This window comes from Cryptomeria japonica, chromosome 10 (genome assembly GCF_030272615.1).
Source record: "Cryptomeria japonica chromosome 10, Sugi_1.0, whole genome shotgun sequence".
NCBI lineage: Eukaryota > Viridiplantae > Streptophyta > Pinopsida > Cupressales > Cupressaceae > Cryptomeria > Cryptomeria japonica.
In genome coordinates, this window is record NC_081414.1 from 181746982 (window position 1) to 181819070 (window position 72089).

At 35.0% G+C, this 72089-nt stretch overlaps 1 pseudogene; it reads left to right on the plus strand.

Moving 5' to 3' along the window:
• The first annotated feature begins 40008 nt into the window (after positions 1-40008).
• Positions 40009-43917, plus strand: LOC131045486 (beta-glucosidase 12-like; annotated as a pseudogene).
• Positions 43918-72089: the final 28172 nt, after the last annotated feature.

The window sequence follows — 72089 nt, forward strand, 5'->3', positions numbered from 1 at the left end:
TATAGTTACACCGACACAATCAGAAAATTCAACTGTGACTGATGATCAAAGCAATGAGCCTAAAGTTTAGAAGACACCAAGGTATGTAAGATTAAATCATTCTGAATATCAAATCATTGGAGATAGGAACAAGGGAGTTATGACTAGAACAAGACTGGCAAATGAAGAGGTATATCTTATGTCTCAAGTTGAACCAACAATTGTTATTGAATCTTGTAAGGATTAATATTGGTTAAAGGCTATGTAAGATGAATTAGATTTGATAGAGAAGAATAAAACTTGGACTTTAGCTCCCCGACCTAAAAATAAGAATGTTATTGGAACTAAATGGGTTTTTAGGAATAAGCTGAATGAGGATGGTCAAGTTGTAAGAAACAAGGCTAGATTGGTTTGTAAAGGATATTCTCAAATGGAAGGAATTGATTATGGTGAGACATTTGCACCCGTAGCTATAATTGAAGCTATTAGACTATCTCTTGCCTATGCAGCTTATAAGAACTATAAGGTTTATCAAATGGATGGTAAATGTGCATTTTTGAATGGTGAACTTGAGGAAGAAGTATACATTGAGTAGCCTGATGGATTTTCACGGATAGATGATAAATATATGGTTTGTAGATTGAAGAAAGCTTTATATGGTTTGAAACAAGCTCCTAGAGCTTGGTATGCAAGGTTGGGTAAATATCTTTTGAAGCTTGGTTTTACTAAAGGTAGTGCTGACAGTAATTTGTATTATAAAATTACTAATGATGATATTTTGATTATTGAAGTATTTGTTGATGATATCATTTTTGGAGGAGAAGATAAATTGAGCATGGAATTTGCTAACAATATGAAGAATGAATTTCAAATGTCCATGATTGGTGAGATGAAATTTTTCTTAGGTTTGTAGATTACTCAAACTGACAAAAGTATTTTTATCTGTCAAAATAAGTATCTGAGGGAATTGTTGAATAATTTTGGTATGGATAATTCCAAACCGGTAAGTACTCCTATGGTGACAAGTGAGAAATTATCTATCAAGGATACTTCTACACTGGCAAATCTGACAAGGTATAAGTCTATGATTGGTGGTCTTTTCTATCTAGCTCAGACTAGACCAGATATTATGAATGCAGTAAGTATTGTTTCAAGGTATCAAAGTAATCCTACAAAAAATCATGAATGTGCAGCAAAGAGGATATTCTGGTATTTACAAGGAACAACAAAATATGGCTTATGGTATTCTAAAAATGATGATTTCACTTTATATTGAACTCAAGTCTTGTGGATGAAACAAATGTTGAAGGATATCAGGGTAAATTGTAGTGAACCAGTAGTTATCTACTATGATAACTTTGTAGCTATTGACATGTCTAAAAATTCGGTATTTCACTCTAAGACTAAGCATATATCAATAAAGTATAACTTTCTGAAAGACAAGGTATAAGGAAACGAAGTCAAATTGGTTTATGTGAACACTAAAGAATAGATTGCAGATATATTCACTAAACCACTATCTAAGGAATCATTTGAGAATTTGAGAGATAGGTTAGGGGTTTCTGCCCCTCCAAAAAAGACTTGATTGATGCAATTTGCCATCAGTCTGACATGCATTATCGGAGATATTATTCATTATGGCACTGTTGAGTGGTGCTACTACTTAGGGGGAGTAGTCATCTTTGAGATTCAGAGGATTACATTATTGCTTTGATATTTTTATTAGATTTTTGGCATTGATGTCAAAGGGGGAGAGATATTGATGTGAAAAATAAAAAAAAAGGGAGTTGTATACATTATGGGGAGAGATATATTCAGAACTTTACAAATATATCATTCACATAGGGAGAGTTACAGAGATTGTTGGTTGTCTTCCACAGGGGAAGACTTGTTTGGCATTTCTTGGTACTTAGATGTTTTTCACATCTAGTGTTGCCATCAATGCCAAAGGGAAAGATTGTTGGCATTATGGATGAATTGATTGTGTGTTGCATTGATGTTTTGTCATTTATGTCAACACTAGCTGTTATGGTTGGTTACCGACACTAGCTATTATGGATGGTTACCGACAGATTGGTTTTGGTTACCGGTAGAAGATCTGGTGTTACCAGCAGAAGAGACTATATGTTGGACACTTTTGGTATGTTTGGATCTATGGAATGTGATTGGTTACATGTGATACGTTCTTTTGGAGCATGTTTTGGTCAATTGGTATTGACTTGGTAATCGAATACTATCATACATTCCTGTAAACCCTTACCGATATTGGTTTAAGGTTTTATCGGCAAAGATTTCATTGAAGAATCATGACAGGATGCATAAGTGAAGTTGGTGTGGCTTCTAGATGGATTTCAGGATGCTGAAGATGTTCTTTGATCATGCTTCAACTGCTTGAAGACATTTCTTTGGCGTGGTGGACCCATAATAGGTCCGGTGCCTATCTAGGTTATGGGCCGGTATCATGCTAACGTGTACTCTACACGTTACTGGGATGTTTCAGGATGATTTATGGATTTGTTATGGTTGTTTTGATCTTAAGATGACATGTCATATCATTGTAATATGGATTTATGTAATGATCTTACTATAATATCTTTTAGGTGGCCGACCTAAATGGTTTAGGCCTTAGGGTTGGTATAAATGAATGTAAGATCTCATTGTAGTCGCGGTGTGGAAATAAAAAGGGTATCATGGTCATGAATTGTAATATCATATGCAAAGGAATTCAAGTTGATCATTGAGGATCAAATTGGGATTAAGGAAGAGGTCAAAGGCCTCCAATATTGAGCTTAATGAGGATGATAATTAGGCATGGTAGATGGTATCTCTGGTAGTTCTTTATTATGGATTGTTATCCATTTATCTTGAGATGGTTGTAGCCTCTATGTAGTCAGTGAGACTCTTTTGCAATGAGAAGTACGGTCTAGGAAAAGTACCTTCCTGCATGTGTAGGCCCCTCATTGTATCACATACTTTTTGCAAAAGTATCATCTAACTGTGGGTAGGCTTCCCACTGTGGCTTTTCCCTTTCCAAGTATTCCACATACAAATCATGGTGTTATGTGGTATTATTGCATTGTGCTGATTATCTATTTCATTGTTAAGTTTAATTGCTTACCAGTATTTGTTTTTGCTTTACCGGTACTTAATCTGGTTAAAGGTTATTAAGTGGATTAAATCTCATAATCTATTAACAACTGATTCGTGCCCCCCCCTCTCAGTTGTTCACTGGTTATCCTAACATGTAGATTCTATCTCTGGCAGTTCATTCTACTGGATTGTTGTCCATTTATCTTGAGGTGGTTATAACTTCTTTGTAGTCAGTGAGACTCTTTTGTAATGAGTAGTGCGCTCTAGGTAGTGTGCCTTCCTGCATGTGCAGGCCCCTCATTGTATCACATACTTTCTGCAGAAGTATCATCTAACTGTGGGTAGGCTTCCCACTGTGGTTTTTCTCTTTACTGGGTTTTCCACATAAAAATCATGGTGTTATGTGGTATGGTTGCATTGTGTTGATTATCTGTTTTATTATTAAGTTGTATTGTTTATTGGTATCTATTTCTACCGGTATCTGTTTCTGCTATTCTAGTATTTAATGTTTATGTGCTCCGGTTTAAGGTTGTAAAGTGGATTGATTGATATAATCTGTTGAAAAATGATTCACCCCCCCCTCTCAGTTGTCCATCAGTTATCCTAAAAATTGGTATCAAAGATTTGGTCCTCTTTCGTAGAAGCTTAACCGCTTAAGGTAGATCCTATGGCAACTAATCCATTGGTTACTATCTTCAGAAGAGAAATCCCTAAGCTTGATGGAACAAAGTATGAGATATTAAAAATCCAAATGGAGACTCATCTTAGATGTCTTTGCAAGGATATTTGGGAGATCAATGAGAAATGATACACACCTTATGATCCGACATCTGGCAATCCTACTTCTGCAGACCTGGACAAAAATATTGAGAATGATTGGAGAGCTAGACAAGCCCTCCTGTGTGCACTTACTGATCAGCAGATCATGGGATTGACTGATAAATCATCTGCAAAGGTTATGTGGGATAAATTGCATACTTTGAATGAAGGGGACTCTACTGTCAAAATTGTTAAACTTGATGGTTACCTGGTAAGATATGAGAACTTGAAGATGGATGACAATGAAAGAATTGCTACATTTATGGAAAGAGTAAATGAGATTGTCACAGGAATTCAATGTTGTGGAGGATCTCTGAGTGAAGATGAAATAGTTTCCAAAATATTGAGAGCCCTTCCACCGACTTACAAGATGAAGGCAACTGCAATTAATGAATTGAGAATAATGGCAAACACCTCAGTTAACAGAGACATTCTGATTTGAAAATTATCTACTTTTAAGCTTGAAGAATTTGGACCTTCTTGAGCTACAAAATATGAACCTTCTTTTCATGCATCATCATCATCTATCAGCAATAATGGTTAGAAAGCCCTATATGCAAAATAACTTGAAGATATGAGGAAAGAGGATGAAGAATTTGAGCAACTTGAAGCCTTATTTGCTATAAGAGTACCTAAAGGATCGACAAGAAGTAAGTATAAAGGAAAAGAACATTTTAAATGTTTTGCATGTAATAAGATTGTGAAGAAAGAATTAAGAAATCATTCAAGCCAAATCAGAACAGATATAGATTCAAGAGAAACAAACAATGCTACATAGCAGATGAGGATGAAGTAATTGATGAGTTGAGGATTAACCGGCAGAAGACTCTACTAGTGGATCCAACAATGGAAAGGAATGGGTGTTCTATGCCCTAAAGGAAGATGAACCAAAACTGGCTATCAAGAATGAAGAAAGGGCCCTGGTAGAAAAAGTTGAAGACAAGGATGAATGGGTAATTGATAGTCGATGCTCACATCATATGGCTGGAGATAAAATATTTTTTTTGTCCCCGCATGAATACAATGGTGGTCAAGTAATATTTAGAGATGACAAAGCATGTATGATAAAAGGTAGAGGTACTATTTCTCTGGATGGTAAGCATAATAATGATAATGTCTATTATGTAGAAGGTTTAAAGCATAATCTTTTGAGTGTTGGTCAATTGGTGGACAAGGGATTCCAACTTCAATTCAAGGATAGAAAATACAAAATCATTAACAAGAATGGTTTGGAGATTTCTATCGGTACTGAGATTGGAGGTAATATCTTTCACCTAAACATTGTTAATAAGACATGTTTGATTTCTCATATTGATGAGAGTTGGCTATGGCATAAGAGGTTGTGTCATGTTAATTTTAATCGTATTGTTAAGATCAGTGCAACAAAGGCAGTTAGAGATATACCTAAGATTATGAAACCTCGTAATCCGATATGTAAGGAATGTCAATTGGGAAAGAAAGTTAGAACTTCTTTTAAGAGCATACATGATAAATATAATGACGTGCTTGATTTAATTCACACTAACTTATGTGGTCCAAAAAGGACTAGAAGCTTTCAAGGTGATAAGTACTTCATGCTAATAATTGATTATTATTCTAGAATGATGTGGGTGACATTTCTTAGGAAGAATTCTGAAGCATTTGAGAAATTCAAGATCTTTAAAGAAAAGGTACAAACTAAAACTGGACTGAAAATTAAATGTCTAAGATCAGATCAAGGCAGTGATTTCACTTCTCATGAATTTAACAGTTATTGTGAGACAAATGGAATTAGGAGACAATTATCTGCACCTAGGACTCCTCAGCAGAATGGAGTACTGGAAAGGAAGAATAGAACCATTTTTTATGCAACAAGAACCATGCTGATGGAAGCCAAATTGCCTCACACCTACTGGAGAGAAATAGTGAGTACAACAGTCTACACATTCAACAAAGTTCATATCAAAGGTGAAACCGGTAAGACTCCATATGAATTATGGTTTGGACATATATCTACTGTTAAATATTTAATAATTTTGGAAGTAAATGTTATATCAAAAAGGATGATTCAATTGGGAATTTTGATCCTAGATGTGATGAAGGAATATTTCTTGGATATTATAATTAGAGAAAAGCATATAAATGTTATAACAAAAGATTGCATAAAATTCTGGAGAGCGCAAATGTGAAAGTGGATGAGAAATACAGAAATCAATCTATATCGTGGGTGAATTCACAAAGCTGGTTCCCACTTTTGCCAATGAAGGAATTTTGCGAAAGTGGGAACTTCAATTTTTTAGGTGTTCGAGCGAAATAGGGTGTTCGCTCGAACTTACCCTTGGAGTTCGAGCGAACCACGTTGCAGACTTGGGTTCGATCGAACTGTGGATGGCTTTTGGGTTCGAGCGAACCCCCCATTCACTCGAACCCTTTTTCAGTTAGGGTTTTTTAAAATATTTATAAAAAGCGAAAGTGACAGTTAAAGGGTCATTATCAAAGTTGTCTTTTTTTGTCTAGTGGGGGTTGGATCGAACCAGTCGTCAGCATCACGTCACCGAGCTTTGTCTGCAGTAGCTAGCATCTTTCATATTTCAGTTTTCGACCTTTATTATATCAGGTGCACAAAATAACCCTTTGGTTTAATAATGTCTTTTTTTATTAAATTAATAAATAGTTTGTTTGTTAATTTAACTTTTTAATTAAATAATTGTATATAGTTATTGTTTTTCAACATTTTAGAAAAATGTTTGATAATTTATTGTTTTTCATTATTTTAGAAAAATGTTTGATAATTTAATGTTTTGACTGAAATGTGTCAATTTGTTTTTAAAATTACATAATTGTATATATGTATATTTTTTTCAACATTCTAAAAATTTGTTATGAAAAACATAGAAAACTAAGGTAGTAAATCAGAACTTAGAAAAACATTAGCAAAAAAAGAAAATTAAAAAAATGTCGCAAACGTAAATATAATAAATTAAACTTTAAAAAAATTAATAAATTTTAATTTAAATAAACATTAGAAAATTTGGATAACAAATTTAAACAAATTAGACAAAATAAATCCTCTACAATGTGACCCATTTTCACATCCTATTACACGCACAACATGAGCCCTTAAGACCACATATGCCCTGATGACTCTATACGTTCCCTTAGGAGGTCATAGAGGATCACATATAACATACTAGTGTATATATGATATTCCCTTTAGGATCACATAGTGTCCTAAGGGGTCACACATGTGTTATAACACATGTGCGATCCCTTAGAATTGCATATGACCCCTTATAAAATTGTAGTGTGAATGACATACCCCTTGGTCCATCAAATAGTGTCTTAACACATGCATGACCCATTAAAACCGCATATGACCCTTTATAAAATCCTAGTGTGAATGACATACCCCTTAGTCCATCACATAGTGTCTTAAGGAGTCGTATGTTGTCCTAAGGGGTCACACATGCATTAACACATGCGTGACCCCTTAGTAGGTCACATAGGACCCCTTATAACATCCTACTATACATATGACATTCCCCTTAGGATCACATACTGTCCTAAGGGGTCATATGTGGTCATGAGGGGTCATGCATGTGTTATAACATATGCATGACCCCTTAGAACCGCATATGATCCCTTATAAAATCCTAGTGTGAAGGACATACCCCTTAGTCCATCACATAGTGTCTTAAGGGGTCGTATGTTGTCCTAAGGGGTCACACATGCATTAACACATGCGTGACCCCTTAGTAGGTCACATATGACCCCTTATAACATCCTATTGTACATATGACATTCCCCTTAGGATCATATAGTGTCCTAAGGGGTCATATGTGGTCCTGAGGGGTCACGCATGTGTTATAACGCATGCGTGACCCATTAGAACTGCATATGACCCCTTATAAAATCCTAGTGTGAATGACATACCCCTTAGTTCATCACATAGTGTCTTAAGGTGTTGTATGTGGTCCGAAGGGGTCACACATGCATTGACACATGCATGACCCCTTAGTAGGTCACATATGACGCCTTATAACATCCTACTGTACATATGACATTCCCCTTAGGATCATATAGTGTCCTAAGGGGCCATATGTGGTCCTGACCCATTAGAACCACATATGACCCTTTATAAAATCCTAGTGTGAACGACATACCCCTTAGTTCATCACATAGTGTCTTAAGGGGTCACGCATGCATTGACACATGCGCCACCCCTTAGTAGGTCACATATGACCCCTTATAACATCCTACTGTACATATGACATTTCCTATGTGTCCTAAGGGGTCATATGACCCCTTATAACATCCTACTGTACATATGACATTCCCCTTAGGATCATATAGTGTCCTAACATATGCATGACCCCTTAGAACTACATATGACCCCTTATAAAATCCTAGTGTGAACACCATACCTCTTAGTCCATTACATAGTGTCTTAAGGGGTCGTATGTGCTCCTAAGGGGTCACACATGCATTGACATATGCGTGACCCCTTAGTAGGTCACACATGACCTCTTATAACATCCTACTATACATATGACAATTCCTGTGTCCTAAGGTGTCATATGACCCCTTATAACATCCTATTGTACATATGACATTCCCCTTAGGATCATATAGTGTCCTAACATATGCATGACCCCTTAGAACCGCATATGACCCCTTATAAAATCCAGGCCCAAATGTTATATATCATGTTCTTGAATTTTTTATGTATGTCAAAGATTTAAATATACGCGTGTTAGATCTCTCTATCTCTCTAAAATATATGGTATCTCTAGATCTGAAATATATGTTATCTCTCTCTCTCACTGAAATATTTGAAAATTTTACATGTATTTTTTGAAAATGAAAATGATCTCTCTCTCTCTCTCACATGAAGATTTATATGTATAATCTCTCTCTCTCTCTTTGCTTACGTATTTATTTTAACTTTATGACATGTACCTAGATAGATGGCATCCCAGGATATACCTTCGCAGGCTCCTGATCAAGATCCACCCGTGCAGGCTCCACATCAGGAGCCACACATTGATGATGTTGATCCTCCACAGCAGGATCCCCCCTTGCCCGACTTTGCTACTATTTTTCAGTACAGTGATCGGGAGTTGCATAGGTTGAGGGCCATATTAGATGACCCTCATACTAATGGCGTGTACAAGAGTACATGCACGTCCATTTTTGATAGTTTGCAGACATTGAGGGACCGCTTAGTTTCTCACATTCTCACCTGAGGGGTTATAGAGGATATATATAGACAGTTGAGGAGTGAGGTGAGGGGTCCTCATTCTTTTGCTGATGTGGTGGGTGTGGTCTCAAAGGAGACCATCAAGGAGAGATGATTTCCACAATATCAGAAGAAGAGTAAGGTGAGAGGATATCAGGTTACCAGATGTATTGACCCACAGGTTGCATCACTGATTTACCCATGCTTCTTAGCTGCCCATGGTCGTTATCCTAATAACGACTAGATACCATTATACTTTTCACAATAGGTATTTGATGAGGTTCATTGTCAGATGAAACTAAACTACGTTGATATTCCAAGATATTATGGATAGGGGAGGAGCAGGATTGCTGATAGAGATGCATATCATAGGCGTGATAGAGCTCCGCCTAGACACAGGGACCTTGTTGGCCAGAGATTTCCTGTAGTAGTCCCAACCATGGCACCCATAGCGGATCATGTTGTGATTGCTTCTCAGAGAGAAGCAATTGATAGGATTGGATAGATTGCATCAGTGGTAGCCAGCATATCTTCTGACAAGGTGGGCAGATATATGATGACTCGACCACTTTCACAATTATCCATAGATCATGCTTCTTCTAGTCGTGGGGGGGCTTCAGATTCAGATGATCGGTATATTTCTACCGGCATCCCCTCCCTAGATGAGGTAGCAGCTATAGTCAGAGGTAGTAGACATGTACAGATGTCATAGTATTCAGTCAAGGACCTACTACATGCTTATAGTTTTATTTCATCTCGATTTGGGATACCATTGGCTGATGTTAGAGAGGAGATTCTTAGAGATGGTTAGGCTACAGTGGCATTGATGCATACTCCGAGGTAGTCACAACATTCTCATCACTCTATGCATGCTCCAGGCACTGACCCACCTACAGATCAATCTGTTGCTGCAGAGGAGGAGCTACAAGCTGATCAGGTCCATATCACAGATGAGGGCTGCTTGGATTCATTTGAGGAGGAGATACGAGCTGATCAGGTCCATATCACAGATGAGGGTTTGGACTCATTTGAGGATCAACTGAGAGATTTGAGCCATACTAGATTTATGGACATGCTACTACAATCAGACACTTCATCCACGATGCCCACTCATCTAGTTAGCCCCTTGCACTCCTCAGTGATATGTACAACTAGAGAGAGATATGCAGGCACGAGTGATGTTGTTGATATGATCATGGGACAGGATCAGACTATACAATCTACTCCAGGTGATACACAAGTATGTACATGTACATGTGCATTTAAATTTTTAGAAGATATGTATACATGTTGAAAATTTGTAGGATAAATCTAGATCTATATATATAGATCATGTTTAGTAAATAATCTAGAGTTCTAAGTTTTAATTTTTAGATCATTTAAATTGATTGTGGACTAATCCTTAAATTGACAGTTAGCTCATGTCACTCCTTCCTTGAGCTCTGAGCATGTGCATAGGAGAGATTCTTTAGATGTTGTTAGTGTATAGGTTAGTTATGGTTTTTGGTACATATATGTACATGTATGTATACATGCACGTTACAATTTATATTTAAATTTTTATTTAACTCTACTTGGATTTGATGTACATGCACGTCTAGAGAGATAGATATATTATATTTAATATTTAAATAAATTCTACTTTTGCAGGACTCCCCCTCAGATGGTCGCTCAGTTCGTAGCTGACATGATCCCTGTTGATTTTCTCCAAACTTTATAGCTCATTTACATTTATCTTTTTATAGACTTTCATATTATATATATTCATGCACGTACATGGAGTTTAGACTAGATTATACTTTATACCTGGTTTGTGTTTGACCAGATTATACATACATTTGATTATATTAGATTTATACATACATTTGATTAGATTAGATTTATACATGTTTGATTATATTAGATTTATACTGTGTTTGATTAGATTAGATTTAAATACATGTTTGATTAGATTGTATATTTCGCATGTATGTATGTAATGAAGTTTAGACTAGATTATACTTTATATCTCCGTTGTGTTTGATCGGATTATATAGATTTATACATGTTTGATTATATTAGATTTATACATGTTTGATTAGATTAGATTTAAATACATGTTTGATTAGATTGTATATTTCACATGCATGTACAATGAAGTTTAGACTAGATTATACTTTATATCTCCGTTGTGTTTGATACTAGGATTATATATATTTCCACTGTATCATGTGATATGAAGTTTAGACTAGAGATTATATATATTTCATGCACATGTACATGTGTTAGATTATATATTCCATGTGCACATGTATATACATGTTAGATTATATATGTACTTTATGTTCGATGGACTGGACTAGATTATATATATATCACGTGCACATGTTAGAAATACAAGTAGATATGCATTAAAAATTTAAAAGAACATGTTCAAACAAAAGAGTATGTATGAAATGAACAAACTAAACTTAATAGGTCATGTATTGAATAGTTCACATGTGGTATGTGAGCTTCTAGGTATGTATACTGTAGTTAAATAGTTGACAACATGTACATGTCCTAATTACAAATGTCCTAATTCCATATTATTATATCAATTTTACAAATGTACATATTACATTCTAATTTAAATATGCATTTTTTAATTAAAATATTTTAACTAGTGGTCCTTACAAATTAGATGCATTTAGAATTAGATACAATACCTTATACATACAAATTAAACATGTACATGTACTTGAATTAACTTTGAATACATCCTAATTTGATATAATGTATTTAAACTTAAAAAATATTTATCCTTTAGTTTCAAAACAAGTTAAGAGATCTAGAATTTATCTTGAGCATTAATTCAATTCATGTGGGTTGAACCACATGTGTACTTTGGATTACTAAATATATATATAGTTCATACCACATCAAGTGGTTTAGAACACTCTTCAATAACACTTAATATTTTGTCATGATCTTCACTATCTAGTCTCCACTTTTGAGACCGCCCTTGACATGGAACTGTTTGAAGAATTAGGCCAACAACAATAACCAAGTGACTATACTGATATACCTTGTTGTCAATTTGGTATTCAGTGAAATGAATCCCATGTTGATCAATTTTATCTTGTTTGAAATATGTCCCTTGCACTACAACTGATCCTGCATGTACATGTATATAAGAAACGTGAGAAATTAAAAATTTCCACGTAAGCGATTTGTACATGTACATATTCAAATCAAAACTAAAACCTGTGGGAAATGACATTCCATCACTCAGCTCAGATTTCGATAACTTCTTTCTCTCTTCTGTACAACACAATAAATAATAACTAACACCTTCTATATTTCCATCTTCTACTATGACTGCAAAAATATCTCTTGCAATATGACACAAGTTAAATAAATTCTAAGTTATATGTCATTTTTAAGGAAATATTTACATGTGTATGTCATGTATGTACCTTTTTTAATCAATCCTGAAATATGATCGTAATCACCAGAAATCAAAGGAATGTCTTCAAATTTTTCATCCTCATTTGAATCCTCGTATGTGTCAGAAACATCTAGTGGCACCATTTTCCATTCACTAACATATCCAAGCTCTTGGTTCTTGCAATCAACATAGTTTTCGAAAATGCATTCAGAACAAAAACATGAATAATCCCTAGTGTATAATGTCCATGGGCGATTATCTGTACTCATGACACAATGCAAAGATCTTGTCCTCTCCATGCTCTTGCATCCATGCATTGATTTTCTATCCACATCTGCAAAATGTACATGTGTACAAGAATGTACATGTAGATCAAGTTGTTAAATTGAAACATTTGAACTAGGAACTTTTTAAAAAAAATTAAATAAAATACTAAAAGAGAATACGTACTGGTTATCTCCCAAAACACTCTATATGGAATGGGTTTGTATGTTCTCGATGATGATTCCCCAGGATAATTAGGTTGCTCAAAGTGTTTCTTACACCATTCAACAACATCATGTGCATCTTCTATATGTTCTCCTATGTACTTTATTTGATGCTTTCTTAGAGCACGTTTGATACAAGCTCCTGCACCATCATGTTCACCCTTTCCATGACCACTCTCAAAAAATCTCCAAACATGTGGTATTTTGTCATTTCGATGATATCTACATAGTGCATAAAATGGCCTCAAAGATTTGAATTGTGCCGCACATCCATCAGACCAAACAAAATGTTTAACTATTGTTATGCCTCTATCTTTCGAATATTCAAAAAACTTCTTAAAGCAATGTTGTACAAAAAGTGTGTCATGCTCCTTATCATCATTGATATAGAAGTGGTACTCTTTCTTAATGACATGATTTTCAAATGTACTATCAACACCATCCAAATTTATCTATGCATGTCGATAACACACATGCACCAAAATAGTGATTTGCTTTGAAAAGTAATACTCTGATTGAATCTCTTTTTGATGTGCAAAAGAGTAATTCTTTGCGAAGTCAACTACAGATAGAATAGTTCCAAGTGAGAAAGTATCTCTTAATCTTTTAAATTGTTTTGCTTGCCACTTGGCAAAAAAACCATGACATATGTATGGTTTTATCAACTTACGAAAATTTTCCATAAATGTTCCAATAGGTATTTCCTCTTCTACATAATCTAGCCTTGTAGATTCCTTTCCAAATTTTGTTTCAAATTTTTTGTACTTGTAACTCTTGCAATTTACCATCTTCCTCGTGTCAGTATCTTCATCTCTCAAAGGCAATTTAGCCAAGTCCCCGCATGTTCCACAAATTCCTCTTATGCATTTTATTTGACCAGTTACATTATCATTTGATTTATCACATAAGATGGATGCTATGAATTGACTTGTTTGTTTAGGAGGAGCATTTTCAAAACCATCACTATCTTCTCTAATCTTTCGAAACACTTGATAGTATAAGTCAAATTCAATGTGATAATGACAACAACAAGTTTGGAAAACTTTGTTTAACTTCACATAATATGGCCTTAACCGTTCAAACATGGTTTGTCCAATCTTTATATGAGCATTTGTTTTAGTAAACAATACATACAGTTCATGTTTTTTTGTGTCTATCCAATGTTTTACATGGAGATCATAATGATCAGGACCAATCCTTTGCTTCATAACATCTCTACTATTTGATGAAGGATGAGTATTATCATTCCAAAAACTTGTCACAAAGTTCCTAACAACATCTTCAATTCTATCAGAACGAGGAGCTCTACACATAATTGCCCAATTCCCTTTTGAGGTAGTATCATCCAAAATCTTTCTCCTTTTAACATATTTAGATATTTTCCTTCTACTAAAACCAAACTCAGATGACAATGAAGAGATTTGTCTTTTTTGAGATAATCTTTCATTTACTAAAGATGTCAACATCACTCTTCTTGAAATGGTCTTATCTAGTTTTCGAGATTTTCTACCAATGTTCACCAGACCTTTCTTAACGTTATCAACAATAGATTTTTGTAGCTAAGAAGTTTTCCTCTTTTGACTTGTTGTATCTATACCTAACAATTTCATTGGATCTATTAAGTCTTTATTAGTAAGTACAATTGATAACAATTGAGCTTTTTCTAGTGTAGTATCAAGATTGTTGAAATGAGACATTATTTCTTTCCCACTTTTATTCATTGACCTCCTTTTAGTATGTCTAGGTTCTTCACTGAGACGTTTCAACTCATCCACATCCATTTCAAGTAAATGATCTAAATTTTTATAAGAAATATTTCTCTTCACCTGTTTAGCTAGATCCACAATATGCTCATCCATATTAGTGGTAGGAGATAAGGAGCCTAACCCCTCTCCTTCAAAGGTCTCCATTGGTTCAACTTGGACAATCTCCTCCCTATGTTCATCAACTATATTGTGTTCTTCAACAGGTTCGTTTGCCTCGACTCTTGCTTCAGAACTCCCTTCTTCTTGAGCTCGTTTTGAACATAATTTAAGAGTTTGTGTAAGGCTCTTGAATTAATCAGAGATTATTCAATTAGGTTTAAGAATAGGGGTGAATTTGGCTTAAAGCTTTGTAACATGTTAAAATTAGCCCATTCAATCTGGTTTATTAAATTTAATTACTTTCAGGACCTTATTGTTATAACTCTAAATAAATTACCTGTTTAGGTTTAAGGTTCAATTTGTTCTCAGGTTAGGATTAAAGTTCAATCTCTAATTTTGAGCAATAATTTAACACACAAAATAAAATTTTGATAAATTAGAAATTCCAATTTTGAAAATTAAAAGTACAAATATTTTGATGCATGCATATGATAAAAGTGACCTCATATTAATTTGTTATGGACCATAATGTAGGTGGACTATAATTTGTCACATCTGTGTATATTTAAGACCTATTATTGCATAATAGACCTCCTAATCTGAAATGTTTTTGCTTGTACGTGAAGTCATATAAATAGTTCACCTAAATTATGTTGGCGTATGAACACTCAATGAGACATTGAAGGTGATTGAAGGTTTTGTCATTCATGGCAACCTTACAATCCTATGGCACTGACAAGGCACTTCATCGGCATCAGCAGAACACACTCTACACCAGCACCGGCACAGAGAAAGCAAGTATACCGGCACAGAGGCTGACAGGATTTTTGATATAATATATTTTGTTTATTATTGAAAAACTTTGTAATCCGACTTCATATCATTGTAAAATGACTTGTATATATAAGAAGTCATTGTAGGACATTTTGTAAGAAGATGTATGGGATGAAATAGTATTAGGCAGACCTATTATGCAAAATATAGGTTAAGGGGTATATGTAAAGAACATAGCAGCAACCGGTACTGAATCTGGCATTGAAGATGCTATTGTAAAGCAGTACAAGTTATTGGATTTTTATAATCCACATTGTAAGTCAGTGAGACTTCCATCGAGCAGTGAGCTCTAGGCACTTGGCCTTCCTGCATGTGTAGCCCCCCTATTGTAAGTAATATTCTCTTATTGGCCAGTAAGAAAATATTGTGGGTCACAAATCCCACTGAGGTTTTTCCCACACCGGGTTTCCTCGTTAAATCATTGTGTTATGGTGTGATTTTCATGTGGTTATTTTCATTTCTATTTATTGCATTATTTCTTGCATATCGGTACACAGTTATATTATGCTCTACATGTTTTAAGTTGAGAAATTCTAATTACCAGTTAGATACTGATTCACCCCCCCCCTCTTAGTATCTGTGGGAATCTTAACAATTGGTATCAGAGCTTGGTCCTCTATTTTTAGAAGCGTAATAGCTTGAGGAAGATCTTGACACAAGTAGAGATGGAAAATCTGATGAAGCAACTTGGAGCAGCTCTCTCAGACTATGATTCAAAAAAATTGAAAAACATAAAACTTGAAGATGATCTAAAGGCAGCTCAGGATATAATCCAAGCACTTCAAGAGAATCTCATCATTGCAAGAAACAAGAGAAGAGAACTTTGTGAAAAATTGCAATTTGAAAATGATGAAAAGGAATCTCTTAATGATATGATTGGTAAGCTGAAACAAGAGAACATGGCATCAAAGAATGAAATGCAGGATATGACTATGAGATTTTGTAAGGAAATTGAAGATAGAAAGAAGAATGAAGAGGAATTAACTAGAAGACTGAATGATGCTGAAAATACAAATACAAGACTTAGCTATGAAAATGACTTATTGAAGACAGATCTGATGCATACACAGAATGACTCAAATGAACTCATGAGACAGAAAGAAATCTTGGAAAGAGAATTGGCAACTGCAAATCAACATAAAGACAAATTCAAGAAAAGCTCAGAAGAACTTGGTGACTTATTGAAAAATCAGAAACCTAATGGTGACACAAATGGACTTGGCTTTGAAGTTGGTGAAAGCTCTGGTACTGCAAACACTCAGCATCACAACAAACCGGTAAGACAACCTAATGCTTATAAATTCAATGGAAAATGCTTTAGTTGTAAAAAGTATGGTCATAGAGAAAATCAATGTAGATCTAGGAATTATCAGAACATCAACACACCCACCGGTCAATGTTAAAAATGCAACAAAGTTGGTCATGACTCTGAAAATTACAGAATGAATGTAAGATGTTATATTTGTGGAAGATTTGGACATCTATCTAATCAATGCAGAACTCAAACCGGCATAGGCTATGGCAAAGCTATTCAAAAGAATAATGTAACTTGTTATGCATGTAACAAGATTGGGCATATTGCAAAATTCTATAGAAGCAAAGGATCACCGACAAACAATAAAAGTGCTAGCTTGAAAGGGAAAGAAAAGGTTGATGAAGTCAAGCAAGAATTCTCAAAACAATGGATTAGGAAAGTAGATCTAAATGTTGGGAATACTCCTCCACCGATAGAACCAATCAACACCCCACCGGTAGGATAGAGTGATGCTTCACTGGTAGGACAAAGTAGTACTCCACCGACAGGAAGCTCTTCATTGAATTGAAGAAATTTTCTCAGAGGGTTTAGCAATCTAATGACACATGTGCTATTATTCCCTTGGTTAAAGTGAGAAGTTAAGATTACTTCTATACCGGCAGACAATGTTAAGTGACTACTTAACCAACATACATTAAATGTGGTAGATGACGAAATAAACATTATAAATATGAGGTTTTAGCTCCATTTCACTTCACTGCGAATTCAAACACCCGAAGAGCACGAAATCTCCAGAGGAAAGGCATTTCACAATGAAGAAGCAAAGGATTTCAGCACTCATCCACCCTAAGGTAGAAAGAGGTATTTATCATCATGGCATCCACTTCTGCACTTGAATACATAGAAAACCCTACTATGGTCAAAGTTATAAAACACCCTAGGCCCGTTTTTCAACTAGTTCCCGAAATAGCAAAGAAGGATGATACTGTAGGTGCTTTTTCCCAAATCCCTAAAGGAGTTGTTTATGCTGAAGACCCCAAAATTTACATCCATTGCAACATAGAGGATTTAGGTGATGAAGAGATTAAAACCATGTTTAAATCTGTCATATGTGATGCTTCTGGTAATGTAAAAGATGAACATAAAATTGTTGAAACCCTAGGATTTACAGAGATCCTTAACATTCCTGAATTCCCAAAGGATGTGATTAGGATAGTCTTAAGCAAGGTTCATGGAGAATTTTTCTGGCTAGATGCAATCCACAAAATTACCAAAGAAGCTGTCAAGGTAGTGACAGGGTTACCCTCAACCGGTAAAAGGCCAGACAAAACCAAGAAGGTCTCAAATGACCTAGTTATTAGTTTAACTAGTGCTACATCTAATAAAAGGTCCTTAAGAGTAAATGATGTAACCAACACCAATGTAAGGTTTGTCAGCATGATATTAGGTTATAAGGAAACTCATGCAAACCGACTCAACTCAGTTTCGAGTTTGTGCATTAAAAGTGCTTATGACATCATCACTGATAATGTAAAAATTGATGTATGTGAGTGGTTGAAGGATGAATTAATTGACAACCTTGGCAAGATTAAGAAAGATAAGAAAGGAACTTTTAGGTTTGGAAATCTGTTAGTATGCCTTATGCTACATATAACCAAACAAGTTCTCAGTATAGGCTACAAAGAATTTGGATTTGATATGCCGGTAGGTAAACAAATGATAGAATTGTTCAATAATATGGGAGAAGATAAAGAACATAATATAAATGACTATTTTCAAGCATTTAAGGCCAAGATGAAGAAAAGAATCAGATTGTCACAAAAGATTGTTGACAAATACAAGAAAGAAATCTATTTTGTGATTAAGAAGGATGAGATCTGGATGGAAGCAGTCATCCCTAGGACAGTTTGGGTAACAGAAATGGGTTATGAAACAGATGACCTAATCATTGAAACATATGCTAAAGCACTTCTGGAAGCACCCAGAGAACCTGAAGAAAAAGTCTTCGGTAATGCTGAGACCATAGAGAGTCAAATTCAATCAAAGAAAAATCTCAAAAAGGTTGAAGCTGTTGTGAGAAGAGGTTGTAGAAAAGCTAAGGCAATAAAGGAAGATGTACTTAAGAAAACCAACATCACTGAGGCTGAGTTAGAAACACTTGAACCTGAAACTCACCTATCACCAGTAGGCACATCTTCAGAGAATGACATGCCTGCAACCTTCAAGAGAGTTGTAAGGAAAAGAGACCCCTCATCGACAACCACACCCTCACCCAGGAGGACAAGATAGAAGCAACAAGTAGTAAGATCTCCAGTAAAGAAAACTACACCAAAGAAAAAGTTGACACCTAAGAAGAAGAAGAAGACAAATCAGGACATGGCCCTTCTAGAAAAACTACTAAATGAAATCACAGAGGAAGGCAAACTAAAGAATGTAAAGAAAATGTATGACACTTTTACTGCAGATGAAAATGAACAAATAGAAAACAATGTTATTTTGCATATGGATATATATAAGAAACTTTTGTTGGAAGTGGTAGAGGAATTACCTGAAGAATTGTTTAAAAGGTTAGAAGCAAGGAGACAAGTAGTAGTAGAACTTGACAAGAAAGTCAAGGTAGAAAAGCTACTTGTTGTATACCCAGTGAACTCACCCAAGGAAATTGATGATTTAATTGTTGAAGCCAACCGGTCAGTATTTTCTACTACACACCGACACATTGCACTAATGGTTGGAAGAGTCAATGAGGTGACTGAGGAAATAGAGAATGGATGGGATATCTTCCTAGTGGAAAAAGAAAAACAGGAAGAATACATGAGCTCCAGACCTATAAAGGCATATCAAAAGGAAAGAGACAAGGGTAAAGGTAAAGTTGGTGGACCACCTAGTATCAAAGTCAAAGACAACTTACCCCCACCTCCTTTGATTACTCCACTAGTCATAATAACAACAACTACTACAGAAGATCAACCGACAGTTGAAAGTATGGATGTAGAGGATGTCAATCCTAATCTTGAAGTCTTATATACAGTAAATGTTGATACACAAAAGATCAACATTGTAGTAGACCAAGATTCAACTGATAAGACTGAAATGGCTAGTGAGCCACTGGTAGATGAGCAGAATGACAACACTCAAAAGAAACCAATAGATGATAACACAGGGGAATAGGTAGAAACTCAGATAGAGATAGAGCAACAAATAGAGCAACCAAGAAAGCAACAAACTGGAACACCATCAGAGACACAAACTGAGCAACAGGCTCCAGAACAGAAACAGGAACAGAGTCATGTGGAAACAAGGAAACTGGCAACTGGAGAAATAGATAAACCATTGCTTAAGGAAATGCAAACATAAATAGACCTACTAGAGGTCAATACAAGCTTGGTTACTTCCACCACCGGCGGTATTCAGAATGTTGGATCCTCATCAGCAGGTTTTAAAGCAGCTAATGTGACTGAAGTACTCTTAGATTCAATCAAGAGGATAACAAATTGCAGCTCTCAAGCCTATAAGGCTATAGATGATACAATTCCAATTTTGAAGAGATTAGCTCCTAACTGTAACATAGACAATAAGGATTCACTAAGTCAAATTGAAATTTTGTCTAAGTATATCAATGAAAACATAGTGACAATTGAGGAAGAGGCATTAAAGGATAAAATGGAAATTGAAAGAAAAATTCTTTGAAGATCAGATAAAGAAGTGTACAAATGAATTTGACACACTTCTACCAGAATTATGTAATTTACTAAAAGAGTTCAAAACCTTGTATAGTGAAGTATGTAAGACAAATCTACTAACAACTGATATAGATAAACAGATGAGCAAGGCACATGATCAAATAAATAGACTTACAGACAGTTTTGTGAACTCACCTGATACACTATCAGTTTTTGAAAAGCAGATAACAAATTTTGAGGATAAGATACTAAAGTTGGGAAGAGAAAAAGAGAGAATAGTGGATAAGGCAAAAAGTTTAAGGCTAAGACTAAGTCCAAGATTGAACTATCTAGTATTTATACGGAAGGAGATATCTGAGGCACTTGTACAGGGTCAGAGGACACTGACAAAACACTTTCAGCAACTCACCGGTATAGTCCAGAGGACAGAGACAACTATCAGAGATAGTAAAAATTTTTATGGAGAGAATAAACTTAATTTTGGCAGATCTATTTCAAATTGTAACTTTCCAGTTACAAGGTTGAAACTACAAACTCTACGGACATCTTGACAACCTTTGTCATTGATGCCAAAGGGGGAGTAGAGGTATGAGAAAATTTCAAAAATTCAAATATCACAGAGATCACATGCTTAGGGGGAGCACACATTTTTGGTAACATTTTTGGACTCCACATTTTTTGAATAAACACTTTTGAAATTTCTCATGAGTGTTGCCATCAATGCCAAAGAGGGAGATCGCTGGCATATGAACACTCAATGAGACATTGAAGGTGATTGAAGGTTTTTTCATTGATGGCAACCTTACAATCCTATGGCATCGGCAAGGCACTTCACCGTCATCAGCAGAACACACTCTACACCGACATCAGCACAAAGAAAGCAAGTATACCAGCACAGATGCGATAGGATTTTTGATATAATATATTTTGTTTATTATTGAAAAACTTTGTAAGCCGACTTGATATCATTGTAAAATGACTTGTATATATAAGAAGTCATTATAGGACATTTTGTAAGAAGATGTATGGGTTGAAATAGTATTAGGCAGACCTATTATGCGAAATATAGGTTAAGGGGTATATGTAAAGAACAGAGTAGCAACCGGTACTGAATCTGGCATTGAAGATACTATTGTAAAGTAGTACAAGTTATTGGATTTGTATAATCCACATTGTAAGTCAGTGAGACTTCCATTGAGCAGTGAGCTCTAGGCACTTGGCTTTCCTGCATGTGTAGGCCCCCTATTGTAAGTAATATTCTCTTATTGGCCAGTAAGAAAATATTGTGGGTCACAAATCCCACCAAGGTTTTTCCCACACCGGGTTTCCTCATTAAATCATTGTGTTATGGTGTGATTTTCATGTGGTTGTTTTCATTTCTGTTTATTGCATTATTTATTGCATACCGGTACACAGTTATATTATGCTCTACATGTTTTAAGTTGCTCGAAATTCTAATTACTGTTTAGATACTGATTCACCCCCCCCTCTTACTATCTGTGGGAATCCTAACAAATTATTCAACATGTTTAATAGACCTTATAAATTTATGTCACATTTAAGACCTATAATCAATGTAATAGTCCTAATAGGCCTTATTATTAAAATCAATATGACCACGTATGAAAAAACATTTCACAATTAATATACTTAACTCCCCTTAAGATAGATATATTATGTGATATTAAAGGACCTATCACATGAAATTACTTGTACATGTATCTAGATTAAATAATCAATATATATATAATTTAGAACCTAGAAATTATGACATAATAGGTCTTATTAATTTTATGACTTAATAGGTCTTATCTATTATAAATGGACTTAATTATATAGGAGAAAAATGCAATTACACAACAAGCAAGTTGATGGAATTTGAAATTTGCAAATACACATGTATTATCTCAAATTAATTATGCTTTCCAATTAAAACAAGATTATTTTTAATCCTATTATTTCCAGTTAATTTAATTAAGATTTTTCAAATTAATTTTCATTAAAAATATTAGATTAAAAATATTGAACTAATTAATTGTTACGTAATACATATTAACTTAAATAGAAATAAAATTAAAAATACATACTTTCTTAAAGATATCTTTGTCTTCTTTGTTCTCGATATCTTTCTTCCATTTCAGGAGAATAATTCCTTAAGTCTTATTTTGCCTTCTCTTCTTGTTCCCCATGCTTTTACAAAAAACCTTCAAATTATTGCCCTCAAAATAATTTTCAAATGTCTTCTCTCATCCAAAAATGCGAATTATTTTAATCATTTGTGTGATAAAAAATGAAAAAAATTATGGACATTTATACGACTCCACAAATGAAAAAAAAAACAAAAAATGCGTCGGCCAGAGTTCGAACAAAACCCGATAGTTAAAAATGGTCGGGTTCGTTCGAACATGACCGTTATAAAAAATTATAGGCCAAAATCAAGCCCACTAGTTCGAGCGAATGGGGGTTCACTCGAACCCCTTATGGTTCGAGCGAACCCCATTCGCTCAAAATACTGTTCATTCGAAACCTCCAATTAGAAGTTTTTTTCAAAAAATTTCAGAGTTCTAAAGAATTAATGACTTCGGAGCTCTAGTTCAAAGCACAAATGGAATAATCTTGATAAACCAAAAATATTAGATGGTAGTACTCGGAGCAAGCTTTCCAACGAGTATAATTTTGTTATAATTTGAATTTATTATGTTCTTGTTTTTTTAATTTTATGAAAAAATGGTTTTTCACCGAACATGAACTTCTCTGTTCAACGCATTAGGAAAAATAAGAAACTAATTCAAAAAAATTCTGAAAAGTATCTATGCCCCTGGTATTGATGTCTTCTTTCTAACAAAAAAAATAAAATTGAATTTCGATTTATATAGAACAAGTTATGTGTTCAAACGTAAACCTATGTCTGAATTGTGACTAGTTGGACTTCAAAACTTTATAAAATGAAAAATATTGAACACATCACTATAAAACCAAATTCAAGCACTAGATATTGATGTTACAAACCAAAATTAGAAAGAATTGAGTTTTTATCATTTATAGAAAAAAAGTTGTGCATTTCGGGAGGCAAATCACTCTTAAAAAATGTAGCTTGTTGTAAAAAACTACTTTTCGAGGGAGATGGAAATTTTTTTAAAAAATCGTTCAAAAAAATTTGAAAAAAATGTATATAGAATCTACAAACAAAATGCTAGAAATCACTAATTTACATCATCTTCAAATTTTTAATAGTTTAAAAGTTATAGTTCTCGGAAGTTGAAGATTATTTTAAAAATGTACATCTCAGTGTCAAAAGTGGCAAAAAAGTGGGAACCATTATTGTGAATTGACCCTCATATGATAGGGAGCCAATAATGCATCGACATGTACAGGAATGCGACAGTTACATTGGTACAATAAGAAAATTCAACTGTGAGTAATGATCAAATCAGTGAACCTGAAGTTCAGAAGACTCCAAGGTATGTAAGATTAAATCATTGGAGATAGGAACAAGGGAGTTATGACAAGAAGAAGACTGTCAAATGAAGAGGTGTGTCTTATTTCTCATTTTGAACCAACATCTGTTATTCAAGCTTGTAAAGATAAACATTGGTTAAAAGCTATGGAAGATGAATTAGATCAGATAGAGAAGAATGAGACTTGGACTTTAGTTCCCCAACCTAAAAATAAAAATGTTATTCAAACTAAATGGGTTTTTAAAAATAAACTAAATGAGAATGGTCAAGTTATAAGAAATAAGGCTAGACTAGTTTGTAAAGGATATTCTCAAATGAAAGGAATTGATTATGGTGAGACATTTGCACCTATAGCTAGAATTGAAGTTGTAAGGCTATTTCTTGCCTATGTAGCATATAATAACTATAAGGTCTATCAAATGGATGTTAAATGTGAATTTTTGAATGGTGAACTTGAGGAAGAGGTATACATTGAACAACCTGATGGTTTTTCACTGACATATGAAAAAGATATGGTTTGTAGGTTAAGGAAAGCATTATATGGATTGAAACAAGCTCCTAGAGCTTGGTATGCAAGGTTGGATAAATATCTTTTGAAGATTGGTTTTACTAAAGGCAGTGCTGACAATAATTTATACTACAAGATCACTGATGATGATATTATGATTATTGAAGTTTCTGTTGATGATATCATTTTTGGAGGAGAAGATAAATTGTGCATGGAATTTTCTAATAATATGAAGAATAAATTTGAAATGTCCATGATTGGTGAAATGAGATTTTTCTTAGGTTTGTAGATTACTCAAACTGACAAAGACATTTTTATCTGTCAAACTAAGTATCTAAGGGAATTGTTGAAGAAGTTTGTTATGGATAATTCCAAACTGGTAAGTACTCCTATGGTGACAAGTGAGAAATTATCTATCAAAGACACATTTGCACCGGTAAATTCAACAAGGTATAAGTCTATGATTTGTGGCTTGTTATATCTAACTCAAACTAGACCAGATATTATGAATGCAGTGAGTATTCTTTCAAGATATCAAAGTAAACCTAAAGAAAATCATGATTGTGCAGTAAAGAGGATATTCTGGTATTTGCAAGGAACAACTGAATATGGTTTATGGTAGTCTAGAAATGACAACTTCACTTTATGTGCATATACAGATTCAGATTGGGCAGGAGATACTAATGATAGGAAGATCACTTCTGGTGGAGCTTTCTTTCTTGGAAAGAAACTGTTTTCATGGATCAGCAAAAACAGTCATGCATTTCTTTATCTACTGTAGAAGCTGAATATGTTGCAGCAACAAGTAATTGTACACAAGTTCTGTGGATGAAGTAAATGTTGAAGGATATCAGGGTACATTATAGTGAACCAATAGTTATCTACTGTGATCACTCTTAAGCTATTGACATGTCTAAGAATCTGGTATTTCACTCTAAGCCTAAACACATATCAATAAAGTATAACTTTCTGAAGGACAAGGTAGAAGAAAAAGAAGTCAAATTGGTTTATGTGAACACCAAAGAGAAGATTGCAGATATATTCACTAAACCACTATCTGAAGAATCATTTGAAAATTTGAGAGACAGGTTAGGGGTATCTACCCCTCCCGCAGAGACTTAACTGATTGTGCAGTGCATCATTTCGATATGGATCAACAGCTTTATCCTTTGCTCCAGAAAGATGTAGTGGTGCTACTACTCAGGGGGAGTAGTCAGCTTTGAGATTCATAGAGTTTTGATATCTATGTCATATCTTTGGCATTGATGTCAAAGGAGGAGAGATATTGATGCTAAAAAGAAAACTTAAGGAGATGTTTTTCAGAGTTTTACAAAGATATTATTCAAAGGGGGAGATTGTTGGTTGTCTTCCATTGGGGGAGACTTGTTTGGTATTTCTTGGTACTTAGATGTTTTTCACATCTAGTGTTGTCATCAATGCCAAAGGGGGAGATTGTTGGAAATATGGAAGGATTGATTATGTGTTGCATTGATGTTTTGTCATTGATGTCAACACTAGTTGTTATGGTTGGTTACCGACACTAGCTGTTATGGTTGGTTACCGAAAGACAGGTTTTGGTTACCGACAAAAGATCTAGTGTTACCGGCAGAAGAGACTATCTGTTGGACACTTCCGACATGTTTGGATCAATGGAATATGTTTGGATCTATTTGTTACATGCTCTTGGGACATGTTTTGGTCAGTTAGTATTACCTTGGTTATCGGATGCTGTCATACACTCTAGTAAGCCTATACCGGCATGGGTTTAAGGTTTTACGAGTAGAGCTTTTGTTGTGAATCTTTGTTAGGATACATAAGTGGTGTTGGTGCAGTTTCTAGGATGCAGAAGGTGATCCTTGATAATGCTTCGACTAGTTGGAGACATCGCTTTGGCATGGTGGACCCAGAATAGGTCCAGTGCCTATCTAGGTTATGGACCGGTATCATGTTAACGTGTTCTCTACACATTACCGAGATGATTTATGAATTGGTTAATGTTATTTTTGTCTAAAGCCGATATGGCATATCATTGTAATATGGATGTATGTAATGATCTTATTGTAATATCTTTTAGGTGGCCGACCTAATTGGTTTAGGCCTTACGGTTTGTATAAATCAATGTAAGATCTCATTATAGATAGTGGTGTGGACAAGGAAAAGGAATGTAATGTGCGAATATTGTAATATCATTCAGGCAGAGGATTAGGTCGATCATTGAAGATCGAATTGGGTTTATGTAAGAGGTCAAAGGCCTCTGATATTGAGCATAACTGAGATTGTAATCTGGCATGGTAGATACTATCTCTGGCAGTTCATTCTACTGGATTTTAATCCATTTATCTTGAGGTGGTTATAACCTCTCTGTAGTCAGTGAGCCTCTTTTGTAATGAGCAATGCGCTCTAGGAAGTGTGCCTTCCTGCATGTGCAGGCCCCTCATTGTATCACATACTTTCTGTAGAAGTATCATCTGACTATGGGCAGGCTTCCCACCATGGTTTTTCCCTTTACCGGATTTTCCACGTACAAATCATGGTGTTATGTGGTATGGTTGCATTGTGTTGATTATCTGTTTCATTGTTAAGTTGTATTTTTTATCGGTATCTATTTCTGCTATTCCAGTATTTAATATTTATGTGCTCCGGTTTAAGGTTGGAAAGTGGATTAATTGATATAATATGTTGACAACTAATTCACCCCCCCCATCTCAGTTGTCCACTGGTTATCCTAACACATTTATGGTTGGGTAGATTTTATTCTTTCCTTTTTGTTGCAAAAAAATTTGAAATGTTTTAAAATCTTCGCGTGTATGTGTTTGGGAATTCATGGAATTCTTTTGGAAGTTTTAAATTTAGTATGATTCATGGAATAGAGTGATTTTTGTTTGAGTGTGTCTGATGCAGCCCGTGTGATCATTAAAACCCGTCTACAGTTTAACATATTTCGATATGCTTTCAATAGGGTTTGTAATTGAATAAAAAGTTTCGCCCAAATTTTATTATATCCGAGTTTTTATATTTAAATAATAATACATTATTATATATATAATAATACATACATATATATATGTATGTATGTATGTATGTATGTATGTATGTATTATTTTAAAATGTAAATTTTCTTTTATAATTATTGTTTGTAAAATTAGTTTTATTTGTTATTTGAGCTATTTTTAGATAAGATATATATACATAATATGGTATGTGTATATAGCTATATATTCATCAAATATATAATCACACACACACACACACACACACACACACACACACATATATTTAATGTGATTTTTTTAATATTATTAGAAATCACATTATTTGGGAAAAGTAAAATTAAATGATGCTTTTGCGGAAAATGTATTATTTAATATGGTATGTTTTATACATTAAGTTATTATGATTATTGCAAGTGTTCAAAATTGAAGAGGCAAATTGGTTATTTGTGATTACTTTAATTTCTAGCCTTATTAGATTAATGATGACTTAAATTTCTTTTAATCAGTATGGTTGTGTTTTATTAAATTTTAAATGTTGAATTGAAAGTATATATGATGTATTTCATTGCAATTCTTGTAAATGTTTAGTCATCTTATTGTAGTGTTCGTTGTACCTCTTGATCAGGTGTTGTCCTTATAACCTTGTCATTTTAAACCATATTGTGTTTGTTCCTTATGGTTAACCAAGGGTTAGTAAGACTATATTTTCGTCACCTATATTTAGTAGTGGTTTTATGGCTGTCAGTATTGCCATAGGGTTCTCATAGAGAAATCATGTTTGTATAGTGTCATATGGGAGAGTGGCTTTTGAGTGGGGGCCGCACCTGAAGTGGTTGGCTCGATAACCCCTGGAAAGTGAGATAATAAGTGATAACCTAAAAATTGATTAGGGGGTGGGTAGTTCTTAACATTAAAAAAGATGTTGTACCTCGTGCATGGTTGAGTACTTATATAGACTCAAGATGTAGTGGGAAGGCCTGGAATGGAAAACCGACCACCTTGTCTTTACGAAGGGTTGATAGGGTCTGCATGAGACTTCGATGGAACTGGGGGTTCGAGAAAGGTTACCAGGATAACCCAGGTTGGGGGTCGGGACCTATGGAGGGCTACCTAGGGTAACCATCATAAGCTATGCGATGACACTCTCTCTTTAGGGTCATAAGTGTATTGTGATGTTGAGTTCAGTTGGAGTATCATGTAGTCACTCTTGTTTTCTCGACCATGTTTTTCTTGTGCTTGATTGAGGGTCTTCTGCTCTCTCCTAGCACGGTGGGGTGATTCCATTTAGGGATCACATGGTTGGGTGGTAGTGCCACTTCTCATCAGATATTTATGTTCGTGCCTTCATGGGAGGATTGGCTTTGTAGATATTGTCATGGTTCATGATTCTTGTATCATCTCATGTTAGAGATCTTTCTATTTGAAACCTACGTGGTCATTTGTATCAGTGGATTATGTAACCTTGATATTTGGTAAAGATGTAATTTTATATGTATTATAGGAAGCCATGTAACAGATGAATAATGTAATCTTGTTAATGGATGTTTATTTTATCAATTATTCTTATGCTTTGTGCAAATGCTTTCTTGAAGATTAATATATATTGTAATACTTTCAATCTTTAAATGATGAAATCTATTATGTGAATATGATTTATTGTGTTCAATAAGTAATTGATGGATAATTGGATTAACCTTTATTATAGAATTTAACCTTTCAAATAATTCTTTGTTGGTAACCCTTTAGGAATTCTTGTGTTAGACTTTCACTTGTGTAATAAATGTTGATATGTGGCGACTAATCAGCAAAGTACTGTACACTCAACATGTATTCGATATTTTTTTTTTGATGTTTTTGTTGATGAAAACTGACATTGTAATAAAACCCTAAAAAGGCCGACTTTGTTTGTTGCCCTAAAAATACATGTTACAAGCAGTTGGGATGCTTAAGGCATTGTAAGGTTGATGTACTATTTTTGCTAGATAAAAAGAAAGTTTGGACGATTGTGTATGGTGGATGTAACCCATTTTGGGTGAACCACGTTACATCTCTGTGTTATCTGTGTCTTGTTTTATTCCTTTATCTTTTGTATTTAAATCTACATATAATTGTTAGTTCATATTTGCTTCGGATCTGCTTGAAACCCTAACAATTGGTATCAAAGCGAGGTTTTCTGTAAATCAGCAGGACTTTCAGATTTGAGTGGGAGCAATGGAGGATTCCAAATTCAAGGTCAAAAAGTTTAACGACCAGAATTATCAGTTATGGAAAATGCAGATGGAGCATTACCTGTATCAAAAGGATTTGTGGCAGCCATTGGAAGGAAAGGCAAAGAAAGCAACCACAATGTCAGATGAAGAGTGGGACATTTTAGATAGAAAGGAACTTGGATCCATTCGATTGTCCCTTGCTCCGTCTATAGCTTTCAATATAATAGAAGCAAAAATGGCTGTAGATTTGATGGCGACATTGGCTAAGTTGTATGAGAAACCCTTGGCTTCGAATAAGGTATTTCTTATGAAGAGTTTGTTTAATTTGAAAATGAGTGAGGGAGGATCTGTAGCAGAGCACTTAAATGAATTTAGTACAATTACCAGTTAATTGTCTTCGGTAAAAATTACTTTTGCATAAGAGGTTAGGGCTCTCTTGATTTTATGTTCTTTGCCAGAAAGCTAGAATAGCTTGGTTATGGCTACAAGTAACTCTGTCTCTGGTAAAAATACTTTGATATTTGATGATATTGTTGGTGTTATCCTAAGCGAGGAAATGTGAAGGAAAAGCACAAGTGAGAATCCAACATCATCAAGTAGTGTTTTGAATGTGGAGAACAAAGGAAGATCAAAGGAAAGAGGAAAAAGCCCTAGGAATGAGAAGTCACGAGGGAAGTCAAATAAAGGACGCTCTCAATTTAGAGGAAAGAAAGATTGCTGGTACTACAAAAAGCCTGGTCATCTAAAGAAAGACTGTTGGTCTCAGAAAAACAAAGAAGGAGACAAAAATGAAAATGAAAGTAAGGAAGCTAATATTGCAAGTAATACTTTACAAGATGTTTTAATCTTATGTTTGGATAATGTTAATGATTCCTGGGCAATAGAGCTTGGGGCTTCATTTCATGCTACACCCCATAGAAAATATTTTCTAGATTATGTTCAAGGTGATTTTGGACAGGTATATTTGGGTGATGATGAGCCCTGTCAAATTGTTGGAAAAGGAAAGATAAAGATCAAGTTTCAAAATGGAAATGACTGGTTTTTGCAGGAGGTAAGACATGTTTCTAATTTAAGAAGAAATTTAATTTCTATAGGGCAACTAGGTAGTGAAGGTTGCATAGTTACCTTCTTAGACAGTATCTGGAAGGTCACTAAAGGATCATTAGTAGTAGCTAAAGGTGCGAAGGTAGGCACATCATATCTATGTACTCGTAACACTTACTCTACCCTAGCTGCTACAGATAAAGTTACTACAGGGACAGAAACAATAGATGTTGCAAGAACATATTCGATAATGTGGCACCATAGGCTTGGGCACATGAGTGAGAAAGGGATGAAAATCCTTCACTCTAAAAATCTATTGCCAGGACTAAAGAAGATTGATTTAGAGTTATGTGAAAACTGTGTTTATGGTAAATAAAAAAGAGTCAGATTCCTCAAGGTTGGGAAAGAGAAGAAGAGTGAGAAGTTAGAGCTTGTGCATTCAGATGTATGGGGACCAACTCAAGTATCATCTCTTGGTGGCTCTTGTTATTATCTTATTTTTATTGATGACTCAACCAGAAAAACATGGGTATATTTCCTAAAAAAAAATCAGATGTTTTTGAAACTTTTAAGAAATGGAAAGCTTTGGTTGAGAATGAGAAAGGAAAAAAGTTGAAGTATCTCAGATTGGATAACGGAGGTGAGTATTTCAGCAAAGAATTTGAAGATTACTTCTTCTTAAATGGGATTCGAAAGGAGAAGGCAGTTCCAAGAACTCCATAGGAAAATGGTGTGTCAGAGAGAATGAATAGGGCTATCATGGAATGCGCGAGGAGAATGAGATTGCATGCTAGATTGCCCTTACATTTTTAGGTAGATGTTGTACATACTGTTATCTATTTGATAAATAGAGGACTTTCAACCCCTTTGGATGGTGGTATTCTAGAGGAGGCATGGACTGGTAGAAAGGTAAATTATTCTTTTCTAAAAACTTTTGGTTGTGAAGCTTTTGTCCATGTTGATAAAGACAACAGAACCAAGCTTGATGCTAAATCTCAAAAATGTACCTTCATTGGATATGGGATAGATGAATATGGCTATCGGTTATGGGATTTTGAAAATAAGAAAATAATTAGAAGTAGAGATGTTATATTCAATGAGAAGATTATGTATAAAAAACAGATGTAGGAAAAGAAGCATGAACAGGACAAACAAGAATATGTGGTGTTGGATGAGATTCCTGAAAATGAAATGCCATAGGTACCTAATGCTCAGGAACAACAGATTGTCCCACAAACTCCTGCAAGTGTTAGATGTTCTACGAGGTCAAGTAGACCCCCTGAAAGATTTTCTCCTTCTTTGTATTCTATATTATTAATTGATTCTAGTGAACTAGAAGAATATGAAGAAGCAATGCAGGTGGATGCCTAACAAATGGGTTTATCAGCTGAAGGAGGAGGAAGGAAGTCAGAAAAGATAGAAGGTCGGACTTGTGGTAAAAGGTTTTGCATAGAAAAAGGGTATAGATTATGACGAAATATTTTCTCCAGTTGTAAAAATGACTTCAATTAGAATTGTACTTAGTCTTGTGGTTGTAGATGATTTACATCTTGAACAATTAGATGTTAAAACAACTTTTCTCCATGGAGATTTGGAGGAGGAAATTTACATGTTGCAACCACAGGGATATGAGGTCAAAGATAAGGAGAACTTGGTGTGCAGGTTGAAGAAAAGTTTGTATGGCCTAAAGCAAGCACCCCAACAATGGTATTGAAAATTTGATAGTTTCATGGCTGAACACGGTTATCATAGATGTGATTCTGATCATTATGTATATTTTAAGAGATTGGATAATGGCAGTTATATTATCCTGTTGCTTTATGTTGATGACATGCTTGTTGCTGGGTCTAACATGCAACATATAAATGATCTTAAACAAAAATTAGCTAGGTCATATTCTATGAAGGATTTGGGTGCAGCTAAGCAAATTCTTGGTATGAGGATTGCATGGGACAAAAAAAATAGAACCTTGAATTTGTCCCAAAGTGAGTATATAAAGAAGGTGTTGAAAAGATTTAACATGCAGGATGCAAAAGCAGTTAGTACACCTTTGGCTAGTCATTTCAAATTGACTAAGGAGATGTGCCCAAAGGCACAAGAAGAGGTAAATAAAATGTCTAACATCTCGTATTCATTAGCTGTTGGCAGTCTGATGTGTGCAATGGTTTGCACAAGGCCAGATATTGAACATACAGTGGGAGTTGTGAGCAGGTTTATGAGTAATCTAGGTATGGAACATTGGAATGCTATGAAATGGATTCTTCGATATTTGAAAGGAACTACTACAAAGGCATTATGTTTCAAGGATCTACTGCTGCTTTGAGTAGATTTGTTGACTCTGATCTAGCATGTGATATTGATTCATGGAGGAGTACTATAGGGGGAACTGTAGTCAGTTGGATTTCTAGGCTGCAAAAGGTTGTTGCACTTTCAACCACTGAAGCTGGGTATGTTGCTGCTACAGAATCCAGCAAGGAGATGATTTGGTTGCAATGTTTTCTGGAGAAATTGGGTCAGACACAGGAGGATCGCCCATTGTATACTGATAGCCAAAGTGCATTCATCTTGCGAAGAACTCTTCTTTTCATTCAAGGACAAAGCACATTTAGCTTAGGTACCACTTCATCCAGATAGTTTTGGAGGAGGGTCAGTTACGGCTTGATAAGATTCACACACATGAGAATCCCGCTGATATGTTCACAAAGGCAGTTCCACAGGAGAAGCTGATTTCTTTATCAGTTTCTATTAGTCTTCTTGATTGATAATTGTGGAATTTATACCAGTCAAGTCCAAGTGTTTTATCCAGTGGATGCCACATGTACAGTGGTGTCATCTAGTATTAGTCTCCAAGTGGGAGATTGTTTTGTGTGGAGCCTGATCAGTCTCCAAGTGGGAGATTATTGATATGTGGCGACTGATCAGCAAAGTACTATACACTCAACACGTATCCTTACTACATTGATATGTGGCGACTGATGTTTTTTTTTATGAAAATCGATATTGCAATAAAACCCTAAAAAGGCCGACTTTGTTTTTTGCCCTAAAAACACATGTTATAAGAGGCTGGGATGCTTAAGGCATTGTAAGGTTGATGTACTATTTTTGCTAGATAATAAGAAAGTTTGGACAGCTGTGTATGGTGGATGTAACCCATTCTGGGTGAACCACGTTAAATCTCTGTGTTATCTGTGTCCTTTTTTATTCCTGTATCTTTTGTATTTAAATTTGCATATAATTGTTAGTTCATATTTGCTTCGGATCTGCTTGAAACCCTAACAATAAATTGCAATGTAGTAAGTAAAGCACTTTATGTTAATTAAACTTAAAAAAAAAATTATTTCACCCTTAGTTGTTTAGTTGTGTGGCTTTTCCTTTGGGGTTTCTGGCGAGGCATTACACTATTGAAATAAAAATTCCACACATTGAAGAAACCCATTGCATTTTTTGGTAAACCAAACATAGTTACAATAAAACTTTAGAGAAATCTATTATAGGAGAATCACCAAATAGGGATCTAGAATAGTTTTGATACCCTAACAATTCCTAGAAACTCACAATAGAAGTACCCATATCAATCATCCTATAAATAATAAAAGTAATACAAAAAAATCATATCAAAAAGTAATTAAAAAATCATTATATAAAACTACCCCAAAAAGTGGCATTCCAATGTCTAGTTAAAAAAATACCACTCAAACCCTAAGATGATTTATAAGCTCAAATAGCACATCCTTCCACTTGTTATAAGCACATCATAAACCACTCACTAAATTTAATAATTTGTTTTGTTTTATTATATATATTCAAATATGTCTTATGATGGGTTATATCATGCATCATAACATGGTCACCAAATGTAACTATTTATACTGACTTTATATGTCCAAAATATTTTTAGATTTCCTATATAAGGGGAAAAAATGAGGCCATAAGTTTTGATTTCGGAGGTCACTCAATAATTTTATTTTTTTATTAATTATAGCTCTAGAAAATTTCTATAGAAAGGCATCCTTGGAAGTAATGTTGCACATAGAATTTTTATTTTACCTGAAAATGAACTCTATAACCCAAAAATAAGAGTTTTGTATTTCATAGTTTGAAAAAAATGTTCTCCATACAATAAAAGTGTCGAGTGAGGTCGATACACCTCTCATAAATCCAATTTGTTAAAAACTTTATTAGAATAAACTAATGTACCGATAGTTTTGAACTAATTACTAGTGTTCAAGAGGCCAATAGACTCACAACTCGCCATTAAATTTAATGTGCTAACTAGCGTCATCGATCCTTTTGTAACATTATCTAAAGTGTCTCTTCCTCCAATGTCATGATCTCATTCTTATTATTTCAATAAAATGGTATTAGACATGATATCCTTTATGCTCAAATAAAATCTTGGACTTATTATCATACATATGGCACAATTACAACCATATAGAAAATTATAATTTCTCTTTGACAAGCATTGCAAAGATAAAGTGAACTTTGTATATCATCAATAAGAGCTATGCTATATACAACTATAGTCCTTTTCAATCATTGTAGGATAGCGTACAAAAGTCACAATGTATGTAGTTTTCTATGAAATTTTTTCTTTTCATCAAGTTGTTCAATCAAGGCTTAGATTTGCAAAACATAAGAAAATAAAAAATATAATTATCTATTTAATATTATTGTTTATTCAATTAAGATCACTATTAAACTCAAGATTTGGAAACAATAAATTTCAATATGCACCATTAACTAATTAAATCATAGTCAAGAGACTCTTGACCCTAAGAAGAGTCCCCTTATTTTGGAGTCTAGTATCTCAAACCTAGAGGAGAATACAAAGGGACAAGAACTAGTGATTAAATGGCTCATTCCACAATTCAATGTGGCTATTAGGAAGATTAATAGGCTCGAGGTTATGATGAAGCAGGAGCTAGAGCAGACAAATGGGTTATAAAATTAAAGGATGGATGAGTCTGGGAAGCAACAAGCAATATGGCTAGGAAACTAGAAAATTGGGAGGAAGTCGAGGGGATGATTAAGGATCTCTCGAAGAAGGTGTCACAGAATAAAAAAGACATGATGATCTTGGAATTGAACGAGAACTAGGAGATCCTTAAATAAAAAATTGAGGAGATGTATAATCGTAGCTAGGATATCAGTCTAAAAAATTCAACTTGTTTGAAAGCTATATAGGAAGAAATTGACAACACGAAAGCCAAAAGGAAGAAGCAGATTCTATCCCCTTTGGTGTCAATGGAGCCCCTTTCTTCTATGGTCAAAGACTCTCTAGATTATGGTACTCCGAGCTTTGCTAAGCATTCTTATAAAAATATTTCTTTCTCTGATGAAGTCCTTGGCTTATGCAAGGATTGACAAAAGGAAATGCCTCTGGACCTAGTAGGAAATCTCTTTGTGTCCTTGGCAGTTGGCTTGTTTTGGTGCATTTTTTACTGCTTAGTGGTTCTCTACTATTTTCTATTTTTGGGGTTTTGTCTTAGTTGGGAGTACACTTTTCATGCACCCTAGGTGGCATTTTTTTGTGGATATATAATGGTATGGCCCTAACCTGCTTTATATTAATCAAAACTAATTGGATCATAATCTATTCATCCTTTATACATTTGTCATTGTAGAATTGTTTCAATAAAATCATGTTAGAGATGAAAAATAATATTTATTTGTATCCAAGAAAAGGTGAGCCAAAAATATTATGTCAAGAAAACCATAATGCCCATCTACAACTTGGGATTTATCTTGGACACACAATTTAGTGATCACATAAATCCAAGCTAGTTTTATTTTAGTGGATTCTCACCTTCCAACATCTAAAACCTATTAATTTACGTTTTTATGTTTAATTCCTATTGACAACATGGTCATAATAAGATTCAAGAGAATATTTTTGGCTATACTAAGATAATTTTATACCAATAAAATTTACAGATAAAAAATCCACACTTTGAAGAAATCCAATAAATATTTCTTATAAATAAAGCATAGTTAAAATAAACCTATGGAGAAATCTATTATAGTAGTATCACCAACTAGAGATTTCTAATAGTTTTGATACCTTAACAATACCTAGACACTCTAGAAATATCAATCTCCATCATCTTATAAATAATATAAGTACTACACAAAAATATTATCAAATAGTAATTAAAAATCCATGAGTTAAAATCATCCCAAAAGGTGGCATCCAATTGTCTACTTAAACAGTTAAAACCCAAGGTGATTTTATAAGCTCAAAATTGAACATACCTTCCACCTGTTATAAGAACATCATAAACCATTCACCAAATTTAATAATCTATTTTTTCTAAAAATTATCTACATTTAAACATGTCTTATGATAGGTCAAAACATGCATAACAATATGGTCACCAAATGTAACTCCTACTTATAGTTGTTAGGATATCTAGTGGACAACTAAGAGGGGGGGTGGGGTGGGGTGAATCAGTTGTCAGCAGATTATAAAACTTTAAACACACAATTTTTTTATTGGAATGCATAAACCAAATACTAAAATATAAAATACAACAATTAAGAACAAACATAAATCACAAAATAATTACCAACCATCAATAACACATAACACCATGATTTGTATGTGGAAAATCCAGTAAAGGGAAAAACCATGATGGGAAGCCTATCCACAATCAGATAATACTTTTGTAGCAAGTATGTGATTACAATAAGAGGGGTTTGCACATGCAGGAAGGACAACAACCTAGAGTGCACTGCTCATCACAAAAGGAGCCTCACTGACTACAAATAAATCCATACTACAATCGGGAAAGATGAATGAATTGCAAGAATAGCGTCTCTTATGCCTGAGTACAGTTCTAGTTAAGCTCAATACCAGAGGTCTTAAACCTCTTTCACAAACCTAATTCAATCACCAATGATCGACCAAAGCCTCTGCATATGATTACCAATGCCTGACCAAAGCCTCAGACACAGATAATCCCATAACCCATACCACATGATCTACAAACAGATCTTACATCATATTTACACCAATCTAGGACCTAAACAATTAGGTCGACCACCTAAAAGACAATACAATAGATTCGTTACATAATCTCATAAATCAATGATAAACTAAGCCGGTCCAGGACTGAAACAACATAAACCAAGCAATAAATCCAACTGGTGATGCATCGGGAGCATGAACCAATATGTTACATAAACTGGTCCATATCCTAGCAGAATAATGCCAAGATAGGTCTAGCGCAAAGTGCAACCCAATTGATTAATTGTTACATGAACATGATAACATTCAACATCCTGATAATGTTCTAGAAGCCACACCAACACCACTTATTGGATTCACCAAAAGATCTTCAACAAAGCACTGCCGGTAAAACCCTTACCGGTAACCAAAAGACTTACTAGAACATATGATAGCATCTGGATCACCTAATCTCGAACCAACTGAATGTGATACACATTAGGAGCACATGATTAACAAATCCAATCCAATTCCAACAATTAGACCAAACCGAAGATAAATCTTCAGATCAACATCAAAGACCAACCACTCTACCGGAAGTCATTAGATAGCAAAATAGCTAGTGTTGACATCAATGAAACACATAATCAATTCCTCCAAATTGCCAACAATAGTGACTTTCGATGTCTTAAACATTTTTTACATTTCTAAAGGAGTGGGGGAATTAGGGCCAAAATTTTTAATTTGGGAGGCCACTCAATAGCACTTTTTTTTTTTTAAATTATAGCTGTGAGAATTTCTATGAAAGAGGAAGCCTTAGAAGTGATGTTGAGCATAAAATTTTCATTGTACCAAAAAATGAAATCTATAGCCCAAATATAAGGATTATGTGTGTTACAATTTAAAAATAAAAAATCTCCACATGCTAGAAATGAGGAGTAAGGTTGATACACCTTCTATAACATGATCCAAATTATTTTAAACACATTATAAGAGTAAATGAATATACCAATTATTTTTGTAGTGTCTTAAATTATCACCAAGACAATTTACACCTCCTGTTTGTGCCCCTACTTTAGCGTGTCCTATCCTCGTCATTTTTATGGGTTCGTTTGTGCCTATTCTCCAACTTCAAGGCCATGAACAACCTTTTGTGGGTCATACCATGAGATACCCACCATATTTTAGCTCTATTTTAGTCTTGATTGTGGTCGGACTAGGGCATGGAATGTCCTACTATGGACCATGGATCCCCAAAGCGCTATGATCCCACTTTGTCAGGCCCCAATTTGAAATGGGTTCGGGGTTGTATCTCATCGATAAGACTTGATTCTCATGGCTCCGCATGACCGTTGGAGGTTACCCTAATCAGTAATTTACCTAGAAACCCCTATATAAAGGTATTATATCAATTCAATTTAGTTTTAAGTCTCCATCTACAAGCAATCTAGCTTTCGTGCATTTGTGAAGCATTCATAATCAAGCATTTTCTAAGATCTTCAAGGTTACATATCCATACTTCAACAATTGTGGAGAAAAATTACATCATTCTTATGCAAGCATAAGTGTGTGATTAGGTTTTTATTTTTGTCATGTCATTTCATACTACATTTGTGATTACATTCAAAGAGAAAAGCATCATCATCAATTATTGCAGATTTGAGGCATATCTATCTAGCATTTATTCCAGTATTTGCCTTTTTTTATTCAAGGTTAAGGGCAAGTGCAAGAAGTTGAGTCCACTTAATGTGGAAGGTTTAGACTTTGAAAAAATGTGTAAATAGGGCGAAACACATAGGAGACGAAATGAGATCTCGAGCCGAAAAATGCATCAAGGACAAGCTACAACTTTCACATTTTCTAATTCATAAATGCTTACAACAAAATGATAAGGCTGAAATCGAGCATTCAATAATGCAAATAGTCATAAACTACATGACAAGAAGAAGCTAACTTTTAATGATGCAAATAGTCATTAACTACATGACAAGAACAAGCTAAGTTTTAATGATGTAAATAGCCCTAAACTACATGACAAGAACAAGCTAACTTTCACGTTTGAAAATCCAATTATAGAATCTATACACTTCATTAAACTTATCGCAGAGGGGTGTTGTGTTTCTTCTATAAAAGGAGCTATCTATGCATGTTCATGGCACAACTGTACTGCTTTGTATTCGATAAAAAAATCTAGATTCTTACTACAATGAATAGCGAAAACGTATGGAGAGCCTTTGCAGTGGTGTGCATATGGTGGGTTTTTCTTGTAGCGGCTCAGGAAGAAATAAACGTACTGAATAGGAGTGGGTTTCCAAATGGATTCATATTCGGTACAGGCTCTGCTTCGTATCAGTATGAAGGGGCTGCTCGGATAGGAGGAAAAGGCCCAAGCATCTCGGATACTTTCTCCCATATCCCAGGTTAATTTCGACTCTTCTATACATGTATTTCTCTTCTTTTTTCATTTCTATATAAATGTATTTCTCTCCTTTTTTCATTTCTATCTATTGATTTGCTCTCCTGCAATCTATGTCCGAAAACTTATTGTAAATGAAATTATTGGCAGGGACAATCGTTGATGGGAGCAATGGGGATGTTGCTGTGGACCAATATCATCGCTATAAGGTGTCCTGCTTAAAACATTTGATTTCAAATAATATATTTTTCAGATCCATATATGTACCTTTCCCATTTCTTGCTATCTGAAAGCATTTAGTATTGAACTATATTAAATAGGGATAGTGTAATTTACAGGAGGATGTGAAACTGATAAAGGACATGGGCATGGATGCATATAGGTTTTCTATCTCTTGGTCACGGATACTACCATGTGAGCCACAATTTTTTATCCTAGAAAAACATAGCTAGCATATAGTTTTCCATATTTTGTTCTCTTAAATGAATTGTTCATTGGGAGACAGATGGATCCGTCAGACGTGGAATTAACAAAGCTGGAGTGGCGTACTACAACAATCTTATTAATGAACTCGTGAAACATGGTAAAGTCCAAAGTCCATATCGTTTGCTAGTATTGAAATAGAAATTACTGCGATACCGTTCAAGCTATAACGAGTTTGTTTTCAGATATCAGGCCTTTCGTGACACTGTTTCATTGGGACCTTCCGAAAGCTCTCGAGGATAGCTATGGAGGCTTTCTCAACGAGAATATTGTGTATATAACGCTTCCAAATGATTATATTCTTTATGATACCCACTGATTTCATTAATTACCCATTTTCTGCGCATAAAGAGACCCGTTATCTGATATATGCAGGGAAGATTTTGAAGCTTACAGTGAAGTGTGCTTCAAATTGTTTGGCGATCGAGTGAAGCACTGGATTACTCTAAACGAACCTCAAACCTTCACTACATATGGATATGAGAGGCACATATGCAACAGAGCCATACAAGGTTGCGCATAATCTTCTTCTTTCTCGTGCAGCTGCTGTGCGTGTATATAAGAACAAGTATCAGGTGACCCACCTTTTCCTGGGCTGGCTTAAACAGCACACACTAAGCTTTGACTTAGTATGTGTTGTTCTATTTGGGTCTGCCTCTCAGTTCCATTTCCGTTTCATCTGACCATTTCCGTTGCCAGACAGTAAAACGTACCCGGCTGGCTCGTGTGGGCCCTCCCAACTCGTCATGTTCACCGTTACTCCCATTTCCCGTTAGGCTCGCCTTAAGTTGAAATATTTAAAACTGCTTCTCCCGCCCAGGCAATCTCGATATGCATATAATTTCCAATCGAGCAATTCTCATTTTCTCGTCTGCTCCCAGCCTGTGCGAAATTCGAAGCTCTGAAACAGGTATGGACAAGCATGATAAAAGGATGCTTATTGTGTAGAAGTTGAGAAAGCCAACTTCACAGACCCCGAAGATCACCTGCATGCAAATAACCTGTCACAGAAAGAAGAGATGGAGACAAACAAGCAAGGGTGCTCTGAAAGCTGAAAAATGTATTCATCCAAAGAGAGAGATAAATTACAATGATGAATCCTTATAAAAGGATATTGTGCAACCCTAAAAGAAACCCTAATAGGTAGACATTTAATAATTAATATAATTATTAAATGTCACAAATGCAAACTAAAGTGAAATCTTAAGAGAGGAATAAAGGTAATTTAATCAACATGATTAAATTAAAACCTTTACTCTAACACCCCCCCTTAAGATGAGCAAAAGTGCAGTTACAAACATGTGCAAGAAAGCAAAGGTAACTACAATGCAAGAAAGTAAACTTGGGTCCCGGCAACAAGGCCTGATCAGGTACCCAATTACAACCAAATCTCTGTAAAGTGGAGAAATAGAGAAAACCTCATGGGAAAAACTCTACTCCAAAAAGAGATGAAAGAAATAAATGCACTAATAACATAAGGATAGGAGGTGGATAACATGATACCCCCCATAGACAACTTCTATCATATAAGTACATATACAATGGTCTCCATAGGAGAAAAAGAAAGAGACTAGAAGCCCCCCCCACAATGAAGAAACTCCTGTCGCACATATGGATGCCTGAGGTAGAATCCAAAAAGAGATCCTGAAGCGGCATATAATATTCCTCCCCTTGGGAAGAAATGGATCCAAAGGACGAAGATGAAGAAACCCTGTGAAGAGAGAAGAATCAATCTGTCTCAAGATGTGTGCCATAATAGGATGCTGAAGAATCCCTTTGTCTGAACTGAAACAAAAGATGTCCACCTCCTATCCTTATGTTATTAGTGCATTTATTTCTTTCATCTCTTTTTGGAGTAGAGTTTTTCCCATGAGGTTTTCTCTATTTCTCCACTTTACAGAGATTTGGTTGTAATTGGGTACCTGATCAGGCCTTGTTGCCGGGACCCAAGTTTACTTTCTTGCATTGTAGTTACCTTTGCTTTCTTGCACATGTTTGTAACTGCACTTTTGCTCATCTTAAGGGGGGGTGTTAGAGTAAAGGTTTTAATTTAATCATGTTGATTAAATTACCTTTATTCCTCTCTTAAGATTTCACTTTAGTTTGCATTTGTGACATTTAATAATTATATTAATTATTAAATGTCTACCTATTAGGGTTTCTTTTAGGGTTGCACAATATCCTTTTATAAGGATTCATCATTGTAATTTATCTCTCTCTTTGGATGAATACATTTTTCAGCTTTCAGAGCACCCTTGCTTGTTTGTCTCCATCTCTTCTTTCTGTGACAGGTTATTTGCATGCAGGTGATCTTCGGGGTCTGTGAAGTTGGCTTTCTCAACTTCTACATGGTATCAGAGCTCCAGACCTGTTGCTTCCTGTTCGTTTTCTGAAGAATTTGGAGCTACGAGGGTTAGCTCTGATACCATGTAGAAGTTGAGAAAGCCAACTTCACAGACCCCGAAGATCACCTGCATGCAAATAACCTGTCACAGAAAGAAGAGATGGAGACAAACAAGCAAGGGTGCTCTGAAAGCTGAAAAATGTATTCATCCAAAGAGAGAGATAAATTACAATGATGAATCCTTATAAAAGGATATTGTGCAACCCTAAAAGAAACCCTAATAGGTAGACATTTAATAATTAATATAATTATTAAATGTCACAAATGCAAACTAAAGTGAAATCTTAAGAGAGGAATAAAGGTAATTTAATCAACATGATTAAATTAAAACCTTTACTCTAACATATTGTCTTATATGTTACAGTTAGAAATGTTCTGATATACATGTATGCAAAAATGTGGATTGCAGGATATACACAAAATGCATTCGTTGAAAAGGATTTACAAACTTTCAACTAAATGTGACTTACAGGTGTAAAGCAGAGTCTGCAACCCCTGCCAGCATTCTCACAACCTATGTGAAAATGGGAGCTTTGGAACAAGGTATGGACATCCATTACAGAGTGAATGAGGAATTTTATAGATTTTGCAGCTGCAACTGCTTTGGCAGACATGTATGCAAAAATGTGTAAGCATAGATAAGGCACGTGAACTGATTGACAGAACGAATCCAAGAAATTTGTTCTCATGAAATAAACTGAATGTAGGATATGTAAAATGTGGAATCATAGATGAGACAACTGAACTGTTTGACAGAATGCCTCAAAGAGCACAGTTTTCCCAATGGAACTGCTTTGATTGCAAGATATTAATAAGATGGGTTTGTTGAAAAGTCTTTAGAACCTTGAATGGTAAATCATTTGTCTCTGCATTTACTTAGAGCAGCATGCCATTGTCACACCTTCCGTACCATATATGATAGGTAGGGGCGATTTGTTCCTTTGGATTTAACAGGGGTTTGGAATGAATTTCATGTGGGTGTTTTCAAGTTGTGACAAAATCTCTGTGGCTTTTAAGAGATTTTTTTTTCAGGAATGATAAATTTTTTTTGATAGATTTAATCATAAATAGATTGGTTTTATTCTATTACAATCCACTTCTTAATATAATTATACATAATTCTTATTGTTATTATATTGTTATGAAATTTTCATCCCAATTTTTTCAAATTTCTTGTTTCTTAAATATGTCAAATAATCACATTCACTTTCTTAAATCTCTAATGTTATAATCAAGTTATAATTGGTTCACGTTTCAAAGAGAGTCTATATTCCTTCGAGTATCTTGAGTTCTATCCCAAAAAACAAAATTAATAAGTAAAAAGGTGAGTATACCCCTTTAGTTCAAGCTTTTGGGTTTTCTCAACACTTAACACGAAATGATTTACATTTTAAGCTTGAAAGCCCAATTTGAACAAAGCTTTCAGGTTTTGGGATTCAAATGAACATTGGCTTGAAGATGGTGAAAAATGTATCAAAATCAAAAACCTTAAAATATTACCAATTACACACTATGAGCAAAATGTTGTTAAGCTCTTAATCTGAGTAGTGGGTTCATAATGGAGTGCATTTAGTTCACATTGGCTAGAGAATGATTTATAAACTAGGGGAAAGTTCTCCATTTCACACATTATAAGTATCAAAAATTCTAAGCTCATTGAATGATTCCTCGCAAACTTGAGCCCTCCAAATCATGTGATGTGATTATCATTTTTTTTTAATATTTATTAATCTACCAATCAAGATATAGGAATTTGTACTGTTTTTCTTGGATTTTGCTATAGAATAACACTTTGATCTTCGTATTGATGCTTTCAAAGTATCCTATATTTAAAAGCCCATGTCCAAATATTACTTCATGTTGAGATATCTTTACACTTTTAGATTTTCTCATATTTTTTCCATTTTGATTACACTTTGGGTCTTTATGTTCCATTAAAGTTGTGTTAAAACTATTCACAAAAAAATTGGTCGGCATCTTTCTAAGTCAACTTTTGTTCTTTGCAAATTGAAAATCCCATGCATTCCTATTCGTGTATGTTCTTATCATGTTTCCCTACTTCCTTGAATGTCCTTTTCAAATTTGTGAGTATTTTTTATTTAGGTAAGCGATTTTTTTGAAAGTGCCTAGACCCCTTACAAGAGGAAACATTTAGCAATAAGAACACCAAAACAAAAGAGGATATCCAAGGAACAACAGAGAGACTTCAACAATCAAGACATAATAAAACCTCACAAACTACCAACCCAAAGTTAGGGTAGTTTAGAAAATTGTTCCAACAATTTTTGTTTACCATATTATAAGGGTCTTTCTTCTCTAAACTTTTTTTCCTAAAAGAGAACAAAATCATAAGAACATAGACAAAATCCTCATCCAACCTTGGAGCTATAAAAGATTAATCCAACATCATACTTTCTACAAAATAATTCCTTTTATTGTCTTCCTTTTGCACCTCCTTGTTAGGATTCCCATAGATACTGAGAGGGGGGGGGGGTGAATTAGTATCTGACCGGTAATGTAATTTTCTTGAAATAGAACATACAGAACATAAAGTAACAGTATACCGGTATGCAAGAATTAATGTAAATAACAGAATAAAAAACATCCACATGAAAAGAACACCATAACACAAGATGTTTAACGAGGAAACCTAGTGTGAGAAAAACCTCGGTGGGATTTGTGACCCACAATATTCACTTACTGGCCAATAAGAGAATATTACTTACAATAGGGGCCTGCACATGCAGGAAGGCCAATTGCCTAGAGCACACTACTCAATAAGAAGTCACACTGACTTACAATGAAGATTTACACAAATCTAATATTCTGTACTGCTTTACAATAGAATCTTCAATGCCAGATTCAGTACCGGTTCTTGCTCTGTTCTTTACATATACCCTTGACCTACAATTCGTACATTAGGTCTGCCTTATAATTTTCTTTATACTTCCTATCCATATCCTACAAATGTCTACAATGATCTCTTTTATATACAAGAGTCATTTTACAATTTGCCAAGTCGACTTACAGTAATAAACAAAATGTTACATATCTAAAATCCTGTCGGCCTCTATGCCGGTATACATGTTCTCTTCTGTGTCGGTGTACATCTTCTATGCTGGTGCCGGTGTAGAGTGATCTTGCTGATGCCGGTGCACTGTCTTGCTTGAATAATGTTTTGCCGGTATAATGTCTTGTCGGTGCCATAGGATTGCAAGGTTGCCTATGTAATGTTTTGCCGGTATATAATGTCTTGCCGGTGCCATAGGATTGCAAGGTTGCCATCAATGACAAAACCTTCAATCACACATAATGTCTCATTGGAGTGTCCATATGCCAACAATCTCCCCCTTTGGCATTGATGGCAACACTCATGAGAAATTTCAAAAGATATCCAAAAAATGTGTAGACCAAAAATGTGAGAGCTCCCCCTGAGCATGTGATCCCTGTGTTTTGAATTTTCTCATCCTACTACTCCCCCTTTGGCATCAATGACAAAGGTTAGTAGATTTTGTAGTTGTACCAATCCATAACCTCAACCTTGTAGTTGGGTAGTTATTATCTGAAGAATATCTCCCAAAATTAAGTTTATACCATCCATAAACTTCTTACTGTCTTTTATTGTTGTCTTAGTTCTGTATACTGTACCGGTGTTTTGCTTCCTTGTGTTAGTGCCTCTAAGATTTCCTTCCGCAGAGATGCTAAATAGTCCAATCTTGGACTTAGTTTAGATCTCAAGAATTTTGCCTTGTTTATTATTTTCTCTTTCTCTCTTTCTAATTTGAGCAATTCTTCCTCAAAATTTGTTATCTTTTCCTCAAAAACTGATAATGTATTGGGTGAGTTAACAAAATTATCTACAAGTTTATTGATCTCTTCTTGTACCTTGCTCATCTTTTTGTCTACATCTATGGTCAAAAAGTTTATCTTACAGGATTCTTTGTACAGAGTTTTGTACTCTTTCAATAAATTGCACAGTTCCGATAGAAGTGTGTCAAATTCTCTGTTACACTTCTTTATTCCTTCCTCAAAGAATTTCTGTTTCTCTTTTTCTACAATTTCCTTTACAGATTCTACCTTTGTTTGCTCAAAATTTCTAGAAATATATTTACAAAGTGTATCCAACTGGCCTAAAGAATCTTTATTGTCTATATTACAATTAGGATGTATTGATTTAAAAAATGGAATTGAATCATCTATTGCTTTATAAGCTTGTGAGCTATAATTAGTTATTTTCTTGATAGATTCAAGTAATACCTCAGTCACATTTGATGGTGACCCAACAAACTGAGTACCAGTGGAAGTGACCATGCTAGTATTAACCTCTGGTAGGTCTATTTGTCTTTGCATTTCTTTAAGCACTGGTCTTCCTGCTTCATTTCTTACCGGTGGCATCTGTTCTAGAGCCTTTAGCTCTGTTGGTTTCTCTGTTTGTGTTCTAGATTCCATCTTTTTCTCTGTATCTACTGTCGGTTGCTTTGTGTTTCTTGATTTATCTGGTGTATCCTTATCTACCATTATGTTGATCTTCTAAGTATCAACATTCATAGTATATAGGACTTCAGGATTAGGATTATTATCCTCTGTATCCATACTTTTAGCTGCTGGTTGATCTTTTGTAGTTGTTGTTTTTACCGGTGGAGTATTTAAAGGAGGTGGGGGTAAGTTGTCTCTAACTTGATACTTAACTTTACCTTTCCCTTTGTCCTTCTGATATACCAGAATGGGCTTGGGATTCCTATATTCTTCTTGTTTTTCTTTTTCAACCAAGAATGTATCCCAACCATTTTCTGTCTCCTTTGAAACTTCTGTAAGTCTACCTACCATTAGTGAAATTTGCCGGTGTGCAGTGGAAAAAACTGTCCGGTTGGCCTGAGCTATCAGATCATCAATTTCCTTAGGTGAGTTAACTGGGTATACTACAAGTAGTTTTTCTATTTTAATTTTCTTATCCAACTCAATTATTCCTTGCCTTCTGGCCTCAAGTCTTTTATATAGTTCATCAGGAATTTCATTTAAGACTTGCAACAGAAACTTTTTATACATGTCCATGTGTAATATGACACTCTCTTCAACTTGTCCTTTCTCATCATCTGATAGGGTGTCATAGATTTTCCTTATGTTTTTCAATTTACCTTCCTCTGTGATCTCATTCAATAATATGTCAAGAGGGGCCAAGTCAGTGTTTGTCTTCTTCTTCTTTTTGGGGGTCAGCTTCTTCTTAGGTGTGACTTTCTTGACTGGAGATCTCACAGCTTGTTGCTTTTGTCTTGTCCTTCTAGGTGAAGGAGTGGTTACCAGTGAGGGGTCTCTTTTCCTAACAACTCTTTTAAAACTTGCTGGCATATCTCCTTCTAAGGAAGTACATACCGGTGATAGATGAGTTTCAGGTTGTTGGGTTGCCAACTCATCTTCAGTTATGCTGGTTTTCTTTAATACATCTTCCTTTATGGCTTTTGCTTGTCTGGTTCCTTTTCTCACAAATGCCTCAACCTTTTTTACTCTTTTCTTAGATTGAATTTGACTTTCTATGGTCTCAGCACTACCAAATACTTCTTCCTTTGGTTCATTGGGGGCTTCCAGAAGTGCTTTGGCATAAGTTTCCACTATGTGGTCATCTGTTTCATACCCCATCTCTGTTACCCAGATTGTCCTTGGGATGACTGCTTCCATCCAGATCTCATCCTTTTTTATTACAAAACATATATCATCCTTGTATTTGTTGACAATTTCCTATGATAGTCTGATTCTTTTATTCATTCTGACTTTTAGTGCTTGAAAATACTCATTGATATTCTTTTCTCTGTTTTCACCCATGTTGAATAAGTCAGATAATTGTTTTCCTACCTGTATGTCAAATCCAAAATCCTTGTTGCCTATACTGGGAGCCTGTTTGGTTATATGTAGCATTAAGCATACAAGTAAATTTCCAAATCTAAAGGTTCCTTTCTTATCCTTCTTGATTTTTGCTAAATTGTCAATTAACTCATCCTTTAACCATTCACAGATATCAATTTTTACATTGTCCTTAACCATGTCATAAGCACTCTTTATGCATAAACTAGAAACTAAGTTAAGCCTATTAGCATGAGTTGCTTTGTAACCTAAAATCATGCTAACAAATCTAACATTTGTATCAGTCACATCATTAACCCTCAATGATCTCTTGTCGGATGTTGCACCAGTTAAGTTTGTTACTAAGTCATTGGAGACCTTCTTGGTTTTGTCAGGTCTATTATCGGTGGAAGGTAACCCTTTTACTGCTTTCACAACTTCCTTTGTAATTTTATGCACTGAGTCAAGCCAAAAGAATGAACCATGTACCCTTCTCAGAACTATCCTAACCACTTCCTTGGGAAATTCAAGAATGCAGAGGATTTCAGTGAATCCTAGGGTTTCAACAATTTTATGCTCAAGTTTCACATTTTTGGAATTGTCACATATGACAGACTTATACATGTTTTTAATTTCTTCATCACCTAATTCCTCTATGTTGCAATGAATATACATTCTAGGGTCTTCTGCATAAACACCTTTTGGAATTTTTGAAAAAGCACCTGTGTTGTCATCTTTCTTACTACCTCGGGAACTAGCTGAAACACGGGCCTAGGTCATTTTATAACTTCGACTACTATAGGGTTTGCTATGAATTCAGGTGCAGAGGAGGATGCCATGATGATAAATACCTTTTTTTACCTTTGGATGGATTGATTGCTGAAGTGCTTTGCCTCTTTGCTCAAAAATGCCTTAGCTCGGAAATCTTCCTGCTCTCTGAAAGTTTGAATTCACGGTGAAATGAAATAGAGCCAAAAACCTTATTTTATAAAGTCTTTTTGCTACCTACCACATTAATTGCTTGCTGGTAATGTATTAGCTCAACTTTATTTTCCGGTAATGAATGATTTTCAACTTCTTTTCTCTAATCGAGGGAATAATAGCACATGTGTCATTAGATTGCCAAACCCTCAAGATAATTTTCTTCAATTTGATGAAGAACGTCCTGCCAGTGGAGCATTGCTCTGTCCTGCTGGTGAAGCATTTCTCTGTCCTGCCGGTGAAGCATTTTTTGGTTCTACCGGTGGAGGGGTATCCCCAATATTTAGATCACCTTTTCTAATCCATTGCTTTGAGAATTCTTGCTTAACCTCTTCAACCTTTTCTTTACCTTTCAAACTAGTACTTTTGTTGTCTATCGGTGTACCTTTACTTCTACAAAATTTAGCAATATGACCAATCTTGTTACATGCATAACAAGTTACATTATTTTTCTGAATAGCTTTTCCATAACCTATGCTGGTTTGTGTTCTGCATTTATTTGATAAATGACCAAATCTTCCACAAACATAACATCTTACATTCATTCTGCAATTTTCAGAGTTATGACCAATTTTGTTGCATTTGGAGCATTGACCGGTGGGAGGATTGATGTTCTAATAATTCCTTGATCTACATTCATTTGCCCTATGACCATATTTATTCCAGTTAAAGCATTTTCCATTGAACTTGTAAGTATTAGAAGGTCTTACCGGTTTGCTGTGATCCTAGGTATTTGCAGTACCGGAGCTTTCTCCAACTTCAAATCCAATTCCAGAAGTGTCACCTTTGGGTTTTTGATTCTTCAATAAGGTACCAAGTTCTTCTGAGCTTTTCTTGAATTTTTCTTTGTGTTGATTTGCAGTTTCCAATTCCCTTTCCAAGATTTCTTTTTGTCTCATTAGTTCATTTGAGTCATTCTGAGTATGCATCAAATCTGTCTTCAACATGTCATTTTCATAGCTAAGTCTTGTGTTCTCATTTGCTGCATCACTTAGTCTTCTGGTCAATTCTTCTTCATTCTTCTTTCTGTCCTCAATCTCTTTGCAAAATCTCATAGTCATATCCTGCATTTCATTTTTTGTTGTCATGATCTCTTGTTTCAATTTGCTTATCATATCATTTAGTGATTCCTTTTCATCATTCTCATTTTGCAATTTTTCACAAAGTTCTCTTCTCTTATTTCTTGTAACAGTAAGATTTTCTTGAAGTGCCTGAATAATGTCCTGAGCTTCTTTTAAATCATCTTCTAATTTGATATTTTTCAACTTCTCTGCATCATAGTCAGTAAGAGCTCCTTCAAGTTGCTTCATCAGATTTTCCATCTTTACCGGTGTCAAGATCTTCCTCAAGTTGTTAGGCTTCTGAAAATAGAGGACTAGGCTCTGATACCAATTGTTAGGGTTCCCACAGATACTGAGAGGGGGGGGGGTGAATCAGTATCTAACCGGTAATGTAATTTTCTTCAAATAGAACATGCAGAACATAAAGTAACAATATACTGGTATGCAAGAATTAATGTAAATAACAGAATAAAAAACATCCACATGAAAAGAACACCATAACATAAGATGTTTAACGAGGAAACCTAGTGTGGGAAAAACCTCAGTGGGATTTGTGACCCACAATATTCACTTACTGGCCAATAAGAGAATATTACTTACAATAGGGGCCTGCACATGCAGGAAGGCCAACTGCCTAGAGCACACTGCTGAATAAGAAGTCACACTGACTTACAATGATGATTTACAGAAATCCAATATTCTGTACTGCTTTACAATAGCATCTTCAATGCCAGATTCAGTACCGGTTCTTGCTTTGTTCTTTACATATACCCTTGACCTACAATTCGCACATTAGGTCTGCCTTATAATTTTCTTTATACTTCCTATCCATATCCTACAAATGTCTACAATGATCTCTTTTATGTACAAGAGTCATTTTACAATTTGCCAAGTCGGCTTACAGTAATAAACAAAATGTTACATATCAAAAATCCTGTCGGCCTCTGTGCCGATATACATGTTCTCTTCTGTGCCAGTGTACATCTTCTGTGTCGGTGCCGGTGTAGAGTGATCTTGCTGATGCTAGTGCACTGTCTTGCTTGAATAATGTTTTGCCGGTATAATGTCTTGTCAGTGCCATAGGATTGCAAGGTTGCCTATGTAATGTTTTGCCAGTATAATGTCTTGTCGTTGCCATAGGATTGCAAGGTTGCCATCAATGACAAAACCTTCAACCACACACAATGTCTCATTGGAGTGTCCATATGCCAACACTCCTAAAATACTATAACAAACTCCTCAATAGTAGTAGGATCTTCTGATCCTTTTACTCAACAAAAAATGGTGTTTCTTATTGTTAAATATGTCATAGAAGTATTGCTCACTTCATAACAATAATGAAAAATGAGAGGAGGGTCTTTGAATTCAACATATTGTACCCAAACACCATAGTTGAAATATAAGGTAATCTTGGTATGGAGCACCCTTTAATTTTCTACAAACACAAAATCTAGCAAACAAGAAACACTTTTTGAATTTGGTGATCAAATTAGTATCTAATTTTGCCTAGAAGTGTTGACAATAAGCATAAAAATTTATTCTATAGCTCCAAACTTAACCTTGAAAATCTAACCCAAATAGGAAACTTGAAGCATATATCATTTAGTGAATTAAAGCCTAAATACACATTTTTAAGACAAAGCCCCTTCTTTCCTAAAAAATAAGGATTTTCTAGAAGAGTTCTTGAGCAACCTTCAAGATTGGAAAAGGAAAATAAAAATGTCATGATTAGATAATGAAGCCACAACAATCATAGCAAGGGTTTTTAGAGAATAACATCTTCAAAACAAAGAAATTTTTACCTCATCCCAATTGTCACCAAAAGAAAATCTATTGGGATCACCATCTATTCCAAGATTATCTTCATCTAAGTCACCTTCACTTTCATTCACCTCAGTTAATGTGGGAATAAATTTGTTATTGTTATAAACCTTAAATTTCAACTTTAATTGTTCCCTTTCAATTTTTTATATTTATTGTGATCATCAACACCACACATATATGACTGCTTTACTGGCCAATATGGCGGTGGGCTATGTGGCGGTTAAATGGTGAAGCAGTAAGGACTCTTTCCCAAAAAAATTGTGCGATCTGGCTTGTGATGATTCCATCCACTTGCGGTAATCAATGAATTTTAATCATGATTCAATTAAGTAGTTGGGGAAACGACTGCTTTTTGATTTCCCTATTCGAAGATCTAGAAACTTCCCTTGTACTTGGATTTTATGTCATATTGTGTGGCCCATTTCCTACTACTATTTGGAGACTTCTCTGGTGTGGCCCATTTCCTGCTTTTGTTTGGCGACCTGGATCATTATGGGTGGGGACAAGAATAGGCAACAACCACCCACTTTTGAGAAATGGAAGAAAAATATGGAGGTGTGGCAGGAAATCGTTGATGGGGGAATTGTCCCCTTCTTGGAAAGACTCCATGCCCCTTCTCCTCTGCTCACAGAAACATTTGTCAATGGGTGGAAGAAAGGGGTTTTGAGGGCCTATGGTGCTGAATTCCAACTGGATGAAACCCTCGTGGCTATGGTTACTAGTCTTGCGATGAATGGCTGAAGGTTCTATAGAGACAGGAAAATAGGGGAGGAAGACATGGCGAATTTTTTGGACACAGACAAGGAGCGTTCAAGAGTTAACAAAATGGTTGATGGTAGCTACAACAGGAAAGATCTTATGGCTCCCTGGACAGATATGGCTGAATTCATCATGAGGTACATTACGCTTGAGGGAAGATATGCCAGTATCTTTTCTTACCGTTTTACCATTTTGAATCACTTTAGACATGGAAAAGTTATTTCTAGGTATGTGTAGGATCATGGTGTGCCAAAATAGGCCCTTAAGTGGCAATGAAATTTCAGAAAATCAGAGTTATGCAACTTGACATGAAAATTTGAATAAGTTGTGAACATTATTTTTAAAATATGTAACAAGAGAATCTATAGAAAATTGAATGTAGTTTCTAAGCTACTAGTTGTTTTTTGAAAAAAAAAATCCTATTTGATGAAAATTTCAAATTTCAATGCAGTGGTACTAAAATTTCAGGAAAAAGATAAGAAGTAGACATATGTCTGACCACCCTAATCACAATAAAATCATAATATTTTTTTATAATATTTATAATATAAGTATTAGACTCATGTCCGGATGTGACACATATTTTTTAATAATTTTTTATAAAGTAAATAATTATTTATGAATTTTTTACTACAACTTTTCTCAAATTCAGAAACTCCTACGTCTGACCACCTTAACTTGGTCAAAATCTTTTGAATTTTAAATTATTTTTTTTTCCCTATAGTAGACAAAGCATAGGATGTGATATATGTTTCGGATTCAAAATTTTTTATATTGTTTGAAAGTTATGAGTGTTTTTCAATCAGTCTATCAATCAGGACTATTGTCATAATTCAATTAGAAAATAAATAATAATAATTTATTAAAGTCAAAATAAGACAAGCCTTATAGTGTTGGAAAGTTGAGAACATCCTTAAAAAACCCTTTTCGTTTTATCAATTTTGGCTACAAAAAAAGTCATCAGCCACTAGTGTAAAGTTTGGAAAATCAAGGAATACTAAAACACACGTTTTTTTAGTTGACTTTCTAGTCTTGTCACTTCGAAGCCAAATCCCAAAGAATTCCCAAGCCAAAATTTGAAATTTGAAAATTTTACAACAAAAATCGGATATCCAATTTTCATAAGTAAATTCACTAACTAAATTTGCACATAATTAATCTATTGTTTATTAATATATCAATATATAATATTTTAATATATTAATCTATAAATAAATTAGTATATGATATTAGGGAGAGTGGGATGGGGGAGTGGAGGGAGAGAGAGACAGAGAGAGAGATACAAAGAGAGAGAGATAGAGAGATGGGGAGGCTGAAGGGAGAGAGAGATGGGGAGAGGGAATGGAGAGAGATAGGTAGAGCGATTAGGGGAGAGGGAGAGAGAGATTATGTGTCCTATGGTGTCCTAAGAGGTCATATTTGTCCTACAACCCCTTAGGACACCATATAACCCTTTAAGACACCAAATTGTGCTGTCTTGGGTCATATTACATTCTAAGGGGTCATATTGTGTCATATGACCCCTTTAAGACACCATATGACCCCTTAGGACACAATATGACCCTTTATGACTCTATACGTTGTCGTTAGGGGTCATATGGTGTCCTACGACCCCTTAGGACACCATATGACCCCTTAAGAGGCCATATTGGGTTGTTATGGGTCCTATGGTGTTCTAAGGGGTCATATTGTGTCCTACGACCTCTTAGGACACCATATAACCCCTTAAGACACCAAATTGTATCGTTATGGGTCATATTATATTCTAAGAGGTCATATTGTGTCATATGACCCCTTAGGACAAAATATGACCCTTTATGACTCTATACGATGTCATTATGGGTCATATGACCCCTTATGACACCATATAGTGTTGTTAGGGGTCATATGGTGTCCTAAGGGGTCATATTGTGTCTTATGACCCCTTAGGACAACATATGACCCCTTAAGACACCATATTGGTTTGTTATGGGTCATATGGTGTCCTAAGGGGTCGTAGGGGTCCTATGGTGTCCTAAGGGGTCATATTGTGTCCTACAACCCCTTGGGACACCATATGACCCCTCAAGACACCAAATTGTGTTTTTATGGCTCATACTGTGTCCTAATGGCTCATGGGACACCATATGACCCCTAAGGACAACATACGACCCCTTATGACACCATATTGGGTTGTTATGGGTCTTATGGTGTCCTACAAGGTCATATTGTGTCCTACGACCCCTTAGGACACTATATGACCCCTTAAGACACCAAATTGTGTCGTTAGGGGTCATATGGTGTCCTAATGAGTCATGGGACACCATATGACCCCTAAGGACAACATACAACCCCTTATGACACCATATTGGTTCGTCATGAGTCATATGGTGTCCATAGGGGTCATATTGTGTCCTACGACCCCTTAGGTCACCATATGACCCCTTAAGACACCAAAATGACTTGTTCAGGGTCATATGGTGTCCTAATGGGTCATGGGACACCATATGACCCTTAAGGACAACATATGATCCCTTATGACACCATATTGGGCTGTTATGAGTTATATGATATCAATAGGGGTCATATTGTGTCCTACAACCCCTTAGGACACCATATGACCATTTAAGACACCAAATTGTGTGGTTAGGGGTCTTATGGTGTCCTAATGGGTAATGGGACACCATATGACCCCTAAGGACAACATATGACCCCTTATGACGCCATATTGGGTCCTATGGTGTCCTAAGGGGTCACATTGTGTCCTACAACCCCTTAGGACACCATATGACCCCTTAAGACACCAAATTCTGTCGTTATGGGTCATATTGTATTCTAAGGGGTCATATTGTGTGACATGACCCCTTTAAGACACCATATTACCTATTATGACACAATATGACCCTTTACAACTCTATAAGGTGTCGTTATGGATCATATTACCCTTTATGAGACCATATGGTGTCATTATGTTTCCTATGGTGTCCGAAGGGGTCATATTGTATCCTACAACCCCTTAGGACACCATATGACCCCTTAAGAAACCATATTGTGTTGCTATGGGTCCTATGGTGTGCTAAGGGGTCACATTGTGTCCTACGACACCTTAGGACACCATATGACCCTTTAAGAAACCAAATTGTATCATTATGTGTCATATTATGTCCTAAGGGGTCATGGGACACCATATGACCCCTAAGGGAATTATACAACCCCTTATGACACCATATTGGGATGTTCTGGGTCCTATGGTGTCCATAGGGGTCATATTGTGTCGTACGACCCCTTAGGACATGATATGACCCCTTAAGACACCAAATTGTGTCGTTAGGGGTCATATGATGTCCTAATGGGTCATGGGACACCAAATGACCCCTAAGGACAATATACGCCCCTTGTGACACCATATTGGGTTGTTATGGGTCCTATGGTGTCCTAAGGGGTCATATTGTGTCCTACAACTCCTTAGGATACCATATGACCCCTTGACACACCATATTGGGTCTTTATGGGTCCTATGGTGTCCTAAGGGGTCATATTGTGTCCTACAACCCCTTAGGACATGATATGAAACCTTAAGACACCAAATTGTGTTGTTATGGGTCATATTGTATTCTAAGGGGTCATATTGTGTCATATGACCCCTTTAAGACACCATATGACCCCTTACGACACAATATGACCCTTTATAACTTTATACGGTGTCGTTATGGGTCATATGACCCCTTATGACACCATATGGTGTCGTTAGGGGTCCTATGGTGTCCTAAGGGGTCATATTGTGTCCTACAACCCCTTAGGACACCACATGACCCCTTAAGATACCATATTGGGTTGTTATGGCTCCTATAGTTTCCTAAGGGGTCATATTATTTCCCACGATGCCTTAGGACACAATATGACCCGTTAAGACACCAAATTGTGTTGTTATGGGTCATATTGTGTCCTAAGGGGTCATAGGATACTATATGACCCCTAAGGACAACATACGACCCCTTATGACACCATATTGTGTCGTTACGGGTCTTATGGTGTCTATAGGGGTCATATTGCGTCCTACGACCCCTTAGGACATAATATGACCCCTTAAGACACCAAGTTGTGTGGTTAGGGGTCATATGGTGTCCTAATGGGTTATGGGACACCATATGACCCCTAAGGACAAAATATGACCCCTAAGGACAAAATATGACCCCTTATGACACCATATTGGGTCATTATGGCTCCTATGGTGTCCTAAGGGGTCATATTGTGTCCTACGACCCCTTAGGACACCATATGACCCCTTGAGACACAATATTGGGTTGTTATGAGTCCTATGGTTTCCTAGGGGGTCATATTGTGTCCTACAACCCCTTAGGACACCATATGACCCCTTAAGGCACCAAATTGTGTTGTTATGGGTCATATTGTATTCTAACGAGTAATATTGTGTCATATGACCCCTTTAAGACACCATATGACCCCTTTAGACATAATATGACCCTTTACAACTTTATACGGTGTCGTTATGGGTCATATGACCCCTTACGACACCATATGGTTTTGTTAGGGGTCCTATGGTGTCCTAAGGGGTCATATTGTTTCCTGCGACCCTGTAGGACACCATATGACCCCTTAAGACATCATATTGGGTTGTTATGGGTCCTATGGTATCCTAAGGGGTCATATTGTGTCCTACGACCCCTTAGGACACCATATGACTCCATAAGACAGAAAATTGTGTCGTTATGGGTCATATTGTGTCCTAAGGGCTCATTGGACACCATATGACCCCTAAGGACAACATACAACCTCTTATCACACCATATTGTGTCGTTATGGGTCCTATGGTGTCCATAGGGGTCATATTGTGTCCTACGACCCCTTAGGACACCATATGATCCCTTAAGATACCAAATTGTGTCGTTAGGGGTTATATAGTGTCTTAATGGGTCATGGGACACAATATGACCTCTAAGGACAACATACGACCCCTTATGACACCATATTGGGTCGTTATGGGTCCTATGGTGTCCTAGGGGGTCATATTGTGTCCTTTGACTACTTAGGACACCATATGACCGCAAAGGACAACATACGACTTCTTATGACACCATATTGGGTTGTTATGGGTCCTATGGTGTCCTAGGGGGTCATATTGTGTCCTACAACCACTTAGGACATCATATGACCCCTTAAGACACCATATTGAGTCGTTATGGGTCCTATGGTGTCCTAAAGGGTCATATTGTGTCCTCCGACCCCTGAGGACACCATATGACCCCTTAAGACTCCAAATTGTGTTGTTATGGGTCATATGGTGTCCTAAGGGGTCATATTATGTCACATAACCCCTTTAAGATACCACATGACCCCTTAGGACACAATATGACCCTTTAGAACTCTATATCATGTCGTTATGGGTCATATGACCCTTTATGACACCATATGGTGTCGTGAGGGGTCCTATGGTGTCCTAAGGGGTTATATTGTGTCCTTCAACCCCTTAGTTCACCATATGACCGCTTAAGACACCACATTGGGTCATTATGGGGCCTATGGTGTCCTAAGGGGCCATAGTGTGTCATATTGTCTCTGTCTCTCTCTCCATCTCCTTCTCTCTCTCTCTCTCTAAAATATGAGTAATAAAATCAGATATTGGATTTTATCAGATATCCGATTTCTGTCATTGCCATTAATGTGGCAACACTAAAAAAAAAAGGCGGCAACGGGAAAAAAAATTGGGACCACAAATTTATACATTAAAATTGGATATCCTATTTTATCGGATATCTGATTTTTTTAAATAAAAAAGAGCCTTGTGGGACATTTTGTGGATTCCAACAGCCCACAGTCTACATATTCTGTTTTTCTGTCGACGATCACGAGTTTTTAGACAGGTTGAGGCAAATTTGTGCTTTTGAGAGATTCTTAAAGTCAAATCTTACATTGTCAATCATTTCAGAGCATCTTTGTGGAGGTAAATGGGGATTAGTAGTCATCGGAAGTCTAAACGCAAAATAAAACTTTTGAATGAGCAAATTGAAGCGTATAGAGAAAGAGATAGAGAAGGTCATAGGAGGAGAAGACAAGGTATGTTAAATATTTCTAATGTTACTTCAAGTGAAGAGGAAATTGAATTTGAAAATGTGTTACAGGTTATTGAAAATGAAAATGTAGATTTTGAAAGTGAAAATTTTGAATATGTTGAAAATGTTGAAAGGGATAATGAAAATGTTCAACCTAACGTGAGAATGGAAAGTGAAAATTTGGGAGTTGACAATGAAGGTGTCCATAATTTTGGTTTAAATATGAATTTTTTTGACATTGGAGGTGAAAACGTAAAAAAAATTGACATAGGAGGTGAACATGTGGAAAATTTTGACATTGGAGGTGAAAATGTGAAAAACTTTGACATTGAAGGTGGAATTGCTCAACCAAGTGAATAATATGTAACACCTAATTACTTTAGAAATGAAGACCCTCTCATGGATGAAAGACAAATTCCAAATCCAAGACCTTCAAGAACCCCAAAATGGTTACTTGAAATTGATGAGAACATTATTGCGAATCTTGAAGGCAAGAGGTCGACAAGAACCGTTCGGTTGTGGGCTACACAACTTTTCGACCAAAATTTTAGCAATAAGACATTGACCAAGAAATTCCAACTCTTTGTTCAATTGCTAAAGACGATAAAGATGAGATCATTTCTAAACAAATTGAAGATTCGTATGAACAAGAAGATGGAGAGAAATTCTATTATTGCCAAAAATCTATTTGACGCTCTCAATTCTATTGGAAAGAATACCAAAGAAAGAGATTAGAGAGCTGCTCGAAGAGGGATTACAACCTCCTTAGTAATCCATCAATTGAGGAAGTCTTGTCAAATGAGACAAACTTGTGTTGATTTTAACATAAACCATAAAACTTTAGATACAACACTTGCACGGAGACAAAGACTTGACGATCCACTTCAACAAGATACATGGGCTTTTGGTGGGAGGCTTCCACGTGTTGATAGAAAGTTGACTGACAATGTGAAGGAGGATATTCAACAATCTTGGCACTCTAATTCTAGAGTGTCACCTAATGTAAAGGACATTTTAAAATTAAGAATCAGCAAGCGAGAACGCACACTGCATCCCAAACATTTCTTGGAATCAAGCCAAACAATGTTGTACAATTTTTTTTGTGAAGTACATCCAACTTTGCAAATATCACAAAGGGCCTTTGAATCTTTGAAGCCATTTTATTGTGTTCCTCTTAAGATTCGTAATACTTGTTGCAAGTACCATGTGTAGTTTTCAATGTATGGGTAAATACACAAAGTTGGGTCCCAATCCCGCAGAAGTCCGCGGGTTGGGAAAAGAGCCCACTAGAAATGGATACTCAGTTTTTACAAATTGGGCACCCGTTTCTCTTCAGGTGCTCGAAGTTAAACGGGCACCCGTTTTTTTCAAATCGGGCGCCCAATTTGAAAAAAACAGGCGCCCGTTTCTTGAATGTATTTTTTTTTTTAAACCATTTTCCATCATTTTCACTGTTTCAAAAACGGGTAAACATTTTAGAGGAGCACGGGTACCTATTTTTTCCATCCCATCTGACCCCCCAGACCATTTTTTACCTCCTTCCAGGTACGTAGTTTTATTTTCTATATTATGTTTTATTTATTTTCATTATTTTTCATAAAAAAATGTTAATTTATTGTTATTACTTTTCATAAAAAAAATGTTAATTTTATTGTTATTTTTTAATTTTAGTGTTTTAAAGTTTGAAAAACGTTTTCTATTTTATTTTACTTCATGTTTAAAATAGTTTTTAATTTTTAAATATTGCAAAAAGCATGAATAGTAAAAACTGTAGGAAAAAAACAAAAAACATAAACATAAACATAAACAAAAAATAAACATTAGACACAAAAAAATAGACAATAAACCCTGAACAGAAAAATGAACACTAAACCCTAGATAGAAAAAATGAACAATAAACCCTAGAAAATAAACGAACAACAAACCCTAAAAAATTAACAAACAATAAACCCTAGATGAAAATCAACAATAAACCCCCTTCTCTCTCTCACACACGTACACGTTACCATCTCTGTCATTATGCTCTCTCTCTCTCTCTCAATCTCTCATTATCCCCTCTCTCTATCTCACACACACATTACCCCCTCTCTCTCTCTCTCACACACACACACACACATTACCCCCCTCTCTCTCTTCCACATGTTACCTTCTCTCTATCATTACCTACTCTCTATCTCTCAAATTATCCATTCTCTCTCTAACTTGTTGTATCTCAAATTACCTACCCTCCCTCTCTCTCTCTCTCTATTTTAATCATGTGTAAAAGTTTGAATGCTTAAATTTATATTTTTAAATGTTGTATTTAATTATAGGATTCTTTTGTAAAAGTTAGATGTTTAATTTATGTTTAAATTGAACTTTAAAATGATAATGAATATGAATGTGTTTTTTTGTGTGTGTGAAAAATAGGGCTCTTAAATTTGATAATCCTCTAACTATCACTATTAATCCTCACTACTTCCTAACTTAGCCCAATCTTTGAAGATATATTATATGTTTACAAACATGATAACATGTCATATACTTTGACTTAATAGTGGAAAGAGAAACTACAACCTATCACCTACTCATCCAATTGATTGCACCACTACATAGACTAAATACATAGTCAATGTTAGACTTCATAATGTCAACATCCCATATCCAATTTGAGTTTGCAAGTCCCTATATTTTTAATAACATGTGGAACAATCCTACTACTAAACTTTCTTCTTTCCAAACTTTGTGCTTTGAAAACATGGTTGTTGAAAACATGGATTTTTCTTCTTCTTTTAGATTATTCCACGAATCACCAATCATTTTAGTGATCTCCCTATCCTTGCCAAGATGCAATGCTTTCAATTGTTTATACTGCTCAGCAAAGAAAAAATTGTAGCCATTCCTATTTTGCTTTGAAAACATGGTTGTTGAAAGCTTTTTTTCTAAATTTGAGTCATTGAGATGCTAGATATTAAATTCCAACCTAGAGGTAGTACGTCCATAAAGTCCAATGGCTACCAAAGTGACAGATTTCCACTAAATGTTAGCTCTTATTGAAGTAACATTAAGTGTTGTTAAAGTGTCATACAAAGTTGTCAAAGATTCAACTTGTCATCAAAGTGACATTATTGGTGAAGTATCCCAATTGTTTCTAAAATTACTTTATTATACTAAATTCCAACTACTCCTAAAGTCCACCTTCTACCAATGTCACAATGTGCATCTAAAGATGTTTTTGAACTTAAAAAATATTACACTAAATGTAAAATTATACCTCAATGACAAATAGAATGTCATGTGGAAAGAATCTCTATATTTAATCATCCATGTATCCTCACATATATGCATTCCAAATATATAACAATTATATCACTATTGTCATCCTAATAATTTATTGAATCTAAATCATCATTTAATTCATTCTTGTAATATTTTTCTTGCATTCATTTTTATGTGGATTTTCTTGACATAATTATAAAGCTTAACATAGGATTTATTAAGAGACTTAGATCTCACTTTAGATTTGGAGCTTTGTCCTTTTTCTTATTTTTTCTCTTTGCTTTATCCTTTTATCTTCCTCTAATAACCAATGCCTTGTTTAAAAAAAATAGTTTTTTGTTTTTGTTTTAACTTCTCCAAGAGTAGAGAACCTACTATTTATTCAAGCTTCAACTTAGTGTAGTACTACTAGTTGCGATGACTAAACCATCCCTATTTATTCAAGCTTTGTCCTTTTTCTTATTTTTTCTCTTTGCTTTATCCTTTTATCTTCCTCTAATAACCAATGCCTTGTTTAAAAAAAATAGTTTTTTGTTTTTGTTTTAACTTCTCCAAGAGTAGAGAACCTACTATTTATTCAAGCTTCAACTTAGTGTAGTACTACTAGTTGCGATGACTAAACCATCCCATGATTCTAGCAAAGAACACAACAAAGTAGTACATGTATTGACAAGTTCATAGATATAACTTATGACTTTAATGAATTCAGTTAAAACCAAAAGAGAGTAGTTGAATCGATTCCTATCAAGTTGAAAATATAAAGTGGTAGCCTAATTGACAATAATGGTTAAATATTGCAAGGGTACTAAATTGTAATTCCATGGAAGTTATCTTCTTTGAAAAGATGAACTACACAACGCTACCATTAAACTATGATTAGAAGCCTCTCATGATAAGATGGTCAACTATTATGGGTCCCAAAGTACAACTATCATAGGTATTGTAATCATTCATCTCTCTATAAAAAACATACAAATGCACAATGATTGCCCAAAATGCCAACTAATAGAAAATCTTAATCGAGAATGAGCCCTCAGCCGAGTCTAGAGGAGATGATTATTCAGTATCTAAATCAGTGGAGTCATTTTATTCATTATCTATTCTCTCTCTCTCTCTCATGATTATTTTTATGATTTTGATGGAACTTATAGTAATGCATCTTTAGATGTTAAAAAGTATTGTTTGAGTTGCATGGGCATTATGATGTTTTATCTTGTAGAATATTTCTTATACTTTGATTTAAGTGGATAATATTTCTTAAATGATGCTTATTATTAAAATAGACCCACCTATCAATAATTTTATAAATCTATGTGAGTTTCCTTCTTTTATATTTAAGTTGGTAAATTGTATTTAATTATAAGTTTTTTTGGAAGGTGAAATGTAAATTAAATAGTAATTGTAAATTTTCATGTTTGTATATATATGCAAATTATTTTCATAGAATGGATGAGTTTGAGATAGATGAGCTATTATGTCTAGTGCAACCTCCACCTCCACCTCCACCTCCACTCGATCAGTTGAGGCAGACCATTAGGAGGAATATTGATTCTTTGATTAGAGATATCCATACCATTAGACATGAGCCTCATCCACCTGTGCAGTTGTTACACCTTGCAGATAGTATGCAAGGGATTGTACAGTCTATACAGGCTTTAGATAGCGAGTTGGATAGCTATCGTAGTCGGCAAGAGGGATTGCATGCATTTTACGTTGATGCCCTAAAATACAAACAAGTCAATGAATCAAAAATAACAAAAATGGATTTGAAACAATATTTTGTGAACCCTAAGATGGGTGAAGAGATAGATCCGAAGAAGCCACAGATCTCAATTCGATGGTGTAGGCACCCATGCATAGCTAGACACTTCTGGACTCCAATCATGAGGTCCTGATGTTTTTTTTGAAAAAAAAAATTGGGCCGAATTTGAATTGGGTAAAAAGCCCAATTACTTTGATATTAGATCATTTCAGGGGGTCCGGAGAGGCATGCCCCAGGATAGGCCAGGAGCCAAATTGAGTGACAGGGTTAGAAACCATGTGCGCGATGATCCCTTGGTTCCTCTTCCTGCACCAGTTGTTCCAACACCTGCACATCATCGAGTAGTGGATTCTGCTCTTGGTTCATTGAGTGCCCTATCAGGCAATTTGGTACAACAGTTGCACGAGGTGAGGGCTACCCCCAGCTTAGCACATGTTTGCGCGAGTTGCGAGAATGTATGTACAGGTCCATAGAGTGAGGCTTCCCCTAGAGGAGATGGTGATTTTGATGATGCTGATGCTGCCCATGGTGGTTATGATGATGCCAAGGAGGCTACACATGTTGATGTCGTCTCTTCATATATTGATCTCCTGTGGGCAGACGATGATCAACCTATAGAGGTACAAATTTATTTATATAATTTACAGTACAATATTAAATTCCTTATATATACACATATGAACCATAACATGAGTCAATTTTTTCTGAACAGAGGATGGATCATACCATATCATTGAGGAACCGACATCATGTTACCTCGATACCTAGAGATGTTGGTGCTCCATTTATGGTATGCACTTTCATCTAGATACATTGTATTGATATGTACATTTAAAATAAACAATAAATTTTTTAATGTAATGATGTGTATGATATGTTTTTTCAATTTTTAAGGGTGTTTTGTGTAGCATCGAGGTGGATAGTTCTTCACATGACTTGTGGACTGCTGAGGCTCAGCCTCATATACCACTAGTATGTTTTTCATCCATTAATTTGAAGTGTTTATATGCTTACTAATTTATGTACAACTTTGATTCATGTTCGTTATTTTTTGCAATTGTAGGCTTCTGGATTGTTTGATGGTGCATCACATGTACGCCTTCACCCATTAGTTACTTTGTCTGCATCACATGTATGCTTTTCTGCGATAAACTTGTAGTCTATATATATACTTTATAATTTATTTATATATACAAGTTTGATTCATGCTTTATATATGTTGTTCAGGTCGATACCACTACCATTATTGGTATGGCTATGGGATTGAGCCAGATGCAACCGTCGACATTGTCATTTGCGGTGATGATTAGAAAAATAATTTCTAATTTGTTTATATTGTGTACCTAGCTTTTATAGGGATTATCAAAATTGATGTACAATGTTTTTTTTGCAGGACTTGACTACAACCACTTTTCTTGTTCATGATAGTGGACCTCTAGTTACCAGTGAGGGCATTCTAGAGCACAGTCGTATGGTAATTTATTTTAAATTTTTAGTATTTAATTACTTTATAAGTGAATTATGCAAGTAACTTCTTCTCATGTTAAATCTTCTTCTCATGTAAAATCTTTTAATAATGTACAGGAGGGTGGAGACACTGATACTGCACACACAGAGGATGGTGCATCTCAGGACCACGTGCAGCAGGATAATTCATCTTAGCCACCTTCACGTGGAGTGAAGAGCACTGCAAATGAGATGCATGTGAGTTCTTAGATTATATATTTTAGATCATGTCATGTTATTGTATTATGGACTTTTTATGATGACACTTGTTATGTTATCCTGAGACTTGTTATTATGTGATTATATATAGGACTTGTTGTTATGTAATTATATATAGGAATTTTTATTATGTCATTTCGTTTCTATTATGATATCAGGTCATGTTATGTGATTTGGCGCACTCTAGTGATTATATATGTGATGTTGTTTTGTTATTATTTTATTTGGACTTGTTTTAATGTCATTTCCTTATTATTATTTTTTCAAGACTTGTTATTATGTCATCATGAATTGTTATGTGATTATATATAGGAATTTTTATTATGTCATTTCATTGCTATTATGATATCAGGTCTTGTTATGTGATTTGGCTCCCTCTAGTGATTATATATGCGATGTTGTTTTGTGATTTGGTGCCCTCTAGTGATTATATATGATCTATTTATGACTTTATATTTTAACATTGTGATTGATCATCTTATAGTGCAATAGTTTATAGTTCAATAAAATAATTATCTCAATTTATAATAACATCCTATTCTTAAAATAATAATAAAATCAAGAATTTACAATTTATCTATTAAGAGATTACGATAAAATAAATATATCATAAAAAAATAGAATGATTGTAACACAATTATAATGTGCACAAAATAACATTAAGAAGAAGATAACTAATACAATGTTGTTTATGAAACCAAAATTGTATCAAATGTAGACAAATAAAATGTTAACGGGACAAAGAAAAACAATTCGGGATTAAATAAAAAAGAGTTCACACAAGTAACACAAACCTACATGCATATAAATTTTATTCAACCTAATGTACCATCTACATTCTCTCTCTTCTGCAATGTGTCTATGATTGCCTCATGCTCTTCTACTGAAAGTGTCCACAATACCTTATTATCCGGTCTACCTTTGTATCTTTCTAATTTGATGTTTGTTGCCACCACCAAATGAGAATAGTGTATAATTTCTTTTCTGATTGATAGTCTTCATAAGTTGGTAAGCCATTCCTTCTTGTTAAGTATTTGCATAGCCATGTGCCAACTACTACAACAGATCCAACTCGATATTGAGAACCATCACCATCTACTTGATCACATATCAATTTTTTCTTAGGTTTTACACATCTAGCTAGCCAATACTCAACCTGCTCATCATTATCCTCAGGTGCAACAACAACATACACATGTCCTAGATAAAAAATTGAAGTACATGTAGAAATAAAACTTGTTAGAATTTATAATTTAAATACAATCATAAATTATATGACAATACAAAAAAAATAAAAATTTAAAGTTATAAAAAAGAAATTGAATTAAATTACCAGGTTGTATGAGGTTTGAAACACGATCATAATCTTCTGATGCAAATGCAAGACCTGGGTCTTCATTTCTTCTAACATCTTGATATTGTGTCTCACTAGGTGTTAAGGATTTGTGTTTCCATTCTTCGACCCATTCCGTATTCTCGCATTCTTCCCATTCACCTACAACACAAAATTGACAAAAATATGCAATCTCTCTAGTCCACATAGTCCAAGTGTTAGAATTATAACTCTTAAATGAATGCCATCTAGCTGACCCATTGATTGTATTACAATCATATCTTGGAAGGATATTCTCCTCTTTAACTAGCTAGAAGAAACATCTAAATGTAGAGTTCTGACTTGATCCCATGGATAAAGTTGCACTACACCAATCCACAATTGCACTTGCATTTTTAAATTTAGCCTTTTCCTCGAATTTGAGTTGCTCTCTGCAAAGCGCTCTCTTAACACATGCACCAACACCATCATGTTCTCCTTTCCCATGTCCAACCTCAAAAAAAATCCACATGTGTTCGATATTAGTTTTCTTATGAATCCTACTCAACCAATAAAACATTCTAGCATTCTTGAATTGCTTGTGCAATTATCAAACCATATTAGATGTTGTGTCATCTGAATTTCTCTCTCCCTCAAATTCCAAAAAAAGGTCTTGAAGCAATACTGGGAAAACTCAGATGAGTGTAATTTATTATCACTCATATAGAAATGGTACTCTCCAAAAATTTTGCGATCCTCTTATGTACTATCTAGTGCATGTCTATAGACAATATGGACAAAAATCCATACTTGCACTGAATTGTAGTATTGTGATTGGACCTCATCTTGTGGCGCAAGCGTGTAGTTCTCTACAAAGTCAACAACCGAAAGTATACTACCAATAGGAAATGTATCCTTACATATTTGAAATTGACCATCGCGCCATCTAGCATTTTGAGTGTGTTTAACATATTTAGGTACAATGTTACTCTTAAATTCATTCATAAATGCATGAACACTAACTTTTTCATTGATTAGATCACATCGTCTTCCAACCTTTCCATCCTTTAGTGGATACTCAATAGTTTTAAATCTTTTAACATCAACTATTGTTGTCCAAAATCATTTGAAAGATTTTCATGCAAACATTCATCCAACAATGCAATATTCCCACATACATCACATACATCGGAAACACATGCATTGAAAAGAAAATTTTACTCATTTGGTGGGTTGCAAAACAAACTTGATATAAACTCCTTTATAGTTTCAGGTGGTATATTTATACCACATTCTTGGAACATTCCATTACTATGCATGGTAACACATATATATCGAAATACATCATAATGGTAGTAAAATTGAAGATGAGTTTTGCAACAACATGTGACTCTTTCCTTGTTAATTTGAACATAACAAGGTTTACACTTTTCAAAAGACCTTTGACAAATGCTAATAGTCAACACCTTATCATCTAAATTTTTTCTATACAATTCAAATTGAGTCATGTCCAGTAGGTGTTTTGGATGTGGATCACGAATTTTTGACTCAACTCTTAATTTAAGAAAATCTCTAACATTAGGTGATACTCTCGTATTATCGTGCCCGGATTTTTTGATCAAATTTTTTACTTCACCAGTAAGTTTCATATCAGACCTTGGTAGTCTACCACTAAAAGTCCACAATTTGTTTGCCAGATCACTTTCAAAATTAACACTTTTTTTTACAGCTCTTGACAAAGTTTTATGATGAATATTAATATATCCACTTATGTTACTCATCATTCTTTTATTAGAAGTTGTTTGGCTTACTAAAGCTGTTGTTATTGTCCATCGTGTCGATTTCTTTCCGATTGTATCAAAGGCGCTAGAAACAGTCGATACAACTTGTTTTAAAGACTCGTCCTTCTTCTTGGGTTTGACATAAAAGCCTAACTTCTTCATCACTTTTCGCATTTTAGTCATTTTAATTAGTTGTATCATTAATTGACATTGAAATCCAAATTTCTTATTATAAAAAAAATGTCTAAACAATCTATTTGCATGTGTCCTAATATGTCTCCATGAAACCAAGCCAGGAAGGTTGTCTAGTACATCACTTTTAATTTCAAAATTTTCATTCGTTTGATTATCATTCAAACATGTTTCATTTTCAATTGGTGTTTCCATGTCTACATACACATTATTGGTTTTAATTGCAGGTGGATTTTCAATTTCATTTGGAGTTTCAAATTCGGTTTCAATTTCAGTTTCAAGTTGAGATCTAGTTTCATTTGGGGTTTCAATTTGGATTTCAATTTCAGTTTCAACTTGAGTTCTAAGTTCATTTGGGGTTTGATTTCAATTGGCGTTTGATTTAATAAGTAACCCACTTCTACTAAATCACCAATTTCTTCATGAGAAAAAAACATAGGGCTGTGAAGAAATACATGTATCCAATAATGGATTAGAAGATGCACTTGAATTAAATGGTTCTATTGTGTTTCCTTCGTCAGCATTTATGGTCTCATTGATGTTCTCCTCTTCTGAAATTATTATGGAACTTGAAGCTCCTTGTCTCATTCTTGATCTTCTCTCTCGTTGACGTATTACCTCCTCTCTATTTGCTACAATCTCCTCAATTGTCAGAACCTTCCTTTGCCTCTTCTTGCATTGATTTGATCCCATCGTTGCACCAAATTTTGAATTCAAATCGATCTCCTTACCAAATCGACAATAACACAAAAAAAGAGAATGATTAATCAAAACATTCTCTTTGCAGATCGTACTTGTCAGGAAATGATTGAAAAATCATTCAATGATTGGGATTTGTGCTTGTGGGCCAGATTCTGGCCCAACAGATCTTTTCAGAAATGGGCACCCATTATTTAATGAAATGAGCACTAGTTTTATAATTGGGTGCCCGTTTCACTTTCAACGGTACAAAGCAAAACGGGCGTCCATTTTTTGAATTTAAAAAACGGGCCCCCGTTTGTTAAAATTAAGGGCAAGAAACAATCCTTAGCATTGTTTTCTACTTTGGGATAGGCTTGGTCCCACCAAGTCTATGCTTGGACCTCCAAAAAAATGACTAAGGTAAAATGACATTAGATTTTCACCTTGGCCTAATTTTTTGAGGGCCTTTCTGATTGAATTTTTTGATGAAATGAAAACCCATTAGAGTTTTCAGTGTCCTGATTTTAGAAATGTAAATTTTATAGTGATAAGATTATTTTTACTATTTTTATATTATTTATTAATGAAAAGTGGAACCTAAACCTAAAATACCAAGGTTCACTAAACCTTTAATAACTTTTTTGTTTTTAGGATTTTAGAAAAATAAATTATATGACATTGATCTACATATAATTATTTTGAATATTAAAAAAATAAAATTGAAAAATATGAAATTTTCATCAAATTATGGTAGTCGTTCACCCGATGTTTTGAAAATATACTTTATTGTCAGTTAAAAATTAATAAAAAAAATATATTCAATGAAAAAAAAAGAAAAAATATTCTCATCAATTTTTGGTGTCTTAGGTATCGTTTCCCAGAAGGATTTGCAAAAATTCATTTATTTGCATAAAAAAAAGGTGGTTGTACACGTGTGGTATGGTCCTGAAACAAGCATTTTAAAAAACTGGTTTTTAAACATGCCTACTAAAAAATGATTTATACCATGTAGGTATTAAAATAAATTACATATTTGAAAAGTAGACTCCAAGCACTGCATTTTCAATTACTGAAGTTTTTTAAGATTCAATCTCTAAGTGCCTCAAATTTTGACATCAATCGACAGAAAATTTGAAAAACAGAGAAAACACTTCCACTTTTTGCCCAAAAGTGGGACTCAACTTCTTGCAGCCACCCATACCATGAACTTTTATGTCATATTCGTTCTACGATGCATACTAATGAGATGTTACAGGAGTGTGGTGCAATTCTATTTTTGAGATCATCAAGAGACTTGCAAGATCTATTTTTATGCCCTAGAGATGATGGTTGCTATTTCTATAGAAATGATTGTTTGAATGAGAAGTGCTCAAAATGTGGTGGGCTGTCAAAGTTTGTTTCATATTTTCATGAGGGCAGTGAACACAAATTTGGAAAGAATTTTGTTGAGAAAAAAAGATATGAGATAGTGAAATATACTTTGAAGAGTGGAGGTGAAGGTTCTAGATGCAAATTAGTCTCAAGAGAAGTGAGTGTTGCTGATTTTATTTTGGATTTTAAGGAAAATATTTTCTACAAGTATGCAAGGCACACCCATAGGTCTCAGTGGTTGGATCAACAGTTCAGGATGTGTAATAACTCTTTCTTGATTGGCACTATTGTATCGGTGGTTGATTTTGTAGAGAACTATACATTGCAACCACAGAATGAGGTACAGTCTCAGTACTACAATTCAATCCAGATTGCTATTTTTGTTCACATTA